At 35.1% G+C, this 53,170-nt stretch overlaps 1 protein-coding gene across 1 annotated transcript; it reads right to left on the bottom strand.

The window, feature by feature from the left end:
* Nucleotides 1–29,138: 29,138 nt before the first annotated feature.
* LOC111050409 (serine/threonine-protein kinase VRK1-like) lies at nucleotides 29,139–35,406 on the bottom strand. Its single transcript, XM_039441846.1, has 6 exons — nucleotides 35,310–35,406; nucleotides 34,671–34,864; nucleotides 33,657–33,867; nucleotides 32,025–32,207; nucleotides 29,909–30,024; nucleotides 29,139–29,321 (listed from the first exon to the last, which is right to left on the bottom strand). The coding sequence occupies exons 1-6, from the start codon at nucleotides 35,404–35,406 to the stop codon at nucleotides 29,139–29,141; spliced, it is 984 nt and encodes a 327-aa protein (XP_039297780.1).
* Nucleotides 35,407–53,170: the final 17,764 nt, after the last annotated feature.

Below are 53,170 nucleotides of genomic sequence, written 5' to 3'. Positions count from 1 at the left end.
TGCTGGAACGAATCGTCAATTTCAGCTTTGTATCCCGATTCAAAGGTCCCTTCCAGGAAAACACTCTCCAATTTGGTAATTAACTTGTAACCCCAAACATCAGCTTGATCTATGTAGATAGATGTGATTAAGACCTAAGAGGATGGAGAGGAACTGTTAGAAGATTCAAAGTATATCTAGAACAGAGCACAAAAGCATTCTCAATCTACTTATCCATTCAAAAAAGTATCTATTCCAGCATTTTCTAGTATTTCAAAATCCACAATTCCATTCAATAACTGACATTTTTAGTTACTTTCTACTTCTGTACTACCAGACATACAATATGATGATGCTGCTGCTGCTGCTGCTACATCACATCAATGCCACCTGTCAAGCTAATTATCAGGGAACAAATGGAATTTGCCCATCATAAGCAACTTCCTACAGATGATGTCAAGTCTGATAATTAAATAATGAAAATTAATTAACGACTCTGACTAGCACTGACTCCCAAACTGGGATCAAGTGAAGGAGTAGTAATGAAAGTGTGATGGACATAGAAGATTTGCACCATGGTTGAAGATATTCCATCCTCCTCCAAGAGGTTCTCCGGTAGACCATAAAAACAGATCCATCTTGTCAACCTCCAGAGTTCAGCTTCTATTGTTAAGATGACTTATTATAATGAATCAATAATTCTATAAGGGATTCGGTTAGTGATTGTAAGTTATTCCGAAAATGTGGTTATGCACAATTTATTGATAGCTAGCAGGGCTATCCAAAGGGTGGACTTGAGAGTTGAGAAGGCCCACTAACCCCTGTGCAGGAGATCGCAAACAGCCTCAGAAAGAGGGTTTCTTTCTTGAGATTTCTCAAATCATTGAGAAATTGAGAATTGAGCTTGCATGACAAGGAGACCATTGATGGATGTATAAGTAGCAACTGTATAGCACCTTGTATAGTGTCTTCACTCTTCAGACTTCAGAGCTCATGCTGTTTGGATCTCCTTTGATTGCTGATAACACAAAATCCTGCACTTGAGGAGTCTGCACTCCTAAAGTCTGCTCTTGAAGGGTCTACATTCTACACTTTTAGAATATTCACTTTATTGTTTGTGGATTTTTACATCATGGATCATTCATCAGGAATGGATCAATTTACATTGTAAATAAAGTCATGAATGACTCAACATTCCTTACTCATCAATACAGGATAAGGTGGAGAATGGACAGAATCATCAAAAATAATTATAAATTTTCTATTTAACTCACTGGAACATCTTCATAGCTTTCAAGGACTTGGTGAATCCATCACATCAAACACAAGTTCTAAGGCGCCAGCAACTCATGTCAATTCAATTCAGGTGGAGATTTTAAGGTAGAAATAACATGGTCCATCCAAACAATGGTCATCATCAACATCATCATTCATCCTTCAAGAAATCAACACATTATTCATCAAAACATCTTCTAGTTCATCAAAAACGTTTTTCAAGAACTTTGAGGATAAATTCCTTTATGTTCTTCAAGAAAATCATCAGGGATATAAATTATGCTGTTGTCAACATTAACTTGGAATCTTCACCCAACCAACTGTATATAGTTCCAGTAACAGCACAGTTGTATTTGTTCCAGCTTTGAAGTATTCTCCTAATTAACACAAATAACATCCCTTTATAAAAGCTGGAAGTGCCTCCTCGTGGTGCACCTGGATATCCTTTACAGGAGGGAGACCTGGAATTGGAGAACAAAATCGAATTCTAGCCATAGCGGACTGGCATTAACAACAGCCAAAGTGGGTAAAAGAAAGGAGCCGGGGCCGCCGAAAGCAATGGATGAACAGGTAGAAGTTCTAGTGACCCTTCAGTGGTCGCCTATTATTAATGAGTTTTGACATTTTCGTGGTCTATTGTTAAGGATTCCACTCCGAGGAATAAATTGGTGGCCCAGTCTGATTACTTAAGGCATTTTCAGCTGTAAACCAGTGGTAGCCTACATTTATTGGATAAACACACACATTACTCTCGACTATAAGTACAAATTTAGTCAAACTAGGAATGTATTATTTTTTATTTTTTTATAAAGATTTTTCAAGAAGACTTGTGCCATGAACACATGCCTTACGCTTTCCATGAGCTGATGCTATAATTATCATACTATACATTATATTGAATTATTTTATAATATTATATTCTCACAAATAATCATCAGCTGATGAATAGCGCACGTGGTGTGTAACCACAAATTGTATGTAACTCAAGTTAGTCTGTATACAGCTTGTGAGCAAGTTGACTTTCATCAAAATGAACCATTAGAAATAATTGAATAACAAGTACAGTGTTCAAACTGATCTAGATTCAATAATAAAGTGAGAATACAAGTAACAGGTAAGGTGGAAAGTAATAGATGAGTCCCTACCAGCTAAAACTGCCTTCAAGAAAGCAGCCAGGGCCACTTTGGCCACTAATAAGGGTAATGAAGCAGATTCAGAGGACAATAGAGTGTGATAGTCGAGAGTTGCAGGATGAACCTTTTTGGAACAATAGCCCAGTGTACAGGTACCGTGGCCCCATCTCCTTTCTTTAACCCCCAAAAAGATATGTTGTCAGCCAAAAGAGCGTTTGTCTCACCTGGGGTATTGGTAAGTGTTGGAAATTGGCAACACATATATTGTTATTGTTTCTGCCTGAAAGAGAGTGGAGTTGTTTGTGTACTTGTTCCTTATAGGATTTACGTGCTTCATAAAATGAGCAACAATTTTTGGAGCTGAACCATCACTTGACATGATCTCTCAGCTACTATGTCAGCTAACAATCCACAAACAATCGACCCATGTCAGGGTCAACCTAGTTATAAGAATATAGGTAATATTTTAAATATATGTCATTTTAATGTAGAGGGAATGAGTAGATAAAAGGTGAGTGACTCAGTGTTAGCAATCCAAGAAACACACATAGAGGAACCAGACAGGAATACCAGAGGCAATATCCCTGGATACACACTTGTTGATGCTATTGGTCATAGGACCTATGGGGTGGAAGGGTATTTCTGATGTAACAGTTGCCCACAAGAGTTGCACTGAAGATATACTGGCAATAGTCATCTTTGGAACAACAATAGTGAATATCTATAAACCTCCCAACACCCAGTGGGGTGAATCTGTGCTACCGGTTTTTGATCACCCAGTCCTCTATGTGGGAGATTTCAATAGCCATCACAATGAATGGGGATAAGCAGTGAATGATAGGAATGGTGAAAGGCTTTCTGGATGAGCAGAAATGAACAATTTCTTCCTGATATTTGATGCAAAGTACTCTAGTACCTTCTTCTCAGCACGTTGAGCCCGAGGCTACTCTCCAGACCTGAGTTTCTGCTCCTCGGATCAGAGTGGCAAGCCAATGCACGCTAGCAGGAAGGTTTTAGGGAATTTTCCTCATTTGCAGCACAGGCCTGTTCTGGTGGTGATAGGGATATTGATTCCTGTGATAAGATCTCATCCTCGACCTAGGTGGAATTTTAATAAAGCTGACTGGAAATGCTACTCCAACAGGCTTGAGACTGTAATCTGTTTTATTCCTCCCCTAGTAAAAAACTATGATCGATTTGTGGGGTTGATTCTCTCTTCAGCTAAGAAGGCAATCCCAAGAGGGTTTAGAAGAGAGTATAGTTCCAGGCTGGAATGAAGAGTGTGACAATATTTACAAAGAGTTCAACAATACTGGTAATCCTGAGACTGCTGACCAGTTGATTCAGAACCTCAACAAAGCTAGACAAGATAAGTGGATACTAATTATTTTTCATAGAAGCTATTTGTTTCTGGTAACATCCTTCTAAGCATTGGTACTTTGTTGAGAATTATCTGTTGATCATCATTTTGATAATAATACTAATAGTAATAGTAATTTCATAATACTTTAAATTATTATTCCATCGACAAATTGATCACTACGGAATTGAATCTCCTGTCTTCACATTTCTCTACTCAACTTGAATTATATTGATCAATATTTCGACAACTGATGAGGATTAAGCAAATGTCCTAATAGTATCACGTTGTTGGGCATTAGTTTTTATTTGATTGAAAAAAATGACTTTATAGATTTGCATAGCAATCTGCTTTTTTTGACAATACCAACAAACGTTGCCAGCTCAGAGAGGTCATTTTTTACATTGATTTGTTGAAACCAGCTGGATAGTGAGCATTTGAGTTTTGACCTCACAGTAGTGAATGAGTTCAAGAAACAGTTCAATTGAAAATAACTGGTCTAATATTGTGTACAGCTACATTGAAACTAGACTTATTGGAAGGCTCTACCAAAGAAGACATCGACTTCACTTTCGGGAAAGGCATCTCCAAGTTTTGTGATGAGAAATACAATGACTGGTATTCCCCAACTACAAGAAAACGTTCTGTTATCTATGATGATTTTGTTAAATAATATACAAAGATCACATCTTTCTAAAACATAAATTGAGTAAATTTATTATAAGAAATATAATCTATACCATAACATAATCGTGATTAGCTTATCATAATCTTACAGTTCTTATCAACTCAGGCGAATTATACATACTCATTCAGCTCAATATTACATTCTAGCCCACAATACTAGAATATAGCACCAAGTAAATACGAAGAATGACAACAAGGACAATATCTATAGAAACATTGTTCTCTGCTAATCAGATAAAATGTGATAAGTGATGTTTAGCAAACTCACAGTTACAATATGGATCACAAATAATCTTACAGACTTTAATATATTTCAGATTGGAAACGAGTAAAAATAATAACAAACATGTGAATACATTTCAGACTGAATGATGTAACTCGAGTTTATCTCTGAAATCATGGTTTTTGATGAATAGAACAAAGGAATGTGAATCTCATTTTTCTGAAGTATGGTTACTTTGGACTCTCTTGAACCATCATGATTTAAATTATAGCATTGAATGATGATATAAAGAACAGAATCAACTGTATGCTTTTTGAACAAATTGAGTAGAAAAAAAAATTCAATGGAAGTACAAAACATCGCCAGCGAGGAAATGCCAACATGTTCCAAGTATGAAGTTCTACAGCCTGATCCTAAACTAATTGTGGTGTTTTTCGGCCCAAAAGTTGAGAGAGTTCAGGTGTGTGATCAATGGATCGAATCCTTCGACCCTAATTGTTTGTTTTTCTTTGTTGGAAAGAGAGGGGTAATACAATGAATCTAGTCATGGAAGATGCAGCCACAGCTCGAGTGATGCCTCTGCCACAATGAATCGCCAAATTCAGCTTTGTATCCCGATTCAAAGGTACCTCCAAGGAAAACACTCTCCAATTAGGTAATCAACTTGTAACCCCAAACATCAGCTTGATCTACATAAATAGATGTGTTTATACCTAAGTGAATGAAGAGGAACTGTAACAGGATGTTACTTCAAAGTATGTTAAGAACTGAGCACAAGAGCATTCTTAATCTACTTATCCATTCAAATTTCACTCACTATTTCATTCACTAGCTGACATTTTCAGTTACTTCTACTTCTGTATTACCAGACATACAATATGATGATGATGATGATGATGATGATGATGACGCTGCTGCTACATCACATCAATGCCACCTGTCAAGCTAATTACCAGCAAACAAATGGAATTCGCCCATCATAAGCAACTTCCTACAGACGATGTCATGTCTGATAATTAAAAAATTAAGATAAATTTACGACTTTGACTAGCACTGACTCCCGAAATGGATCAAGTGGAGAAGTAGTGATGAAAGTGTGATGGACATAGAAGATTTGCACCATGATTGAATGTATTCCTTCCTCCTCCAAGCGGTTATATCACGTGTGTGTGAATATTATGATATGATAGCCTATCATACAACCATACTCATTACTCAGTGAATTAAAGTAAATCTCAATATTTTTATGAACTTTTAGTATTCAATGTTCTCTGGTAGACCATAAAAACAGATCCATCTTGTCAACTTTCTGAGTTCAGCTTCTACTGTTAAGATGACTTATTATAATGAGTCAATAATTCTATATTGGAATCGGTTAGTGATTTTAAGTTTTTCAGAAAATTTGACTATGAACAATTTAGATCAGGCAATGATAGCAGGTTTGTTATTTTTGTAACAGACGAAAATCTGCAGCACCTTCCTCAGTCCCAAACATGGTTCATGGATGGAACATTCAAAACTTCACCGATCATCTTCCAGCAGCTATATGTCATTCGAGCTGAGAACAATCACTTTATAATGACATATGTGTGTACTGTCTAATGACACAAAACTTACGAAATGTATGTGAACTTTCCACAAATAGTTCTGGGTGAGTGTCTACAACCAGCAAAAATCCTTCCACGACCGTTCACTGAGACAGTGATAATATTAATTGATTAATTGATCAACGCTGTATGACATGTATTAGGGAATAATGTAAATGTAAACACCTGGTGTCACGTTCAAAACTACGGCCTCACACGACTGTACAGTCAGCGGTTTTCAGAAAGTTTTGTGGCATGGTTGATGAACTAGCATTTCTCCTCAAAAACGATGGGGCGGAAGGAGTTGAACTGCTTTGAGTATTGGTTCTGGTTGAAGCAATAGACTTCTTGTATTAATTTGACAAAAATTACATCAGTGGCCCTGAAATACCTCGCAGACCACCTATGTTTCCACCAAGCATGTGGAATACACATAGAGCAACTCTGGCCGATGCTCACAGAACGAATGTCGGTGAATCGTGGAACAATCGTTTCAAAAACCTGGTAAACCAAAACCATCCAACAGTGATGGATTGTGATGGAAGCGAAAAAATCACACCCTCGAAAAAACAGGAATGCTCCAGGAAATTCTGAAAGCGCCAAAAAGAAATACACAACTGTTGCAAATGAAATTGAAAAAAAATTGTCATCAATATGTGACTGGAGAGTTGAATATGCGACCGTTTTAATAAAAATTGGGTCTACAATTGGATTTAAGTAGGATTTTACTAACATCTATATTATAGTCTGAATTAATGTATTTTTAGATGTATTTCAATGTATTTGTCATACTTGTTTTATTCGGCTTTTCAAATCAAGTTGTTGATCCTGAATTTCCTTATTTCTGGCTATTTTTCTTTTAATCTCATGATTCAGGTTCTATGTATGATGATGACATGCATGTTTTTAATTCTAAACATCAGATGTTTTGACTTTTTGAATTTTAACATGAGTATAATTTGTGGATTTAAGTGAAATTTTAATATTTTTTGTGATTGTGAAGGAAGAAGAAGCACACAGAATCTCTAATGATATTCTTATCTTGAGACCCTTTCTTAAGGAACACCAACCTCAGCACTAAACCCCCCCCCCACAGGGGGGGGGGTGACCCTCTGTCTTTAACCAGCTAAGTTTGAACTACTTGAAAACTCACCTCAGGTTTTATTGAGAAGAAAAAATATATAGTAAAAATATATAAGAAAGAAGTCAAGTTGGATATATTTTTCTTCATATTGACATAGAATATTATTATCGAAATTCTCCTCTTCAATTGTTATATTATCTTTCCTTCTCAATGCACAGTTCGGACTGTACCTTGCATGTTCTATTGCTGGTATGTCACTTTCTTCCCATTCTCCCAAATAAATTGAACAAAATACACAGCGCACAATGTCTGGTACACATGCGAATATAAATCCCTCTTTCGCCATGTTTTCCGCCGACAAATGCTGAGAAGATTTTGTCTATCTTTTATCAAAAGTTAATAATCTTAATCTTTCATGCAACATTATGTGTTGTTGAGATAACATTTTCACACAGCGTTCTTCTACCAATGCTAATTCACAACTGATTTAAAAACATGCAGTTGTACTCTATCACTCTAATTCTATATCATCCTGATCGTTATTCTTTCGTTTTTCAGAATCTAACATCGTCATCATCAACATCATCATGCCGAGGGAACGGAGACTACATGGCGTGAATTCCAGCGCGGTCCGCCATCGTATTAACATCAAGGATCCCAAACAAATCAGCATCAAGAACGTGCTCGGGAGATCGAAACGATGTGTTTTCGACATAATTAGGGAGCAAGCGGCATGGCATGATGGCAATGTAAAATGGTTCATTGTCTTGAATGTTTTATTGTATAAATTAGTGGTGAGTGATGATGGGGTTAGCAAGTCTGTCTCATCTCTCATCAATCTTCATAGTTACTCCAACATAATGCTAAACGTGCTTGAGTATTATGAAGATTTTAATGATCATTTCATGTTGGCTATAAGAAAAATCCTGTCATCTTTTGAGAACTTTGTTTGACATGGCAGCGGTTGGGTGTTGAAGAAAATTGACTCACTGGATGAGAACGTGATTAAATTTAATCCAATATTCACATCCAGTTTCATTCAAACATACCAGTTTCTTAAAAACAAACATTGCATTATAAATGTCAAAAATCTGTCTGACGAAAAATGCTTTTTATGGTCAGTCCTCGCATATTTCCATCAGAAACCAAAGGACTCACACCTGACTGTAAAGTATTTGAGCAAGTTTGCTCACACACTTAATACGCAAGGTGTAAATTTTCCGGTGATGACACGCGATATTAAGAAATTTGAAATACTGAATCCGGATATTGCAATTCACGTCATCGCGTATGACAACAAAAAGTTTTTCCCCTACCGCACGAGCATTTTCCGCACTCGTAAGCACCAAATTAACCTTTTAATGCTGAAAGCCGATGCATGAAAAACGCATTTTTGTTTAATTAATACCGTGAGCGGGAAAAACGGATTATCGCGTCTTCTCTCTCACCTTTCAAAACACAAGGGTCAAGTACACATTTGTAATTCCTGTTTTCATAGATTTACATCAACCAAATCTAAAAATTCTGATGCTAAAGCAAATTTGATGAAACATGAACAGCTTTGTTCCAAGTTTGAATCACAGCGTGTTTCATATCCTAAACGCGGAGACACAATTAAATTTGAGAAACTAGGCACCACATTGAAGAAAAAGTATACCATTTACGCGGATTTAGAAACTTACATTGTTAATATCGATAATAATGATGATGATGAATCCGATTCCAATGAAATTACTCATAGCTATACAAAGAAAACAGCGTGACATATTCCCTGCGGGTATTGTTTTGTTGTTATCGATCTGAACAGGGAAATCGCTTACGGACCTGCACTCCATAGATTGAGTAATTCAGATGAAAAAATCATGGAGAAATTTCTTCAGGAAATTACAGATCTTGGCGACATTTTGTATGAGGATATGAAACGTGAAATTCCTATGCAACATTTATCCGAAAGTCAAGAGCGCGAATTTCAAAATTCAGTAAACTGTGGGCTTTGCGCCGAACCGTTCTTAGACACCAATATTAAATGTCGTCACCATGCGCATGAAACCGGAAATTACCTATGTGCAGCCCACGTTTCTCATAATTTATCAGCTCGTACTCCGGAGTACATTTCGTGTTATTTTCACAATTTCTCTGGGTTTGATTCACATTTCATTCTGAAAGTGCTCAGTAAATGCAAAAAAGAAATTACCTGCATCGCAAATACATCAGAGAGATTTTTGACACTTTCAGTAGGCAAAATTAAATTTTTAGATTCCTACAAGTTTATGAGCGAATCCTTGGAAGTATTGGTGCGTAATTTGGTAGAAAGTACAGACATGGAGAAGAAGTTCGAACATTTATTTTCAGTGTTTCATGACCCACCACGCGAACACAGACATCTCTTGTTGAAAAAAGGAATATATCCTTACTCATACATGAGTTGTCCTGAAAAATTTGCGGAAACATCACTTCCTCCCATCGAATGTTTTCATAATGATTTAACTAATACACCTCTGTCTCGCAAAGAATATGAGCATGCGCAAAGAGTGTTCTCAACATTCAAACTGAAATCGATCAGTGAATATCACGATTTCTATTTATGTTTGGATGTGTTGCTATTAGTAGAGGTTTTTGAATCTATGAGGTCTACGCTTTTTAGCTCATATGGCCTTGATGTCACTCATTTTGTTTCCCTCGCGCACTTTACCTGGAATTGTATGTTGAAGTACACTAAAGTAGAACTAGAGTTGATTACACATCCTGACATGCATCTCATGTTTGAGGTGGTGATGAGGGGTGGGGTCTCATTTATTGGTAAACATTATTGTGAGGCGAATAACAAGCATCTACCTGAAACATACAACCCCTCAAAACCGAGTAATTATCTCCTTTATATTGATGCAAACAGTTTATACTCAGAAGCTATGAGCCGAAACTTACCTGTTGGAAATTTCAAATTCCTCACAGAGGAAGAAATTTCCAAGCTTGATTTCGCGAATTTGGACAGCAATTCAGAAACTGGATATGTAATAGAATGTGATCTCAAGTATCTGAAAGAGTTACATGATAAGCATGCCAGCTTCCCACTCGCGCCTCTCCACCAAACACCTCCACATGATTTGCTGTCAAACTATCAAACAAATGAGAACGGTCAAACTGGAACCAAAAAGCTCATGAACACACTTTTTGACCATGAAAAGTACATTGTCCACTACCTCAATTTGAAACTCTACCTTCAGCTCGGTTTGCAATTAATGAAAGTACATCCAGTAATTAGCTTTTCCCAATCTCCCTGGCTGAAAAGCTACATTGACTTCAATATCTGCAATAGACAGACTGGGAAAAATAAATTTGAAGTATCGTTCTTTAAGGCTTGTTGCAATCTTATCTTTGGTAAGACTATTCAATCAGTTTGCAAGCATATCAATGTTAAAATTATCATGGACGAAAAACGATTAGATAAGTACATTTCAAATCTGTTATGCAAACGCTGGCAAATAATTAGTCCAAACATGATCACGGTTTTCTCTTGTAAGTTGGAACTAAAAATGGACAAGCCTATCTATTCCGGGTTTACCGTACTGCAGTTGAGTAAATTCCATATGTACAATTTTTTCTATTGTAAATTACAAAAAATTATACCGTGGGATCGCATAGAACTCTGTATGACCGATACCGATAGTTTTCTTTTAAATGTAAAAGTGGAGGACGTGTATCAGTTGATTAAAGAAAACTTGAACCTTTTTGACACTAGTAACTACCCTCCTTACCACCCCTGCTTTTCCATGGAGAGAAATAAAGTTGTAGGAAAGTTCAAGGATGAGACAGCCTCAAAACCCGTCCGTGAATTTATCGGGCTTCGATCTAAACTTTACTCATATTTAGTATGTAATGAGAATAAAGAACCTGTAAATAAATGTGTAGCAAAGGGTGTACAGACTGGAGTGAAATGTAGAAAACTTAATTTTAATTTATACAAGAAATTGTTGATTGAACGTTGTGAACACATTGAAAAATTCAATATGATGAGATCCTATAATCACACCATGTATCAGATTGAATGTGCAAAAATCTGCTTGAGTCCTTATGACGATAAGAGATACATTGCAGAGAACAGTGTGGACACTTTGCCTTTTGGACATTATAGAGTGCCAACAACGCTCTAACTGATTGCTCAGTATGTCCCGTGATGATCATCCAACACCACTAATTTTGATTTCCTTTTTGTAAATATGAATATTATTAGATCTAAGATAGCGTTAGAACTTCATAGTGTGCCACATGTCAACTATCCCACTCGCAAATATGAGTTGAAAAGTGAAAAAGACTTGCTTCAAGCCGATCTCATTGAGATGAGCAGTTTATCACGTTTTAATAAAGGTTATAGGTATATCTTAGTTGTTATTAATTGTTTTTCAAAATTCGCATATTGTGTACCATTAAAAGACAAGTCAAGTCAATCTGTATTTGATGCACTCGAACCAATTATTTCTAAAAATAAGGGAGTTAAGTTGTTTCAATCAGATCAGGGAACAGAATTCTTTAATTCAAAAGTTAAAGCTTTATTGGATAGATACAGTATTAAACATTACCATGTTTTTAGTGATAAGAAAGCTTCCATAGTTGGAAGGTTTAATAGAACAATTAAAGCAAAAATTTATAGATATTTAACTGAACGTGGAACCAAAAACTGGATAACGCAGCTAGACAGTTTGGTTCGTGATTATAATGCAACAATGCACACTTCAATTAGAATGAAACCTAAAGATGTGAGGAAAAAAGATTGTAATCGTGTTTTAATGTATTTGAATTCTGCATTCAATAGACAATATAAATTGAAAAATTCAAAACCAAAATTTAAGCTAGGAGATGTTGTACGAATCTCAAAGAAAAGGGTTTTTTTCGATAAATCTTATAACATAAATTAGAGCACAGAGTATTTTGTGATTCATTCTATATTCCCTTCTCAACCTGTAACGTACAGCTTGCAAGATCTAAATGGAGAAGTAATTAGTGGTAGGTTTTACGGAGAAGAAATTAAAAAAACACAATTAAACGAATCGGAGAGGCAAGTATATCTGATTGAAAAAATATTAAAGCGTGACAAAAAAGGATTGCTTGTTAAGTGGATTGGATTTTCAACACCTAGTTATATTAGTAGAAGTCAACTATTGGATGAAAAATAATCTATTGTAATATCATATTGTAATACATTGCATTCAGTGTAAATGTCACAAAGATTTGGTGTAAATATAATACGTCTTTATAAAAAAATGCTTCTCAGTTTCATTTCAATCTGTAGTTCCATTTTCATAATTTGCTTTAGAAAATCTTTCGCTAAGGCATAGATAAGGAGAAGCACAGCATATGCATTCTCATAAAGAGTGTGTGGGAGAGAGAGGGAACGATATATTGAAGTGAGAAACTTCTATCAGTTTGCTAGTGCATTACTGCGAAAGGAGAGTGACAGCAAGCACATGTCTACCGCATTCCGATGTCATAAGCCATACACACTCAGAGATGCATGTGGTGAGTGACACACCCCCCTTTGATAACTTACAAAAAATGATTAATTCCTTATCAGATCACATGCTGTACACGTGTCTAACATGAGTAATATCCCGATAGTGAATTTCGACAATATTATAAGACAGAAAGAAATCCCAACATGGTGTAAAAATGGTAAGTTGTTACCTCATAATGCAAGGATCCTTATAATAGGCTCTTCAGGCTGTGGTAAGACCAATTTGCTATTTAATTTAATTTTTTCAAAGAATGGGTTGAGATTTAAAACTATATACTTGCATACTAAGAGTGAGTATCAAGATAAATATATTTTTCTAAAAAACGTTTTTTCAAACATGAAGGATATTGAATTTCATATAAACAACAATTCTGAATCTATACCACATCCAAAAAAATATCAGAATATTCTTTAGTTATATTTGACGATTTAAAACTTAATCATGTACCTCAAATAAGAGAATATTTTACTATGGGCCGACATTGTAATATTGACACAGCATATTTAATTCAGAGTTATGGAGCTACACAGAAACATTTCACTAGGGACAATGCAAATATGATTATAATCTTCAAGATAGATTTATTGAGTCACAAATTAATTCACAGAGATCATGTTGGAGGAGATATTTCTTATAAAGATTTCAGTAAACTTTGCCATAAAGTTTGGAATCGTAAACCTCATAATTTTGTAACTATTATGACCGAGTGCGGAATTAATAGCGGCAAGTACCGAGATTCGCTCGATACGTTTCTTACCGTTCAGTAGAGATTAATTCTTTGTACAGTCATGTTGTCTAAAACATGCAGCAGAAAACTGGATAGAAAGAACGTTGGTTTTATCGATAAGATTAAGAAATTGAGAAAAGTAATCAGTGACAAGCATAAAAGCTTACTTAATTTTGAAAAACGATTGGAGGAATACAATAGGAAAACGCTCTCACCATTGATAGAGCCCATAATTGAACTGGGAAAAAACAAATCTAGTTTCCACTCTAATCATGGTGTAAAACCAAAAAAGGAAGAAGTAAAAGAGGAAGAAGAGAGTATGGAGATTGATGATGAGGAGGAGGGGGAGTCGAGCTATGATAAAAGCTATGGGAGCTCAACAGGGAATCTTTTAAGCTCAACTAAATTTGAAAACAGTTTACTTGGTTCTAGTAAAAACGATGAGGTGCTGTCACAATACCTAAAAACGTTTCATGCGGAAAAATTGAATAATTCAATTAGTTATGGAATTTCATATGATTCTAAAGATGATGTGTATTATATTGGAAATCACCAAGTAATATTCGATAACGGTTATATAGATATTTATAATCAAAGATTTCGTATAACACATGGTCTACTTGAGTTATTATTCAGTTCAAGACTGAATTCGAATCTTTATAATCAGAGAGATCTGGATAAGTATAAAAAAATCTCAACACTTACAGGCATACATTTAGATCGAAGAGGGTATGTTAAACGTAATCAGGGAATTAAATCGCAAATGATTCAGAAATTATTTCCCAGTAAAAAAATTAGTAAAAAGAAGGGATGGGGTTTATTGAAATTTGCAAAAAATAATTCTCATGATAGAATTTATCAATACTTTGATAATTTTGACGAATTAGTGGAAAGATTAAATTTACTCTATTCCTCAAAAGCTTCTGGCAACACTGGACATGATGTTGAGATTGTGTCTATAATTGAAGAGCTAAAAGAAGCAAAACTAATTGTTTAGTGTTACGATGACTTTGCATCGATTCGGTCGGATTGATACAGCTAGTAGTGCTAATCTTATGTGTGATATTGACTCGATTACACAGAAAATAATTGAATCGATAAATCAGCAAGGAATCAGCGAAGCTGTGAAATTTTATTTAGATTCACAAATAGCCAAACTCATTTCGGAAAATACTAAGAATATTGGTGTGAGCATAATTGAAAGAGAACATATTCTAAGTTCATTAAAAAATTTTAGTGCCAATATTGATAAAGCTATTGCAGAGAGAACTCTAACTTTAGAATCTGCTCTAGGAGAAGTGAAAACTTTAACAGACAGCTTTTCATCCCAGTTGGACAGTATTAACAACAATAAAGTTGATAAAGGTTTTTTAGATGAGAAATTAAAAGCCATATCAGATAAAATTAAGAATTTGGAGGTCTTGGACAGAGACTACCTCAATACTAAATTAAAACAGCTTAGTACAGAAATTTTTACTAAAGTAAATGAAACACACCCATCGCCAATTGATAAGCAATATTTAGAATCTACTTTGCAGAAATTGACTAGTTCTTCATTAACAAAGGAAGAGTTTGAAAAACGATTATCTGAAATGGCAAGTGCAATAAAAGCTGATATTATGGATGGTATTGAACAATTCATTACAAAAGATGCTATTGCTATTCTGATTAATCAAATTGCAGACAAGTATGCAACTAAAAATGAATGTAACAGTTTTATGTAGGAGTTATATGAAGGCCAACGCTCTTATCTATAGAATTTGGGAAGGGGAAACATTCACCCCACAGGGAGCGTAGCACACGTGTCATTTCTCTGGGGAAACATTCAACAAGAGGGAGCGTAGCACGCGCGCGCGCGCGCATCACTTCACTCTAAACACTTGAGCTGACAAGTTCACATAATGTCTCACTATTTTGATTGGAGAAGTTTCAATGAGTTCTCTGTAGAAGCAAATCCACTAGCCGATTGGAGTTATGAATTTTATCTTTTATCAATTTTTATTCTTATCACTTTTCCCAATACTAGCCAATATTTCTTTTTAATTTCTTTCTAAATTCATACCTTGACTTTCTTCCATTTCCACATCTTTCCTCATTTTTTGTACATTCTCATTCCGTTCTCCAAGTTTTTCCTTAATTTCATAATTCGATTCAATTCCATTTTCCTCTCCACTATTCCATCTAACTTCTCTTTCCACCTCATCATCACCCTCTTCCTTCCTCTTTTCACCATTTCCAATGTGCAGATGACTGTGGGCTACAGATTTTAAACTTACATAACCATTAATACTTTCAAGTTCTTGATCAACAATTTTCATAATTCTCCACTTCAAGGATTTGATGAGTTATCATTACAAGGAATCAGATCAAATGCTTGTAAATTTTTAGATTGATTCCGGTATTCAAATCTAGGTTTTGAAAAATGTTCCAACTTACCATGGTTAGAAATCAACTATGTGTCAAGACTAACTTTTTGATTGTGATTATAGTTACCACAAACTCTGTTTTGAATTCTATCATACCAAAAGAGATTCTATGAAGAATTCTATGAGTTCTATGAAGATGCAGATGCAATAATCAACAATGAAGATGATGCATGATAATTATTATAAGAGTAATAATTATTATTATTATTATTATAAGAGTTAAGTGTATGGAAGCGGAATAGGTTGGAACGGTATTGATAGTATTTTTGGATAGATTCAACTGCACTTAACCATCAAAACACATCTCAGTTCTTCTCAGTTCTGTGAGTCTATAATAATAAGATTGATGTTGTCAGTTAGCAGAATAAATTCATTTGTATTAGTATTGTGCAGTCTTCAAGTTCACCATGACTGCTCATATTTCGAGAAGAGAAAAGTTACCTGAGTCGTTGTCATATTAGCTCAAGTAATATAAATCCTTGATCCTGTTAGTTAGGCACATTTTCAATGTCTGAGTTGATGTACAGTAAAAATACATGTCTACTCTATCTGGATCATGAATTTCAATTTCAATAGTCTAAAAGCGTTTAACAGTCATTTCGATTATAGGGAATGGAAAATCTGTTTTTTTAGAATGTGTTTATAAATGTTCTTATCAATTCAGATGAGAATTCATATTCATCAATGATAAATTCATCATTGTTACAAATTGAATTTCATGATCCAGATAGAGTAGACATGTATTTGTACTCGGACATTGAAAATGTGCCTAACTAACCTAGGGAATTCCTGAGACATCTAACAATAAACGAGAAGTGTAGGAGCATTAAAGCTAGACAATAGAAGGGTTTCGGTGACACTTCCCCAGGTAGAAATAACAAGTCAGGAACAATGTTATTCTGTACCATCAGTTTACAATGACCCAGAAAAAGAAAGAAATTTCTTGGAAAATAATATTTTCATTTTCTTTAATTTGTCATGTGGTGGAACTGTAAATAGCTTCCATGAACCCCAAGAAAATAAGTGGGAGATCCAAATTGAACTGGTTTTTATAGTCTAAGAAGGATATGCAAAAATTAAATATAACAGTGGTGGAAACAGAGATTCTATGAAGAATTCTATGAGTTCTATGAAGATGTAGATGCAAAAATCAACAATGAAGATGATGCATGATAATTATTATAAGAGTTAAGTATGGAAGTGGAATAGGTTAGAACGGTATTGATAGTATTTTCGGATAGATTCAACTGTGCTTAATCATTAAAACACTTCTCAGTCCTTCCCAGTTCTTTTAGGCTATAATAATAATAATAATTATTATGGATTGTCAGTTGGCAGAATTCATTTGTATTGGTATTGTATGCTGTCTTCAAGTTCACCATGTCTGCTCATATTTCGAGAAGAGAAACGTTACCTGAGCATCGTGACATTAGCTCAGATAATATAAATACTTGACCAACCCCCACCTCCTCCCACCTAGAATCTGCCTCTGGTTGCACACAACATTATTATCGCACAAATCGATTGAGTCTCTCTAGGAAAAGGGGATTATTCATAAGTGGAGATTGTGCAAGAAGCGTGCGATGGTAATGAAAGTTCATTCGAAAAACGTCCGGTAGATGTGCAAGATCTTGCCGAGAAAAAAGGCCCATTAGGAAAGGTAACTAACCTGAAGTCATTAAATAATAGTATTTGACAATACTAGTATTTTACAATTGACATAAATTGTATGTATATTTCAAGTTAAAACCAAAGATATCAACAACTTTCTGAAAATCAAAATTTCGTAATAACTCCACGAAATGGGAAATATATATCTAAAAATTATATTAGAAATGCTTTCTCATTTTTCACCTTAAAATTAATTGAATTTCATAATTTCATACTTTCTCACCAATTTCCAATAGATTTGAAGCCATTTTTCTGGGGCGGGGAGGGGGTCGCGAATAGGGGGTCAATTTTTTTCATTGACGTTGTCCAATACTGCAGAATCGTTCCAAGAATATTTTAGTTACTTTGGAATTATTTCCCTAAACGGTCTTCTTCCATTAGAAGTAACTGACAATGACTATATAACCATGGCATGGTTATATTGTTAGGCTACTTTAACTTTAAACTGAACTATGATGATAACTTATTGAAAACTGAATTTGGTCTGGCCAGAGAATTCGAACAGTAGCGCCAAAATCCCAGACTGCAGTTCTGCCAATAGCAGGCTTGTTTGCACCAGCGCAGATCATCCGGCTGTTTTGGCCTTGTCGTTGTTAAAAGCACCAGTCCATCTTGTTTCGTCAGCTCGTCTTGTTGCAAGACCGAATTTGTATTTTGTCATGTAATTTCGATCAGAAATTTCTTGTAAATAACTGTTTGAGTGTCGTGTGTGTGAATTATGAATATAACAGTGTAAATAGTGTTGAATTGAATTAATTTGAATCAGATTTGAATTTATAAAGAATCCAGTTTGAGCTTTGTTCGAAACACAGTGTATGACCTGCAAGTTGAACACAGAATCAACTAGAAGACAGCCCAGAAGCCCGAACCTGTCTTATTCCCAGATTTCATCCCACCCTGAACCTGATCAAAACACCTAATAAAGGCTTCGAAGGGCAAGTAGACAAGATTGGATTAAATCTGGTGAGTTTTTGCTCTTTTTAAGAGTACAAATAACTGTACAAATAACCTGGCTCAAATTGAAGATTAAATTTTTGCCCCTTGTTTGTATTTGATTATTTAAATAGTAAATTACAGTCCTCTGGTAGCTCTAGCCTGAGCTTTGTTCAGAACAGAATTAATTTGTTTTTCTTCGAAGTCAAACACCATCAAGTGTAAACTGTCAATTGTCAAGAGCAACTTTGGTCTCTCACTTGTAATTTCTTTATGTGGTAATACAATGCACAACGGTTAACATCACCAGATTGTTAGTTTCTCTCAGGTATTGACATTTTGGAGTAGGATTTTTGATGAACGAACAAAGTATGAATGTGAACACAAACGAAAATAATGTCAACCTATTGTCATATTAAATGTTTGGGAATTCTTTAAAACACATAAGCTTTGTATATTTTGGAGCACGTATTTCCCAAAATGTGTTGCATTGAATACAGTACTATTCAACACCGTTACAGCTTATTCCACCTCATCAATTCTATTCATGGACATTAACATTCCGTACGCCTTTTTGTTTATTCCAATTTCAATACTAGGGGCAAGTATAGAGTGTATAAATCTTCAGAAAAATGATAGGAAAAATATAATTTCTGATAAAATAAATATAAGTCATTCAGCAGATAACAGTTTTCTAAAGAAGCAGAACTCTGAATCTGGATGTGCGCTGAGCGTCATCATTGTCCACCTGCCTAATAATAAAATTCCTTGAAACGTAATATGAATTGGCTATTTCTTGAAAAGTACAGGTCAAGTCCCAAAACATGAGTCGAATATTGCACCATCAAATTTCTTTATCATTCATTCATTCAACTATCCATGTTTGGTTTAGTTCTCAGTTTCTATTCAATACAGTATCAGCTTATCTTTCTAACAGCTCTATTCCACCATACTCCGGCTCATAGAAGGAATACTCTTCCATGTACTTATCAAAAATAGAGAATTATGCCAAGTTTCAATTGCATTCCTCCTTAATTACAATCTTTCTAAGGATGTTCCCATCCTTAGTTAAATACATTGAATAATTCGTTTTTTCATTCTTACTTACTTACTTACTTACTCCTCAGCTCTACAGGTCTTTGCAACCCTTGGCCTCCCTCACATAGCCTCTCCATCTGTCACAATCCTCGGCCTGCCCCCTCCAGTTACGAACTCCAAGCGTTCTCAGATCTCGTTCCACATCATCCGTCCATCTATTTCTCGGTCGACCTTTTCTTCTTCTGTTATATATCCTGTCCTTCCATATACATTTCACTACTCTTTCATCTCCCATTCTCACCATATGTCCCATCCATCTTATTCTGCCAGCTTTAATAAACCGCACAATGTCTTCATCGTTTAAGAACTGCTCTATTTCCAAATTTTTTCTTCCTCTCCAAAGACCATTCTCAAAAACAGGACCCATGATTCTTCTCACTACCTTCCTTTCAAAAACTCTCAATCTTTGCACATCTCCAGCTGTAAGCACCCATGTTTCCGATCCGTAACTCACCACAGGCCTCACCAATGCTTTGTATAATTGTAATTTCGTAGCTCTAGATATCAATCGAGATTTGAACAACTTGATATTAGCATAGTATGCCCTGTTTCCCGCCATGATCCTGTTGTTAATCTCTGCTGAGACTTTCCCACTACTTGTCACAAGTGTTCCTTGATAGACAAATTCTTCTACCTGTTGAAATGTGTAGGGTCCAATTTTCATGTCTCTAGCAACTCTCCTACCTAGGCCTACTGCTGGTGACACTCTCAGATACTTTGTCTTGGCCTCATTTATCTCCAATCCCATTGGTTCACTATTGATTGCCAGTGATGTGAAGGCTTCTCTCAAGGCTGGTACTGTTCTAGCTACTATGACCAGATCGTCTGCATATCCACAAACTTGCCATAGTCTATTTACTATGGTGCTTCCATGCGTGATACCTTTTACTGCTTCATGGAGAGCCAAATTAAACAATAATGCAGACAACGCATCTCCTTGCCTTACACCGTACTTTACAGGGAAATGCCTCCCAACAGTCTTGCCTATTCTTACTCTGGAGAAGGTCTCATTTAGGGTAGCAGCCACTAGCCTTATTAATTTTGAAGGTAAGTTACTCTTATCCAGTGCTTCAAGTAGCTTTCTCCTGTATAAACTGTCGAACGCTCTCTTGTAGTCTACAAACAGCATGTGGAGACTTATATCGTGCTCTATACACTTTTCCATTGCCTGTCTCAATGTGAAGATCTGGTCCACTGTGCTCCTGCCTTTTCTAAATCCTCCTTGGTAGTCACCAAGCACTGCCTCTGCAAAAGGAGTGAGCCGTTGAAGTAGGATATTTGTGAAGGCTTTATAAGCAATGCTAAGCAAAGAGATTCCTCTATAATTTTCACAAATCATTTTATCCCCTTTTTTAAAGATTGGGCAGATCATGCTTGTCTTCCAATCATCGGGCATTTTCTCCTCTCTCCATACCATCAAAATTAATTCATACAGCTCCTTTTTCAATCTATCTCCTCCACTCTTTATCATCTCACTGAGAATGCCATCCTCACCAGGAGCTTTATTGTTCTTTAGAGCTGCTATTGCTCTCTCTAGTTCTTGAATGGTAGGTTCTGCAGTTTCTTCATCTTCCCTGTCAACATTGTGTGGCATTTCAAAACGACGGCTTGGCTGTCCATCTTCTCTCTCATTCAACACCTCCTCGAAATGCTCGGTCCACCTATTCAAGACCATCTCATTACTAACCACATGCCCATTTTTGTCTTTACAGCCGTTCAACCTTGCCTGGAACCCTTTTCTGAACCAGTTCACTTCTTTGTACAATTTTTTACTCTGGTAGGTTTCACTCAATGTTTGTAGGTGTAGAATCTTTTGCTTGATTGCTTCTCTCTTTTTCGACCTTAGTATTGATTTTGCTCTCCTTCTTAATAAATTGTAGTTTGCTCTAGCTCCTCTTGTATCTCTTTGCAACATCTTATTTCTAGCATCGTTCCTTTCCCTAATTTCTTCTTCACACTCCCTATCGAACCATTCCTGATTTCTTGCCATTTTTTCTACCCCTATGGTCTCTTTGGCAGATCTCTCTAAAATGCTCTGTATCCTCTTCCACTGAACATTCACATCCGCTTCTTCCATTTCGCTCTGTCCAAACTTTCTATCTAGATCATTTTGAAATATCTGTCTCTCTCTATCCATCCTCAACTTACTGACATCCCACTTGCACCTTTTCACCCCATTCTCCTTGCGTATATTGGCCAGTCTAAATCGTATTACAGCTCTAACCATGAAGTGGTCAGAGTCGCAGTTTGGTTCTCTCATTGTATGCACATCCAATACACCCGAGGCATGCCTTGCAGATACTAAAACATGATCAATCTGATTCACAATTTCGGTGCCTGGTGCTTTCCATGTTCCCAGGTGTATCCTTTTATGAGGAAAGCAGGTACTCCTGATAATCAATCTGTTGCTCTCTGCAAACTGCGCAACTAGAAACCCATTACTATTGGATTCTTCATGGAGTGAATATTTTCCAGCCACTGACCTAAGGGCACTTTCTCTCCCTACTTGAGCATTCAGATCCCCCAAGACCAGTACCATATCGTGTTGGCTAATCCGTTCTAATTTATTTGTTAACATGTCATAGAAATCTTCTTTTACCTGTTCATCAGCATTTTCTGTAGGGGCATAGACAGAGACCAACGTTACATTTCTAAATCTTCCCTTCAGTCTGATTATACACATTCTTTCCGATATTGGCTCAAAATTTAGTAATTTTTTTCTCATTTCAGCCGTAATGAAGAAGCCTGTACCGCCGTATCCAGTCCTATCTTCTGTACCACTATACAGCAAAGAGGAGTCTTTTTTATCGATCTGTCCTCTACCTTGCCACCTTATTTCCTGCAAAGCAACTATATCCAAATTGAATTTTGAAATTTCCAATGTTATCTCTTTCATCTTACCAGGCGCCAACATTGTTCTAACATTCCACGTTGCCACTTTCCAATCCATATCTCTCCTGATCTTAGATCGCTTATTCCGTAAATCATTATTCAAAGTTGGGTCTGTATTCCTGTTATTAATCCGAAAATCCTGTCCTATCCGAGGCTTTGTTGTGGGTTTCGCAACGAGTGTGAGTTTTTCCGGGGAAGGGTTGTTGGCCCTACGCCCAACCCCCAACCTGGAGGACCAGGGTCCTTTTTTTAGAGTTGCCATCTCCTAGGTACTTGCTTCCACTACAGCTTTCAGAGCGTAACCTACCCTGGATTTAATTTGGGTTAACTCCCTAGGTTCATCCGCCCTCTCTGCCGTTGGGATTTCTCCTCATCCGCCTTCAAGGCCGTTGACCGGCTTGCTAGTTTTGGTCCACCCCGGCTATTTAATTCCACCGGTACCTCCCATATCTGGGAGGCATTCCCCTATCCGCCACCTGGGGAGGCGCCCGATGGAGGACTAGCAACCTCTCACGGGCGTTTTTTCATTCTAATTGTGAATAAGAGCATAAACCAGAAAGTAAAAGTATTATTGCAATTTCCATGAATGAATGAATATATTTTCATCAAATCAAACCTGATCTATTCTATTTATGATCGTGATCTGGTACTCTGTTAATATCATTCCCTCTCACATACACTGTGAATATTCTATATCCTTTGGCCGAAGTTCCTAAAGGAGAAAAAATGATGATCATTTGAGAAACAAGAACAGTATTCAGTATTCATTGTACTGCATCAATGAAATAAGACAAAAAAGACGAAGTCAGACGGATAGTAGATTGGTTAGAAGTAGTCAGGAGGTGATAATAATACTGTAGAAACTGGTAAGCTCCCCCGGGCTGAAGAACTTGCTACTTTTAGGATATTGACAAGAGATAAGATTCGTTTAGCTCTTCAAAGGTGCATTGCAAACATTGGTTCACTCAAAACGATATTGTCCTTTTAATGTGAATATTGCATACTTTAACTCTCTAGTTGCAGGACTTCTTAGGCCTATGTTTTGAGCTATCAATACAGCGACCACATAATACCAATACAATTTGTACCATGTGGTTTCTGTATGAATAGGCCTTTGTCCTATTCAATAGGAAATCTAATTATAAATCACAAGATATTTTGAGGTTCCTTTGTAGATTCTGATGTTACAGAACAGTTGGCAATAAATGAGAGATTAAAAATAGTAAGGAAGAGTAGCATTAAAGGAAGCTATAGAAACACTGAATAAGAAACTGATGATATGAACTCAGAAAATCAATTATACGAACCTATGAACTGTGTAGTGGATGTCTATATTGACTAATATATGTTATGCTATAACAACTTACCAGGTATTTCGGAAATGAAAGGGTATGTTTAATTCAAGTCTTTAGTCAGCATGTAAAGGTGTACCTGTTGATATCAATTTATTGTTATAAATTAATGTCGTAGCTCAATAATTATGATGAATTGTCTGCTATAATGAGTGAATCAGCATAGCAGGAAATATGGTGAGACCCACCTACTCATATAGGAAGATGGTCTTTCTCCAAATTAAACAAACCCATTGTCCCAGTTGCAAAAAAGCCTGTTGAATTTTAATAATGATTAAATGCCAAAAGAACCAAACAGGTCAGTATTTTTTGAAAAGAAGGCGCCTCTTCTCATAGCATTCAATCATGGTTAAAGTTTGACAGGCTTCTGTGCAACCGACAGTGCTACGAAAGTACTTCTGTGCAGCGAAAGGTGGTTTCACACAGGTACAAAATTATATGCCTGATTATATATGGTAATTGTTAGAAATCTTTCGGGTATAGTTTTCAAAAACACAGTAAAAAATATTTTCAAGGAAGAATGTTTATGTAAAGTTGTTGATTTTTCAAATCAACTTCCTAGATTATATAAAAAGGTAAATTTGTTCATTACTCTAAGCATCAATATTCTCAATATTCTCAATATACTATGCTGTCTCAATATACTCAATATTCTTGTAGTGCCCACTTCACTCTGCATTTTTCAATTTGCATGAATTCTCATTTGACTCCCATCACACTTCATCCAGGGTATCAAATTTCACTTCCTCATACGAGTCATCTACACGTTTCCGTATTCGCTTTACAGTTGTAACACCAACTCCATATGCTTCAGCTATAACATGTTGAACTTTTCGAAAATTGATCAATTCAAGTCTATCGGGGTTTTCGGCTATCTTTTGGAAGAATCTGTAGACATTCCAGATGATATTCTTTTCTTGCTTCCCAATATCACTTCTTCCTCTACGTGATCCTGATTGAGTTGAGGTGTGTGCAGTATTCCGATGTTGGGTGGTGTTTCGGTATTGTGCGGTGTGGTGGTGTTGTGCAGTGTGTGTGGTGTTTCAATTTCAATTGTACAGTCCATTTCAATAAATTAATCTTTAGGCTATAGAAACACTATAAAAACTTAGATGGCATACTGTAATATACAAACTAACTATTCTACCACTTTATACTGAATTTAGAACATAACTTAATATATACAAAAATTAATAAAATTTATATCTCACTACTCTGCTATTTTTCACAGTCACTATATATCAGTTACGGAGCGAAATTGCTTACAGAACTCCAAATGACAGAATGAATTCCTCTCGCCAGTATAGCCAGTATGGTGTTGAAAGGTTGAAGGTATTCATAGTGTTTTCCAGAATTGTTCATTTATGCGTGAGGAGGTGATTATTATATTTCTCAGAAAAACTCATTGATATCCTTATGGCCTATTCACATTTCAACTCATCCAACTCCTTTTCATGCTTCTATTATTTTTCAAACACCAGCACAGCTGTTGGAAGTTATATGTATTATATCTCTATATCTATAAAAGGCTAAGCCCTGACAGACTGAAATCACACCACAGCCCAAACTACTGAGCCTAAAAACTTGAAATTTTGCACAATTGTTTTTGGTAGCCTGAAAACATCAACTAAGAAAGGATTTTCAGAAATTTGCCCCCCTGAGGGAGCTGGGGCCCCCCCAAATTTTTGTACTTTTTAACCGCTCATTGCACAGCAAAGTGATGAGGAACTTTTTTGTTAAGCTACAAAAAAAAATTGGATCTGTGCAGAAAAATTTTGATCAGGAACACAGGGGGGTTCAGGAGAGGGCATTTTTCGAAAATTTTGATGTAAAATCACACTACAGCTCAAACTAATTGTCCTACAGACTTAAAAATTTGCACAAATATTCTTCAAACATGCTAGACACACACTAAGAATGGATTTTGAGATATTTTGCCTCTAAGGGTTTGGAAGGATCCTATTTAGTAAGGCTATGAATATGGTAAGGTGAATGCCATATGGAACTGAGATAATTGACACATGATATTCCAACATATGTTGTAATCATTGGAAAGCTTAAAATAATTTTATCAATCAGCTGATCGAATTTAATTCTCTTTGGATCGAAAGCGCAAGCTTGCCACGTGTTTGTTCCATTGTTACATTCTGATTAGAACAGAGCACTGAGATTTTCTTTGGTTAGGAGTTTGTTGATAATTCTTTTTTCAAATTCAAATATTATTGCAAACAAAAATCACATTGAAAAATTTCTTAATAGACAACAAGATTACAAAAACGAGTTGTCGAACATAAACCTACATTTATTTGTAGCACGGCCAGAAAAAGACAAACTTGAGTACGGTACTAGCCGTGAGTTCATTCAATATACTGTAACTTATATTTTTGTGTTAATATTTTGTGAACAAAAAGTACGAGTTGATGAGAGATGTGAGTAATTTCTTATATTTGATCTAAATGGCTATTCATATTGTAGTAGTCGGGGTCACTTCAATCAAAGTTTTTTATTTTGTAGCTAATGAATTTCATACGTATTGATTGTCCATAATGTATCCAGTGTCCACAATGGAAGTGATTGAACTACTCAAAATTAATGGCTTACTGGTCCTTCATAGAATTTATAGTATTCCTGGTGATTGAGCCTGTCTTTTTTTAGCATTGACTATTAATAATAAAGCTTTATTTACAGCTAGCTTACCTGGCGAACTTTGTACCGCCAAAAAATAAATATATCTCATGTTCACACTTTACTTTATTTGGTGAATCATGAAATGTATCTGACAATCAATATTTTCATTTACATCTGAATACGGACTTCCTATGTGCTTAGTCATGCAGCATTCATTATTCCCAAAACATATTCTTCTCAATCAATTGGTAGTAGTATCTAACAGTAAAGTGTTGAATTGAAAAAAAAAATAGATAGGATAAATCAGTGTTAGTAGAGGCATTCTGAGAGCGCTAGACCTCTTTTTTGCTCAAACTCCCCCTCCCCCCTCCCCACCTCTCCAATTGGAGGAGGAGGAGGACAAAGGGTGCTCCTCCTCCTTTGTCCTCCACCTCCTCCTCATCCTCCTCCTTTGTCCTCCTCCTCCTCCTCCTTTGTCCTCCTCCTCCTCCTCCTCCTCCTCCTCCTCCTCCTCCTCCTTTGTCCTCCTCCTCCTCCTCCGATGGGAGAGGGGTGGAGAGGGGGGAGGGGGATTTCGAGCAAAAAAGTGGTCTAGCACTCTCAGAATGCCTCTACTAGTGTTTCAAAGATGAATTCATTGTTTTCATAGTTGTTGATTGTCAATAGATGGTCCAGGAAATATGTGATGTACAATGAATCACACAGAATTACAGATTCTTTCCATCTTCCATTTTAGGATGAATATAAGCTAGGCTAAATTTAAAAAAAATTGTAAATTATTCTGCCATTAATGAATGCAATATGAACAACTCTCTTCCATGAGGTGAATAATTTTTTTCCAACATTTTCTGGTTACTCATTGATAGGGAAGTGATAATTATTTGTATAGGTCTTCTAAGGAACCATTATCTACAGCTGGTATCAATCAACTCCAAACTACCGTTGTAATACCAGAAGCCTATACACTTTATCATAGGGTGACGTGTTTATTACAGCTGGTAGCTTTAGATGCTAAATCATAGGCCTATTATCCCAATATGATCTTGAATCATGATCATCTTTCCATTCTTCGGTAGCCGCTAGGCCGACAGGCCTGTGAAATGGATTAATAAATAATCATTATTAGCCACCCTATTAAAATATCTGGTCAGAAACCATCCCCAATATTCACACAACATATTCCCAAAGTTTCAAAAATAAAGAGTTGGCTTATACACATATGGGATAGGAAAATTATGTTTGACTCATTGTCACGTCTGAACTATAGGACTTATTAACTTGAAATTTTGCATATAGGCTAGATTCTCAATTAACCAAGGATGGTTATAGGCCTATTTTCAATTCTCCAAGATTTCATTACGTCAAGTTTTCAGATTATCAAGTTTGAAAACAGATCCTTGCGAAGTACGGGTTCCTGCTAGTATAATATAAATGCATTATGTACAATACATTACAATACATTTGTAAAACTGTGAACTATATTGTCCTCGGCATAGTCAACAATCCAGAGAAGACAAACAATACTCCCCACAATAACAATACTTCACTTTCACACTATCTCTCACACACACATTCACTTCCTCTTTTACTAGCCACCCTTAGTACAAAGTGGCAACAGTGTTGGTAGAGACGGGTGGTGGTGTCAAGCTTTAACCTTGAGGGACCCATTTTCGTTTGGCTTACTATAGTTAGAAATCTGCCTATTTTCAAAAATTGATGTTTTTCTATAAAATTCAAATACAATAACCCTTCTTCCTGGAAATATGAGTTACCTGCTCTATTATTTAGGTAAACAATGCTTGTGCATCAACAGACCAGACACACTTGCTAACTCTTCAGTCTCTCGGTGTGATTGCTTAGTAAACGTGTCTCCTTGTCTCTTGCAAACCACTTCTCGAGCTAATCGCTGTTTTCAATAAAATACGATTCATCGGGTTTAGTTATTCAGTTCTTCGATTGAAAATGTAATTCTTGAAATCCTATTTTCTTGGAAAAATAGAGCATTGCGCTCTTTTTAGCTCATCAAGGCAAACTTGTAATTTTTCAACGATAGTATTAAGGCTCGGCGGGATAGGGACCATGTCCAATTACTATCTCCATAAGCGTAATGTTAATTGGGATTCCATATAACTCGGTTGATTTTTATCTGAACGTTCCAGTCAATATCTCATTTTGAAGGTATGTTAATTCTCTATTTAAGTTGTAAAGTAGAAAATTAATATTTTTTGAGAGAACGTTTATATTCATCTATTTTTTTTTCTTCTTGATTTTTATAGCACCTAGTTAAAGACTAATAAGCTATTCTATTTTGACATAAATTGATAAGAATATTGTTTGTGAAGGTAAAACCCATTGGTTAAGCCTTCTATATTGGTCAAGGATTAAATAAAGATTATTTTTAGCATAAAAGGATACAGTATTCTGCCTTTGCACTTCCAATTGAACACTTTAGCACTAAACTAATTCGTGTGGCTTTCTGCGTTGCAGTCTTCTTACTCCATGCACGTTGAGCAGCTGGATTGCTTCCACGTTCACATGTTGATGAAGTCTTTTCTCATGTTTTTCTGCAAATCTTTAGATTTCACTGATGACTGTCGCCACTCCCAGGTCGCGGTGGAGATCAGAGTTCCTGATGTACCAAGGAGCGTCTACACAACTTCTGAGTACTTTGTTCTGGAAGCGCTGGATGATGTCGATATTGGATGGTTGGGTGCAGCCCCAGAGTTGAATTCCGTAGGTCCACACCGGCTTGAGAATCTGCTTGTAGAGAAGCAATTTGTTATAATTTGACAACTTTGATGTCCTCCCAAGTAGCCAGTACATTTTCTTGAATTTTATGCCAAGTTGTTCTCTCTTCTTCTTCACATGCTCCTTCCATCTGAGCTTGGCATCCAGCGTCATGCCTAGATACTTTGCAGTGTTGGAGTAGGGTACAATATTCCCATTGAGTGTTAAGGGGATATATTGAACTCTTCTGTTTGTAAAGTTGACTTGAACTGATTTTGCTTCATTCAATTTTATAAGCCAGTGTTTTGTCCAAACATTTATTCTGTTGACTGCCACCTGCAATTTCTCTGTAGAGACTTCAACAGTTTCACCAACTGATAAAACTGCTATATATTCATCTATTAAGTGAGAAACTTTTATGATTTTTCCTGGCGTTCTTTATGAATATATTGGAAATTCATCTCGCAACTTGAATTCGTTTTGATGAGTTCTAATGAAATTAATTTTTTCATAAAAATCTACACATCCGTACGGTTTTTAAATGGAATCTAGCGAAGGAGATTTTGGTCTGCAAGCCACTGAAAAATGGAGTTGTTAAACAGAGTACATTGACAGACCCTTACACGCATGCAAAAGCAGTGTGTGACCGCCATCAGTTGTCTGGAGGGGTGCCGGTTCATGGGCTTTGTATCCCTGTAAACAATAGCCTGTACACTTCCATTTCCTTTTGAAACTTATTCACAGAAAGAATTCACAAGTAAAGGCATCTTGACCTGAGAGTGGACAAAATATAATCAGTATTATTTTCAGTTGACCCTTGAAAGCACTCGTCTTCAGTACAAGCCAAAGTCGATCAACTTCTGTTTGAAAAGTGTTCCTCAGTTAGTTTGGAACTATCATGTCTGTGCACATGTGTTTGTGTGTAGGTCTATGTGTTATAGTGTTCAAAGTTATCAAAAGTAACTGAAAAGTATGGCTAATATGAATAACGTTGATATAAAATTGAATTTTCAGTAAAAACCTCACAAGTGTCAAAATTTTAAATTTCATCGGAGATAAAAATATTTTAAGTTGCATTCACAATGTATGAAACTAATGCGACAAATAGGTACTTTTAATATTTTTGGTAGCAGTTGACATTTTGACACTTAAGATACACGGGATGTTCACTTATTACTTGGATTCCAATTTATAGAATTATTTTATTCTATAGGAGTCACTTTTGGGCTGTCTTATCTATAAATATAGTCATTATTGTAAAAAAGAATATTTTTAGTCATCATTTTTCCTAATTTTCATACTTTTAGCTTCCATGGTTTACAGTGTCAATTAGCAAACTTGAGACCATGAATTCAAACAAAATATTATAAAAATATTCAATGAGATCAAAGAATGATGAAGAAAGTAATATTTGAACGAATAGCTTGGACCTAACATTTGTCATTGACATAGATTTCACAGACTGAAAAATCATGTACAAACATGAGAATGTGAGAATTTACTTAACAGCAACGAGCGATGATAATAATATGTTAACAGTAGAACTTGATTTGATTGGATAATATGAAATACACAGATACAAATATTTCATTTTACGAACTCGGAGGTAAAGTAGATTATTTGACTGAGGATGATGCCCACATGAGCTTCACGGTTGACGATTGTGAGTGGGTCATAAAACTGATGATGATGAGAGATGAGTGGAATGATTCGCCGGAACCATTAGAATGTATTTGATTGAACTGAAGGTGCACTCTACTTGAACTAGAGTAGCCTCCTCTCATGCTGTTTCTAGCTTTCTAGGGGACATCGTCTCTTGAATCAACTGCCACATGATACATCCGAGGCGATAAGTTATAATTCAATTATAGAAAATAACTAGTACCCTTGTAATATTTTTAAATTAAATACGACTAGTTTCGACATTTATGTCATTCTCAAGTGTCCGTTTTCAAATGAACTAATACTTTGTAGTTAACAAATAACAATTTTTTCAGCAGCTGACACGTTTTTAATTAGTTGTAGAGTGATTTGTTCAAAAGTGGATCTAACTGATTGGGTTGGCATTCGGAAATCAGCTAATAATCAGCCAATCGGAGAGCTTCGTGCCCTGCCGACTCGCCTGAAAAGGCCTAAAAAACGCTTCGAATAGTTTGTCCCGTACTGTATATTGTCATTTTACTCTCAGCATTCTACTTTCTCAAGTCTGAGTTAATTTTTTTACGAGCAATTCCAACACAGAGGTTCAACCTGAAGAGGAATACACTGCGGACATCCATATGTTATGGTATCGTATTACTGAATATTATTAAACTTGAAAAGTTTTGTATTATCATGATTGTATTCTTGCTATATGTTTTTAAACTTTACAAAATTGCAGTGAAATGAATAAATTATTATTATTATTTATAAGTCAAAAAGTTTTCATGAGGAAACTATGATTTTATTATGTAATAGTATATTTATATCATGGTACTGTATTATGGTATAATGATATAAATGGAAAACTCTGATAAAGCGAACTGCACTATACACTATAGATGTTTATTTTTACATAACCTTCAACTTTCTCGTGAAAAAATAATTCTAATAAATTTTTGAATGCAAAAAGTTTCAATAAATTACTGAATGCACAAAATTCTTCTCAAGAAGTATTTTAAAAAGAATTGAATTTACAATAATTTACCTAAAAATAGATCAATAATCTATTCAGAGATATTAATATTGGATTACCTGGGTGGCGGGAACCAGTATGCATGAAGCATGTCGATAGGAATTCGTTTACATCCTCCATTGATTGGTTTTTTTTTCGCGCGACCTCTTCAAAATCTACCTCATCCTCCCACGGCAAGTGGCCAGTCAACAAGTGAATGACGTTATAAGCAACCATTTCTAGATCGCCACGTCTAGTGATTACTGAAAGTGAACATTTTCATAATAATTAACATCTGAATTGTATCACAGAAAAAAAACGTTATCCAAATTAGGTTATATACATAATGAATACTCCACTCCATTCACAGTTCTAGAACGTTTCGTTGTTTCTTTCTAAATCTACAATCCCCTCAGAGTTATATTTAGTAAATCTATAAGCAGAGAGCAGTGCACACAATTCCACTTGTTCAATGAATTGGCTGATAAATTGCGATTGACATCGACAACTATCATAGTCTTCTTGAATCAATGTTAAAACAGGCTCAAGGCGCTCAAGTACAGTGAGAAACTGGATAAAATCACCGCTATAGGTGCTATATACTAACAAACAATAAGGAAACTTTTCTCCAACACTATTGCTGTACTCTTATCTCTCAAATCCCAGCTGGAGAGAACAATCCAAGACTGAAGCAGCCAAACCTCTTGCCACGAAAATAGGAGCAACAATTGGAATTATTATTATAGTATTGGTGATGTGGATTTTTGTTACATATATTCATCATTATGACATTCGTCCTAACAAGGATAGTCTGATTTTGAATGACTATAATTACTTCAATGGTCTCCAAATTTCAACAGAATGTTATATAATTTATTTATTCATATTATACAACATATAAAATTCAGCTGAAATTTTGAATTTATCAGATCAATTAATTTCCAAGCATGAAACCAAACAAAAAATAATTGAAAATTTCACTTGCAACCACGATGGCAGTGATTAACAGAAGTGATACTGAAACGAGGCGTAAGCAAAGGAAGAATGTCACAACCTAATGGAGCGTTGGGGACTTTGCAGCACTAATGCTGGTACCAATTCTCTACTTTCTTGGACGCCCGCCCAGTAGATTCACTACTTTTTACTCACTCTGTAGTACCAAATGCAGTAGCCCATCGCATTATATGGATACACATAGGGCCTACTACGGTTATTCCAGAAAACGTAGGCTCTGTGCAAGCATCAGTGCTTCAAAATACCCGACGTTTGAGTGCTTTCTTTAAAATGGCGTGATACAACGTTAGGCCTTTGTTTGCAGCTCTTTACAGTAGCCTATCACTTCTGTTAATTATGCGTTTTCTGTAATTGCGCAATTCACTAAACTCAGAAACTCTGTATATACAGGATTTACAGTATATTTCAATGACATATTTCTACAGAGCTACTTGATTTGTTGGTTGAAAAATAACACCATAATACCCTTTCTTAAAAGAAAATATATATATAAAATATAAAAAACGTTTTAATATAAAATACAAAAACAACTAGTTTCGGATGTTCAATTCATTTTCAAGTTTTTAAAAATATTATCTTATATTAAAAAGTTTTTAAAAAAAGGGTACTATGGTATTATTTTTCAACTAACACTATATTAGTAAATTGTTGGTAGACTCATTACTATATACATTTGGAAGATAGAGCTGTATACTTACGTCGATTGTGTCCGTCTCTTGAAGTGAAAGCAGAACTTTGAATACTTGCACTTCCGTGGGCGATGGGGATGTCACCTTGTGGGTAGCGACGGGCTTCACCGAAGTCTAGCAAATAGACCGGGGCTTGATTTGGCAGTCCAAGGACGATGTTGTCTGGCTTTATGTTTGAATGAACATAGCCATGACTGTGCAGGAATTCCAGAGCGTCAATCTGATGAGAGAGAAAAGCACAAACATGCTCACAATAAGTCAGTATCTGCAAGTAGGTACCTCAAGAATACAATACAAATCTGATAAAGCATTAAGAAATATGAAAAATTAATTCCAGATATATATAGAAAAGTAGTTAATAGAGTTTGATTTCCTTATATTATGGGAAGTATCCTTTATTACTTTTCAAGAATAATATCAAGCAAGGATCGCAGAGAAAGTTCTTTTTCCCTATATTGCCAGTTGAAGATTATGTCTATTCGATATTCTTTTCGAGGTTCTAAAAGTTTTTTACCTGAAAAGTGGGAACATTGGAACGGACAACTTATACTACAATATGAGAATCTCTAATAGACTGCTGTATAAGACCCCAAAAGTAAAAAAATTCATTTTTGTATTTAGGGCCTTACATCTTCAACAAAATACCATATGACCTAAGGACATGTTCTTCTCCTACTCTTTTCTGCAAGGGAACTAAGAAATGGCTGTTTGAAATAAACGACACTTGACTTTAAAGAACTATTTTTAGATAGAATAATGCTAATAGATATGTGTTGTTGTTCCATTGTTTTCATTTTAAATCATTCCATTGTGTTGTGCTGCAGGCAATATCGATGCCACTGAATGAACATTTATGAGGATTAGACATAAACTATATTGTGTTTATTTAAAATTACAATAGCTTGATTACACACTGGCCACGCTTACTTGATGTAGAGGTCACAATTCATTTCCAAAAATTGTTTTTTATGGTGGAAATAAGATTCATTATTCACTATTATAAGGATATTATTTTGTACTTACCATGTGATAGGCGATCGTACATGTAGGTTTTATATGCATTGTTCCTTGTTGCAATAGAACTCTCTGCACATCAGTTCCATATCTAGGAATGATTAGGAAACGGCATTCCTCTGTTCGTGAGAAATAAGATCCCGAATTGACATATTCTGGGATGGGAAGAGCCGTCATGTTCTTCTCTACCATCCAGGTTTGGACTGAAACATTACATTTCAATCATGTTAATTGGTGCTTCGAAAGATACGCATCTTATTAAATGATTGCAAATAGATAATCGAACACGCCCATTTCTCATCTGAAGCATCAAAAAGAAAGAAAAAAGTAACCAGGATGAACTAGGAGAAGGTTAAAAAGAAGAAGAAGAAGATAAAGAAGAATCATTTGCACTTCATGAATCAAACAGATGATATGAATGCTCAAGGTTCAGCAATAATAATTGATATAGTTTTAAAATGTTTACACTTCTCTCGTTTACGTGGATACTAAATGGAGCTGAACAAAACAATAATATTGCAAGCAAATGTATTGGATATCTGATCAGTGGATAAAAGTAGGTAAAGTTGGGAGCTTTTCATAAAATTGAAAATTCGAAAAGTTGAATAGATCAATAAATAATGATAAATAGATGAAATCAAAACTTACCTTGTGCAGTTTGGGCTACTGCATAGTAACACATGTTTTCTTTCATCAGTGAATGATTCAGAAAGCGCTCCTGTAAAAAATTATTAGACACTTTCATTACATAAAACAGTGAAGGGTGATATTATTTTCGGGCTTTCCCTACTCAGCATAAAAAGTGTTTCGATAAAAAGAAGAGAATTAAATATATTTATACATTCAATTTTCTTTAATTTAAAAAAAAAATACTCTTCATTGTAATACACAGAATTGAATGTACATTAAGTTTGTAGATATATCACTTACTTATATAGTAAAATTATTCAAGTTACTGAGTTATAGTATTTAAGCTACTAATAAATGATTTATAGTAGAATTTAATGTTTTTAAAAAAGGGTACTATGGTATTATTTTTCAACTAACACTATATTAGTAAATTGTTGGTAGACTCATTACTATATACATTTGGAAGATAGAGCTGTATACTTACGTCGATTGTGTCCGTCTCTTGAAGTGAAAGCAGAACTTTCAATACTAGCACTTCCGTGGGCGATGGGGATGTCACCTTGTGGGTAGCGACGGGCTTCACCGAAGTCTAGCAAATAGACCGGGGCTTGATTTGGCAGTCCAAGGACGATGTTGTCTGGCTTTATGTTTGAATGAACATAGCCATGACTGTGCAGGAATTCCAGAGCGTCAATCTGATGAGAGAGAAAAGCACAAACATGCTCACAATAAGTCAGTATCTGCAAGTAGGTACCTCAAGAATACAATACAAATCTGATAAAGCATTAAGAAATATGAAAAATTAATTCCAGATATATATAGAAAAGTAGTTAATAGAGTTTGATTTCCTTATATTATGGGAAGTATCCTTTATTACTTTTCAAGAATAATATCAAGCAAGGATCGCAGAGAAAGTTCTTTTTCCCTATATTGCCAGTTGAAGATTATGTCTATTCGATATTGTTTTCGAGGTTCTGAAAGTTTTTTACCTGAAAAGTGTGAACATTGGAACGGACAACTTATACTACAATATGAGAATCTCTAATAGACTGCTGTATAAGACCGCAAAAGTAAAAAAATTCATTTTTGTATTTAGGGCCTTACATCTTCAACAAAATACCATATGACCTAAGGACATGTTCTTCTCCTACTCTTTTCTGCAAGGGAACTAAGAAATTGCTGTTTGAAATAAACGACACTTGACTTTAAAGAACTATTTTTAGATAGCATAATGCTAATAGATATGTGTTGTTGTTCCATTGTTTTCATTTTAAATCATTCCATTGTATTGTGCTGCAGGCAATATCGATGCCACTGAATGAACAGTTATGAGGATTAGACATAAACTATATTGTGTTTATTTAAAATTACAATAGCTTGATTACACACTGGCCACGCTTACTTGATGTAGAGGTCACAATTCATTTCCAAAAATTGTTTTTTATGGTGGAAATAAGATTCATTATTATTATCATTATTCACTATTATAAGGATATTATTTTGTACTTACCATGTGATAAGCGATCGTACATGTAGGTTTTATATGCATTGTTCCTTGTTGCAATAGAACTCTCTGCACATCAGTTCCATATCTAGGAATGATTAGGAAACGGCATTCCTCTGTTCGTGAGAAATAAGATCCCGAATTGACATATTCTGGGATGGGAAGAGCCGTCATGTTCTTCTCTACCATCCAGGTTTGGACTGAAACATTACATTTCAATCATGTTAATTGGTTCCTCGAAAGATACGCATCTTATTAAATGATTGCAAATAGATAATCGAACACGCCCATTTCTCATCTGAAGCATCAAAAAAGAAAGAAAAAAGTAACCAGGATAAACTAGGAGAAGGTTAAAAAGAAGAAGAAGAAGATAAAGAAGAATCATTTGCACTTTATGAATCAAACAGATGATATGAATGCTCAAGGTTCAGCAATAATTGATATAGTTTTAAAATGTTTACACTTCTCTCGTTTACGTGGATACTAAATGGAGCTGAACAAAACAATAATATTGCAAGCAAATGTATTGGATATCTGATCAGTGGATAAAAGTAGGTAAAGTTGGGAGCTTTTCATAAAATTGAAAATTCGAAAAGTTGAATAGATCAATAAATAATGATAAATAGATGAAATCAAAACTTACCTTGTGCAGTTTGGGCTACTGCATAGTAACACATGTTTTCTTTCATCAGTGAATGATTCAGAAAGCGCTCCTGTAAAAAATTATTAGACACTTTCATTACATAAAACAGTGAAGGGTGATATTATTTTCGGGCTTTCCCTACTCAGCATAAAAAGTGTTTCGATAAAAAGAAGAGAATTAAATATATTTATACATTCAATTTTCTTTAATTTAAAAAAAAAATACTCTTCATTGTAATACACAGAATTGAATGTACATTAAGTTTGTAGATATATCACTTACTTATATAGTAAAATTATTCAAGTTACTGAGTTATAGTATTTAAGCTACTAATAAATGATTTATAGTAGAATTTAATGTTTTTTAAAGATTCATTGAAGTTTCAATTATATTCAAAGCCCCTATAGGACTGGACAACATGATAAATAGCATTCAAAGATCATTTATTAACTTTGCTGCAAAGACTTGTATGGTTTTTGCTGTGGCAGATGACGGTAAGAGAAAATTTTAGAGACGTCAAGACAGAATTATTGCAAAAATGAGGAAAATGAGGAAGCATTTCACATGGGGACGAATTGGACATCTGCATTTAACATGCTGAAGAGCTCTATAGAGTTCTTAATTCAAGAAATATTTATTAAATAGTAATATTGCTTCATCAATGGATTCACAATTCGCTATTTCAAAATAATATCAAGTTTGGCACTGGTATCATATTATGTCTGTTGAAAGGGAGACCACTGGAGGAGCCGACTTCGATATAAATAGCATTTATTCGTATTTAAAAATCACTCCAATTTGGTTCGAACCCCATTCATCACATGCTGCAAAATATGTTATCCCAAGGAAGTTCATATGAGAATTAGTAACTCCATAAAATCAGATGTTAAAAAACGCACCTTTAGTGGAATTCCTGCATTTATTATTTATTATCACAGCTTCAATATTTATTCAAAATTAGAATATCATTGATAAACTTATGATGACAGCCACTGATGTCGTAATAGTATGTAATTCACATGGAGTTTGTACTAAAAAAAAAGGTTAGTGGCTCCATATGTGCATGTTCTATTCATATTTTGAAAAACGGTGTTTGACACAAAGAGTAGATTTTCATTTTTCAATCTAAATATCATGGAAATCAGCAATTAGTTTGAATATATTTTACAACAAAAATCAATGTTTCTGTTTGGGCTTGATACTCGAAAATGTGCATAAAACCAGCATGAAACATGTCGTTACATTAATAACCAAACTGCTATTTTTTATTTGAAAATACTACACTTTCAAATTCTATTGATTAGTGGAAAAAATATATGGAAAATCAACAGCAAAACATTATAATTGAAGCTACTGTAACGCTTCATACAAAATATTACTATAATATAATAGGCCTATTACTACTATATTAATATAATAAATTTTAGAATTAAATTGATTGAATACCTGTATAGATATTCGCTGATTGTCCATTATATATTAGTTTTCCTACACGCCATTTCTTGTTATTGTTGTCTACTACTATTTTTCCTGCCCGTAGTTGTGGCGGTGTCTTGTCGGCGGCATCTACATTAATTGGCGGAAGCGAATGGCTTCGTCTATCCATTACCGTATCAAAATCTGAAACAAATCGAAGTAGGCTATAGCACTTTAATAAGCAGTCATTAGAATTGCAATTGCATGATTAAGAATAGAGTATGATAATCGAAAAGTGTGTAGCCTATAGTGAGCTGCACGTTATAATGACAGTATTGATTAACTTTGGTGCTGCTATCCTTGTCTATCATATGACAAAACATGTAGTACTATCCATTTCTAGCTCCACAACGATGCCAATTATGCTTTTGACACTGTAGAAATATCATGAATTAAGGCAGAGATTATTAAGGCAGAGATAATTGTATTCGTTCTAACTCAGAAGTTCTTCTCTCCAAGTAACATCTTCAACATCTTTTATAGAAGCTAGAAGCGCCTCCATGTGGTGCGCCTGGATACCCAAATGCAGGATGGAGACCGGAATTTAGGGAACTGAATCGAATACATGCCCGCCATAGCGGACAGGCAAGAACAACTGCCATTGGGATGTCTGTTCCTGGGATACATACTTTTAACCCCTGGGCAGGAGTGTTGGTGAGGGTTTTTGGTTGGCGGTGATCAGCAATATATGAGCATTTGATTTTTGTTTGTTGACTGCTACGTTTTTATGGTGCAATCTAGCTCGCGTCCGTGAAATTATTACACGTGCATCCTTGGTTCATACTAAATGAGCTAGAGCTGCTGGCAGCCAGACTTATCTTAGGATCTCCTGGCCAGTTTGACACATCAAATGGAAAAATTCAATTCAAATGGTCCTTCTCAGGACCACACAACTAGAATTATAGGTGATATTATTAGAATTTGCCAAATTAATGTAGAAGGAATAAGCTATGCTAAGAGTCAGTACCTATCCAAACTTTCAAGTAAGCACAAAATAGACGTGACTGTCAGGAGATTCACGCAGATAGTGAGCAGCAGCTTGTGGCAAGGGGAAGGATACCAGGCTATGAGGTTTCAGGGGAAACTAACAATAAGCATCATGGATGTGCAACATATATACGAAATAACATAGAAAATGCTTATCTTGTGTGAGCAAAGTCAAGCAATAACATCGAAACAGTGATAGAGATGGTGGAGGATACAAGTAAAGTTAATGTAGGTATATAAGCCCCCTCCAGCAACCTGGTCACCTGAGGTGCTGCCAGATATGCCTCACCCTGCTGTATACATTGGAGACTTCAACAGTCACCACATCATGTGGCGTTATAATAAGAATGGTGAAGCTCTTGTGGGCTGGGCTGAGAGGAACAATATGAGCCTCATATTCAATGCCAAAGATAGAGGAACGTTTAAATCAGCTGCATGGAATAGGGAATACAATCCAGATTTGTGCTTTGTTACCCATAACAAAGACAATCAGCCATTGCAAACATCTCGTAGAGTACTGGACAATTTTCCACACAGTCAACACCGCCCAGTTGTGGTTGATCTGGGAATTCAAATTCCAATAATTCGATTCATTCCACAACCTAGATGGAACTTTAAGAGAGCAAACTGGAAAGAATTCACTCACGAGCTTGATGCAGTGGTAAGGTGGATACCCCCTGTATGCAAGAATTATGATCGTTTTTTGAAAGCTGTAATTGCAACTGCTAAAAGGAAAATTCCTAGGGGTTATCGAAAAGAGTACATCCCTGGATGGAGTAGTGAATGTAAACAGCTATATGAGGCTTATCTGGAGACTGAGAACCCAGATGTAGCCACAGAGCTCCTCCATACCTTAGACTTTGAAAGGCGGGAAAAATGGATGGAAACTACTAAATATCTGGATTTTAAGAAATCTAGCAGAAAAGCCTGGAGTCTACTAAGAAAGCTGGGTGGAGGAAGTGCTGTCATTCATAAGACCCTTATGGTTACTCCGAATAAGATTGCAAGCAGAATGGTTACTCTGTCCAGAGCATCTCGGGACCCTCAGCATACAAAAGAAATTAAAAAATCTTTTACTACAATGAGGAAAAATGCTCCTGCCCGCTCAGAGTTTGCAAGAGACTTTACATTGGATGAGCTCACGGAGGCTGTGAAAGAGATTAATGTAGACAAGGCTCCTGGGTTTGATGGAATCCATCCAGAATTCCTGATCCATTCTGGAAAGAATGCTCTGCAATGGTTGACTGGATTTTTCTCTGATATTTTACGAACAGGTCACTTACCAAAGGCTTTTAAGAGAACAAAAATAGTTGTCATCCTCAAGCCAAATAAACCTGAGGATCAGGCTGAAATCTACCGTCCTATAGCACTGTTGAGCTGTTGCTATAAGCTGCTTGAGAGACTCATTTTAAAAAGAATTGGACCAATAGTCTCAGAAGCTATCCCTGTAGAACAAGCAGGCTTTAGAACAAGTAGAAGCTGTGGTGACCAGGTTCTAGGCCTAACCAGTCATATTGAAGCTGGGTTTCAAAAGTGTTTGAAAACTTCTGTGGCATTTGTGGATTTGACTGCTGCATATGACACAGTTTAGAAACAGGGACTCTTATACAAACTGATACAGGTCATCCCATGTCAAACTATTATAAAGCTCATTGGTAATATGCTTTCTGATAGGAAATTTGAAACGATTCTGGGCAATAAGATCAGTAAACAGAAAAAACTTGATAATGGTCTTCCACAGGGTTCAGTCCTTGCTCCGAGTCTTTTCAATTTATACACAGCAGACTTGCCTATCACATGTTCTGAAAAGTTAATATATGCTGATAATATGGCCCTTGCAGCTCAGCATAAAAATTTTGAAAAAACTGAGGAAGTGCTCTCTGAAGACCTGGAGAAGATGGGGGAATACTTCCATAAATGGAGGCTTATTCCAAACCTGAAGAAAACAGAAGTCAGCTCATTCCACCTGAATAATAAAATGGTCAATAGGAAACTCCAGGTCCATTTCAATAATGTACTTCTCCAGCATCAAAATTTCCCCAAGTATCTAGGTATTACACTTGATAGAATACTGTCTTTCAAAAAAACACCTGGAGACCACCTCAAAGAAAATTCAAACACGCAATAACATCATTCAAAAACTGTGTAGTTCTACTTTTGGTGCCTCAGCCCATACCTTGCGGTGCTCCAATCTGTCTCTTGTTTATTCTGTAGCAGAATACTGTGCACCTGTGTGGACCAATAGCCCATACACTAAGAAAATTGATGCACAGCTCAGCATGGCTATGAGAATTATTACTGGGTGTATCAAGTCAACTCCTGTAAATTTGCTTCCAATACTGAGCAATATTGCTCCACCTCCCTTTCGGAGGAAAAATGCCTGTTAAAGGAGTTTAAAAAGATTTCCGATAACCCAATTCTGCCAATTCATGAAGACCTTCCCGATCTAGAAATAGGTCGCCTCAGATCTAGAAGGCCTCCATTGACATCTGCAAAGGATTTGGTCAGAAACAATTCCAAAATAGACTCAGAGTGGAATGCTGCTTGGAATTTGCAAGCACCTGACCAATTGGCACGGCTTATCAAGCCAAATGAAGAGCCAGAAGGTTTTAGCCTTCCCTATCACCTTCGGAAGGGATTAAACAGGGTGCGAACAGGGCATGGTGTATGTGGGGACAGTCTGCAGAAATGGGGGATCATTCCATCACCTGAATGAGACTGTGGAGCTCGAAAACAAACTTTGAAACATATTGCTGAGGTCTGTCCTGTCAGGTTGAATCCCCATGCTGTTGAGGATTTTGTAAATGCTGCACCAGCAGCTCTTGAATGACTGGCTGATTTGGACTTAGCTTTATAAATGTCTAGTTTTATCTTTTAATATTATGTTATTAAAACTACTGGTTCTCTCCATGTGCATAGTTTTATTTTTTAACTTTTTTAATTTAATGACAATCAATAATTATTATAATTGAGCACATAATTCATATTTGAGAGGTGAATGTGTCAAGATGTCATACGCTATATATAAGGCAGAGAATCAGCAACGTTATTTTCCTATCTTTATCCACTGCCATTATAACGTGGACCTCACTATAGATAATCGATTTCATTCAACTTGATCAAATACAGTAACAATGAACAACATCATCAATCCCTGAATTCGTTGTTATTGACAGAAAATGCTTTCGTTTCAAGTTGTAAGGGTGACTAGAATTATAAAGAGCTCAATATTTATTAAAAAATCGCTTCTTGGTGGTTCTGAACTCAACTTCAGCTGGATTCGCACACAACAGTGACAGTGACAGTGACAGTGACAGTGACAGTGACAGTGACAGTGACAGTGACAGTGACAGTGACAGTGACAGTGACAGTGACAGTGACAGTGACAGTGACAGTGACAGTGACAGTGACAGTGGCAGTGATCAGTGAAAATATAATTTCCGCGAGTTCTAATTGGAATATTTACATTCAGCACAGAATGAATAATCACATTAGAACTTGAGGGAATTATATTTCCACTGTTGTGTGCAAAATATCCAGCTTTAAGCTGTGAGTTCATTCAACTTTCAAGTTGGTTGATTTCCATTACCTCTCAACCAATTCACGGTCTATTGTTATTCATTCAACACAAGTGAGCTAAATTTAGGATATATTCTGCTTCTAGCCCTATAAAGAAAATTTCGTCAGTAGTCATTTTCATTTACCCCGCTGAAACAAAAAAGAAATATATATATATATATATAATATATATATATATATATAATATATATATATATATTATATATATATATATTATATATATATATATATAATATATATATATATATAATATATATATATATATATATAATATATATATATATAATATATATATATATATATAATATATATATATATAATATATATATATATATATATATATTATATATATATATATAGCGATATATATCAGTCTGCGTCCAAGCCTCCCCCCCCCTTTCCAACGTGGGCATCCCTGTGTCTAACACATTGTCGTAGTCACTCATCCGTCTCATCAACCACGCACAAGCCTGGAGCTCATGTAAGCATCACTCTCAGCAAAAAAAAAAATACAGAAACAATATCTCAATTTGGATTTGCGGAAAAAAGAAAATTGTTGACTGGTTTATGATCAATTTAATATTTTTAATTCAAAACTTATATTTTTGGTCCAACTAAAAAATTACGTATTTCATTATGAGAAAATATCTAATTTTAAATTTATCAATTAGTAGAAAATTACACCAACCAATCGGAGGATAATTATTCTGAGTTTCGGACGACAATCAGTGAGTATGTGAAAACGGCCATATGATGCTGATTTTTGCATTATTTAATGGTAACCCGTGCTCAGCAAGGGTCTGTTTAAAGCACAAATAGGATTGAATTTCATTCTATAATTCCATGGTGATATTGAAAGTTAATACTGTAATAATTTACAATTGAGAAACAATTTAATTGAGCTTTTATCTTACGTAAACTTTGTATCAAAAATTGAATAAATTTGTTTTTATCATTGGAATAATAATTAATTGATCAACAGAAATGGGCCTATAATTATCCTCGGTAAATGAAGAATCTTTATGTAAAATTCTAAGTTAATCTGTTCAGTAGTAGTTCAGTCGTGATGATGCGTCAAACAACATGTATTTCGTATCCCGTACTTCTATACGTCAATTCTTATCTTTATAATATTATATCTATTATTAAAATAACACATCTTAATGGAATATTCATGAAGTTTTTCAGAGTATGATTTATAGATTTCAATATATTTGACGTAGGACTAAAAATAAATTCAACAAGGTGAAATCTATAGAGTGAATAATATAAACGTGTAGCATACTTTACATCTTGATCATGTTTCATGACCGTAATATAGGTTATTTAATGGAACTGATTGCAAATTCATCAAATACTTTTTTTCAAATTAAAATCCAAATTCATTTATTTGTCATAAAAATTATATTAAAATTAATGAAATGAAAATTCTCAATCAGAACAATCACAATAGGCACTACCGGCAAAGAACAATGTCAAAGCACAATGTTAATAAATCAATTTATCATTCATTGTTTTTAAGATTTGAATTGAAAATAAGATAAATAAATAAAAATGTATGAATAATAATCAATTATCTAACAATAATTGTATTTTACTGATCTTACCGGTCTTTAGACTGACAACTGAAATGTCAACTTCTCCAATTCAATTAAAACTAGCCTAACTTCGGTATTCACAATAAATAGTAGGAATGTAAATCGCGAGAATGAAATCTTCTTATAGGCAACTTTAATCCTTTCAAATAACTAAATCTCTGTTTATAACTCACTCATGAGCAAAGTTTGAATCTATTTGAAATATTTGCTCAGCCTGCAGAGCTGATCAAGATTACAATACAAAATTCATTACGTTGCTGATGCCGAGTATGCAAAGATGGCGATAGGCTGGTAGCAACATGCCAAGGGCCAAGATGACCTCATCAAAAATTTAAACTAACCTAAAATAACCTGTCTTTTAAAAGTAATTGATTACTTATTAAAGAGCATGTCAATATACGTTAGTTATAAAATCGTCAAAAAACTGTCAAAATACTGGACAGCGAGAAGGAGAAACTTCAATCTAGGTGCAGTGAGTTGGAGCAAGCCAAAGACGGCTTATCAGGTGAGATTCGAGATCTCAAAATTAGACTAAATGACACTGAACAGTATTCACGTTCAGCAAACATTGAAATTGTTGGTCTTCCCTTGACTGCTGGCGAAAATATAAATAATTGCCTGCAGCACGTCGCCGCCGCCCTCAACATCACATACAAGCAGGAGGACATCTCCACAGCCCACCGGATACAGCTATTTTCCAGGAAGCGCCACACTCATCCACCAATCATTGTTCAATTCGTATCCAAACACGTAAAGGAGGAATGGCTGAAGGCTTCATGGAAGAAGAGGGGACTCAGCACAACCGACATTAAGGAAAATCTAGCTCCTGGCCGTGTTTACATCAACGAGCATCTAACACCGCATAATAAGCAGCTGATGGGGAAGGCGAGATGGCTACAAAGAGAGAAGAAAATTGCATTCGCAGGTTTCTCCAATGGCAAGGTAATGCTGAAGGAGACTGAGGGATCGAAAGCGGTACGTATTTACTTCATTGAGGACCTTGCTAGGTTTGTCGAAAAAGAATAAGTCCCAATTGAATTATCAGTGAAGTGACAAGAGAAACAAATCACTGTGAAGAAGTTAAATAGTTAACTTATGTTACTAATAGTTACCTATTCCTAGATGGAGATAATATATATTTTATCCTTTTTTGGTTTTATAACACTATATTATTGTATTTTATTTCAAACATCAAGAAGATTTTTTTTTTTACTGATCTTTGTAACTAATTTCATATTATAATTATTTTTAGAACTTAAGAGAAATTATGACTTTTCAGTAGGCTACGTATAATGAATATAATAATCATCATCTTGTTTGATTATTCACTGAATTCTTACAACCTATCGTAATTATATGGTGACAGTATAAGCTTATTTTTATTCACTATGTCAATATGAAATTGGGAATATTCCCAACAGTCTTTTTCCTTTCGCCTAGTGAAATATTCGGTAGTAGATAAAGCAATATACAGAAATAGGAATTATTCAGAAATAGAATTCCTGGTTTTCATTCTCAATTGAGGTGGTTCAACTTGCTTATCTTATCGAGTTCATATCCTTGGTGAGACAGAGGCGATAGTTCATCAAGAGGCGACTATCTAAGTGCTTTTCCTTGATCCGTTGTGTTGCCTCTTATCTCTAGATAAAGAGTCAATCGGCATTTTCAATTATTTTAGCGTATAATTTCTCATTTCAAAATTCTACCTAACTTTGAATAAAGATAACTTTATTATTAATCGAATTAGATACAATTGAGGCATTGTAAAATTTGCAATTTGTAAACAGAATATATTTTACTTTTTATTATTTATTTTTTATTTAGAACTGGCACTCTACTTTACAAAAGTTGTATGCTCCTCGTTCGTATGTTTGACTGTTCAATTTTAGGAAACTGCTTTTGCTTGTTACTCTTTATTCACTTAAAAAAGCATAAATTAAAGTATATGTCTCTGAGTTGTTTTTCACGAAAAAAGTTTAAAACTTTTATAGATGAAACTTCATGAATTTAATTCTATTTAATATATCTTACTCTTCAATTATTTTTTTTTCTAGTTTACTCATTTAATTCGATCAAATTCCAAGTATTCAGGTTAATCAATCCTTTTTGTATAATTGTGTGCGATTGTTAATTTGTTGACCAGTTGGGTGGGTGGCCTGTGCGCAGTCGACGGAGTTTCAATCGGATGATTGATGACGATCATTTATCATGTTTTAACCACATATGTTTAGAGCTTGAATCAACACATGAATTTGTGAATTTCTTTTCTACGGAGGGAGGGGGGGAGAGGCTAAAGTTTTTTCAATGTAACATTCGTAGCTTTTCCAAAAATGTAGATGAACTTTTGGTCTATCTAGATAGTTTACCAACTTTGGATTTCATAATACTAACAGAATGCTGGTTGAGAGAAGGTGAGGAGGGAATACCTTTAGAGGGATTTGACTATGTAATTACTGACAGACGACGAAACAGAGCCGACGGTGTTATAGTTTACTACAATAAAAGATTATCAGTGAGTGCCGTACAAACTTCTATTGCTGATGTGTATGGCTTAAAATTGGAATTTTCTTTCAAAAATCAAAATTATTGTCTTTTGGCTTTCTACCGGACTTTCGACTGCGATATTCAATTATTTTTAGACTCAATGGACGACTATATTAACCAATTCAATAGAGCCACAACAATTATTTGGAGTGGTGACTTCAACTTTGACTTATTAGGAAATACTTTGAACACTGACACTTACTTAAACACATTGATAGGAGCAGGACTTTTTCAGTGCATTGACAAACCAACAAGAGTAACTGAAAACACAAAATCTTGTATAGACCATTTTTTTATACGGTATAATGATATGGTAAATGTGCGATCAGCTGTTTTGCAATCGCACTTGACAGATCACTACAGCATAGGACTCACTATTGATTTTGACAATTTTACACAGACTGACATGACTGACACTATCACACACCACTACATTGATCGCGCTCTCTTAGCCGCCAACCTGAGTCGAATCAACTACAATAGCATCACACAAGCACATGACGTCAACCAATGTTCCGCTGATTTTTCCTATTTATTTTCTGAGGCAATCTCCAGTTCTAAAAAATCATTAAAAAATATTTCCACTAGATATAAGAAGCTCAAACCTGGATCACTCGAGATCTAATTGTGTTGATTCGTGAAAGAGACAAGATGAGCAAAAAAGTAAAAAACCAACCATTTAACTTAGAGCTGAAGCGAAATTTTTGTGTCTTCAGACAACAAGTTACAAATAAACTTAAGAATTCAAAACGGATGTACTATCGTAATAAATTGAACCAGTGCCAAAATGATCCTAAATTGTTTTGGAAGCTGATAAACGAGTTAGGAGGAAGAAATGTGAAAAAGGATAGCTTTCCATTGGATAAATTTTTGTCCAATTCACCACATACACCTATCACTGTCTGCAGAGATGTAGCAAATGATTTCAACATTTTTTTTGCTGCAGTAGGAGAGAATCTAGCTCGTTCGATCGATTCAGGTGGTGCTCTGATAGTGAATGATACTGACTATGTTGTAGACACAGAATTTGCGTTTCATCCTGTTTCTGAGCGGGACGTGTTAAGGTGTGTGACCGCACTAAGAGGTGGTTCGGCGCCTGGTTACGACCGGATCTCGGCCTGCCTTCTTAAAGATAATATCCATATAATCCTTGAACCTCTCCTTCATATAATAAATCTGAGTTTGACAAACGGAGTTTTTCCTGATATCTATAAGATTGCCAAAGTTTTTCCACTTTATAAAACAGGCTGTTTTTCAGATAAAAATAATTACAGACCGATTTCTCTACTGATAGTTTTCTCCAAAATTCTAGAGAAAATTGCCAAGGAGCAACTTGTTGCTTACTTAACATTGAATAACATTATTACAGACCGGCAATATGGCTTTAGGAGTGACAGATGTGTTTCTGATGTGATGTTTGATGTGAACAAAGCTTTGCATAGTGCTGTGTCAGGTGATATGAAGGCTTTGATGATATTTCTTGATCTCAAAAAAGCCTTCGATAGTGTTGACAGAGATAAGTTGATTGATAAATTGAGAGCAATAGGAATTGTGGGTAAGGCAATTGACTGGTTTTCCAGCTACCTTACAAACAGACAGCAATATGTATCTATATGTGGGGCAGAGGGAGAGAAGCTACCAATCAATTTTGGGGTTGTTCAGGGAAGTACCCTGGGCCCAATACTTTTTTCAATTTATATTAATAATATCTCTCGGTTAACTTTGAATGGCGAAATTTTCCTTTTCGCTGATGATACTTTAATACTTGTTCAGGGAAGCACTTGGCTTGAAACCAAAAACAGAGCTTTATCTGATCTACTTATTGTTAAAAAATGGCTTGATCAAAATATATTATCACTAAATATATCTAAAACCAAGTTCATGCCAATTGCATTAACCCATACAACTGATTACAATCTAGAGGATCTTAAAATTCATAATTGTAATGACTTTTTAAATAATTCGTGCAGATGTCAAAGTATTGAACAAGTTTTCTCATATAAGTATCTGGGCGTCATTTTTGATTCCAGACTTAAGTGGATACAACATATTGACTTCCAATTGAAAACCTTACGTAAATATATATTTGCATTCAGGCAGCTTGGAGAAATTCTCAATTTTAACGAACTTAAAGTAGCTTATTTTGCCTTTGTACAGTCTCGCCTCTCATATGGCATCTTAGCATGGGGAGCAGCCTACCGCACCCATCTAAGAAGACTAGAAATTATTCAAAAAGCAATCCTTAAAGCTGGCTTTCGTAAATGTCGAAGATACCCCTCATCTTTATTATTTCAGGAAATTAGAGTTCTACCCTTGAAAAAATTATACATAAAGGATTTATTCACTCATGTTTATAAACATTTTGGTTCAATTTTAATACCATCTCTACATTCTCACAACACGAGATATGCAGCCACAGTTGGGATCAGATCTATCCAGCTGACAAGATCCTTCTCAACAACAAATTGCTTCTTCCTATCTCAAGTAATATATCGTAATTATAAAAGATTATTTCCGCAAAATAACATTTTTTCAGCAGTAAGTCTTCCAATTTTCAAAAAAAGATTGAAATATTGGTTGTTTGAAATAAGTGAGGAGGAGACTGTGGCTCTGGTCTTGGCGGGCGGCGGACTCACCTGACTGCAAAATTAACATGACTTTTACTGACTCTATACCAATACTGACTGACTTTATACGATACAGACTGGCTATATACGATACAGACGGACTTTACAATACAGAATGACTTTCTGCGATACAAAACTATGACATTCATTTGAATGAAATTACCCTCATAAATTGAATTAATTTTGCCTCTCTTTCTTCTCCCCCTTCATAAGGATTCACTATAACTACTTGAAATTTCAACTCGAGTCTACGCACAGGCCACAGTGCCCATGTAGACTCATTCCATAACCTATAATATGGAAACTTAATTTAAGTACATAATTATTCGTATTTTATATTTTATATTATTCATCATTTGTGTACTTACTGTATTTTTGGAATAAAGAATATTCTTGATCTCTTCTTGATCTTTATGTAAAATTCTAAGTTAATCTGTTCAGTAGTTCAGTCGCGATGATGCGTCAAACAACATGTATTTCGTGTCCCGTACATGTACAAGCCAATTCCTTCCTTTATAGTATAACGTGTAGATATAGAAGAATAAGAAGATGTAGGTATAGTACCGAAGAATACACTATTTTATCAATGACCACTCTCATACAAAGTGTAACAAACTGTAAGCTTGACGAATTAAAAACTTTATGTACTGAAAACTCCATGTACTGGAAACTTGACAAACTATGAATAGGCCTCTAACGATCTTCAGTAAATTAGTAATCTCTATGAAAAGTTTCAAGTTAATCCGTTGAGTCAGTCTGTGGTTCAGTCGCGATGATGCGTCAAACATGTATTTCGTATCCCGTACTTCTATACGTCAATTCTTATCTTTATAATATTATATTTATTATTAAAATAACACATCTTAATGGAATATTCATGAAGTTTTTCAGAGCATGATTTATAGATTTCAATATATTTAACGTAGGACTAAAAATAAATTCAACAAGGTGAAATCTATAGAGTGAATAATATAAACGTGTAGCATACTTTACATCTTGATCATGTTTCATGACCGTAATATAGGTTATTTAAAATGGAACTGATTGCAAATTCATCAAATACTTTTTTTCAAATTCAAATCCAAATTCTTTTATTTGCCTTAAAAATTATATTAAAATTAATGAAATGAAAATTCTCAATCAGAACAATCACAATAGGCACTACCGGCAAAGCACAATCTATTTATCATTCATTGTTTTTAAGATTTGAATTGAAAATAAGATAAATAAATAAAAATTTATGAATTATAATCAATTATCTCACAATAATTGTATTTCACTGATCTTACCGGTCTTTAGACTGACAACTGAAATGTCAAATTCTCCAATTCATTCAGCCTAACTTCGGTATTCGCAATAAATAGTAGGAATGTAAATCGCGAGAATGAAATCTTCTTATGGGCAACTTTAATCCTTTCAAATAACTAAATCTCTGTTTATAACTCACTCATGAGCAAAGTTTGAATCTATTTGAAATATTTGCTCAGCCTGCAGAGCTGATCAAGATTACAGTACAAAATTCATTACGTTGCTGATCGCTGATGCCGAGTATGCAAAGATGGCGATAGGCTGGTAGCAAAATGCCAAGATGACCTCATCAAAAATTTAAACTAACCTAAAATAGCCTGTCTTTTAAAAGTAATTGATTACTTATTAAAGAGCATGTCAATATACGTTAGTTATAAAATCGTCAAAAAACTTTCAATCAATGTAAAACATAGGCTACTAACTGATTAAGTTAAATGGTTTGAGCTATTTGCATTTGAGTCTGAGGAACTCTCTAAAAATTGCATTTACAAAATGTTATAATGATGATTGAATTAAATGATTGAACAAAGATTTGTTGATAATTATTCATTCATAGAAAAAGGATAAAATACTACAAATGGATTAATTGATTCAATAACTCACCGATTTTTAACACAAAAGAGTAGGCTGTTGTTGAATGTAGGCTGGCACTTGGCAGTATGGCAGGCGTTTCACACTTGGACAATCAAATATTTGAGAAGGAAGAAATAATTTGAAAAAAATATATAATAATTAATATTATATGTGAGATACTACAGGATGAAAAGTTATATAAAAATGAACTGATTTTATAATAATTCAGTATTTTTACAATACAGTAATTGATTTCTTATATTCTTTGTTAAGGGTTTGACCAACATAGAATTTTTATGATGAATATCTCTCTTTTTAAACATAATTTTGGAATTATTTTAAAAAATACTCAATGAAAATTATATTATATTGAGAATCTCACGTTTAATCCAGTTTTTATATAAGAATGCATTGACAGTAGTAATCGAACACACAGAATAGACGTGATTTATTTGGCTGTGTTTGGCATTGTAAGGGGCGCGCAGTTCAAATATCTCACTATGGTGATGGCTCTATGCTTGGTGATTAAGGTTAGACTCTATTCTAGGAACTTTACTGCATATTTATTTTATATAATTGATGAAACAGTCAAAAGAAGCAAATCATATTGGGTAACACTTTGACTTATCAGAATATTTATAAAACTTTGTCAATCCGTAATTGCTCCGGGAATTTCAGGAGATGACTACGATTTTGATAATTTACGATTCTGTCAGTTTTCACGAATTTCAAGTATTTTCATCCAAAAAGTGGATAAATAAAATTAAAATGATGAAATAATTTTTTTGGCAGGGGAGCCGCCAACCACAATACTTTCTTTTTGAGCCTCCCCCCCCAAAAATTCCAAAACATTGGTTTTCTTTGCCAATATGTTATGAACCTAAACCCCCCCCCCCCACCCAAAACGGAATATATTTTATTTTTGATACGTCACTGATCGTCAGAAATAGAAATGTGATGTAGCAAAATAATAGGGAATGCAGGTAATACTCTTGTCTTAGGGTAGAAACCATAGAGAAACAATAGCGTAAGTAGATATC

The sequence above is a fragment of the Nilaparvata lugens genome, chromosome X (assembly GCF_014356525.2).
Source record: "Nilaparvata lugens isolate BPH chromosome X, ASM1435652v1, whole genome shotgun sequence".
Taxonomy (NCBI): Eukaryota; Metazoa; Arthropoda; class Insecta; order Hemiptera; family Delphacidae; genus Nilaparvata; species Nilaparvata lugens.
Note: the sequence above shows the minus strand (reverse complement) of the source record. Positions and strands in the feature narration are given on the sequence as shown.

Coding starts and splice junctions, on each gene's coding strand:
- LOC111050409 (XM_039441846.1), bottom strand. CDS start 35,406: ATGAAAGTGTCTAATAATTTTTTACAGGAGCGCTTTCTGAATCATTCA. Junction 34,865..35,309: donor AGTAGCCCAAACTGCACAAG/GTAAGTTTTGAT, acceptor GTAATGTTTCAG/TCCAAACCTGGATGGTAGAG. Junction 29,322..29,908: donor GCTTTTGCATGCGTGTAAGG/GTCTGTCAATGT, acceptor CTCTACAAGCAG/ATTCTCAAGCCGGTGTGGAC.